Source organism: Cervus canadensis, chromosome 24 (genome assembly GCF_019320065.1).
Source record: "Cervus canadensis isolate Bull #8, Minnesota chromosome 24, ASM1932006v1, whole genome shotgun sequence".
In the NCBI taxonomy this organism is placed as follows: Eukaryota; Metazoa; Chordata; class Mammalia; order Artiodactyla; family Cervidae; genus Cervus; species Cervus canadensis.
This window is the reverse complement of record NC_057409.1, coordinates 26509517-26581605: the sequence shown is the minus strand read 5'-3', so window position 1 is coordinate 26581605 and position 72089 is coordinate 26509517. Positions and strand designations below refer to the sequence as shown.

General features: G+C 38.7%; 1 pseudogene; it reads left to right on the top strand.

The window, feature by feature from the left end:
• The first annotated feature begins 17661 nt into the window (after positions 1-17661).
• LOC122426131 lies at positions 17662-52349 on the top strand (annotated as a pseudogene).
• Positions 52350-72089: the final 19740 nt, after the last annotated feature.

Here is a 72089-nt window from a genome sequence, read left to right as displayed (position 1 = left end):
AGAATTTGGAAGAACTGAGCCCCTAATTGCATAGTGACATCCCATTGTCTCCAACTTCTATATTTCAGGTGAATTTGTGATATTCTTTCAAAGCAGAGGCATTCTGGAAGAAGATGCAGATTTTTTGAGTTGAGTTATAGAAACAGTTAATATTCTAGATGACAGAATACAGCCACTGATGTGAACATTGCAGTTCACTTGAGCTCCAGAGGCTTGTCTCTTCTCTGAAATCTCTTGTGTTGCACAGAAGAGGGCTTCCTTTTTTTCCTTTTTCCTCCCCAAAGGCTTTTATGATGGGCATTTTTAATTAGGACACTTCTGATGCACAAACAGGATCTACCCCTGACAGCTTCCATCTCAACACATGTTTTCCCTCTCATTCATCCATCTTACTTGTCAGCCTCCTTTTCCCTCTGTGACTATGTTTGAAATGCTGTCCCACACATCCTTCCATTACAGAAAGGAAATTTGACACCTGGGGAGGCAATATTTCCTCTTACTGTCTAACTGTGCAGAGGGCATACTGGCTATTTCTCAAAATACCACAGTCAGCAGTATTGAAAACATTAGTGCTTTGTAGAGGAAACCAACGAATTTTTTTTTTTTCCTGATGAGATGCAAATTGTACATTCCATATCTCCCATCAGTGAGAACATCATTTTGCCTTGAATAGTTACGCAAGCACCTTCAAATCAATTAAGGGGCCCTGACTGCTTTGACATCCCATTAGCCCTTGCCTTTAGTTATGTGTCTATTAAAGGCAGGAATAAAAGTGATTTTGCCAGTCAGAGGTGGAGTTTCAAATATTCTGGTGTTCCAACTCTGATGAAGAAGCATGAATTTAGCTGCCCTGCTTGTTCCATGGATGTTTATCTTATTATACGGCACCCTGTAATGGGCAAATATCAAAAAGATGTGGTTTCTGGTTTCAAGGGTCTTCTAGTATAGTGGAAGAAACTGAGTTTCAGAAATGTCCAGTGTCATGCCTAAAGTTACATCATTTGGGTCTTCTTACTCAAATACTTAGTGCTCATTTGAAACAGCATTATAGAAACATGTGACTGGAAGGTCATCCTCCTCATCTGGGATTCAAATTCTTCAACAATTGAGGTAATACTTATTTGTCAAATTGAATATTCATGGTGTATTGGGCAAGGGATAGAGTGGTTCAGTTTGTGCTTATAAACATTTATCAGATGAATTGCTCTTAATTTTCTGCTTACTAAAGAGAATCAGACCTATTTTAGTGTGGTTTAAGTATAGGAGAGATCGGAAGTAATGGCAAAATCAGATGGTTTATGTGGTGTAATTTGAGAGGTATGGAATGGTCCTCTGAGTCTGAAAAAAAAAATATTCTTAGTGCTATGTTCATGTGCCTAAATTTCAACCACTATGATATTACTTTAGGTTTTCAGCTTGAGGAGGATGGGGCTGAAGGTAAGCTTTGATGTCGAGGGAGTAGGAAGGGAAAAGATAGTAGAGAAAGGTTAGATATTGCCCACATTTAGAACACACTAAGTACTCTATGATTGAGTGATTGAGAATTTTAAGTGTAAGTCAAGCTGCAAAGTACTACAGAAACACGAAAGAGGAAAGAATTCTTACTAGAGATAGAGGAAGGTCATTAACAAGTGACACTTTGAACATTGATGGTTTGGGTTGGGTTTTAATAAAAGGAAATTAAGGGAGAAAGAGCATCTAAAAAGAAGAAATATCATAACTCTAGAGTGAACTGATTTAAAAGCAAGGTGAAATTTACTTAAACCAGTGGTTCTCAAAGTGTGGTCCAGGAACTCTGGGGGTTCCCATGATCTTTTCATGATAATATTAAAGTGACATTTGCCTTTTTCACTTCCATTCTCTTGTGAACATACAATGGAGTTTTCTGGAAGCTATATTTTGTGTGATATTTCAAAAGATTGGATGTGAATGCAAATATAAGAATTTACTTGTTCTCCATTCAACCGGCTATTAGAGATCTGTAAAACTGTAGAATACCACTCTTTTCACTTAATATATTTTTATTTCAGAAAATATGATTTTACAAATAATATGATATTTATATCAGCATATAGTGAATTTATTTTTATTTAAAATTTAATGCTATAATGTTTAAAAATTTTGTTTAATTTTTAATGTAAGAATTCACTCAGTGATATAAGAACCACTAAGTCTGGGAAGAGTGTGCTGGCTATTTCTCAAAATAGCACTATCAATAGGACTGAAACAATACTTTGTTTAGGGAAAGGGCAGTTTGGGAATGTTTAATAGTTTTTACATGCTAGGAGGGGTCCCAAGGAGCTTTCTTGGTGGCTCAGTGGTAAAGAATTCACATACAAAGCAGGATTCAATCCTTGGGTGGAGAAGATCCCTGGAGAAGGAAATGGCCTGGGAAGGAGGAGCCTGGCAGGCAACAGTCTATGGGGTCACAAAAGGGTCTGACATCACTTAGCTACTAAACAACAAAGGGATCCTGAAATAAAAATGTTTAAGAACCATTGATCTAGTCTGAGTGTAGCGTAAAGTGTGTAGTGTAGCTGGACAAACCTAAAGAGAGTGGTTTGAGTCTTGAATGCCATTAGCAAAGCATGGCTTTTATTTTGTAAGCAAAGAGGAGCTGAAGAAAGTTTGTGTGGAAGAGATTGGATTGATCAGAATTGTGCTTTGGAAGAGAATTTTGGTAAGAATATGAAGAATGGATTGAAGGAGGGAAGGAAATGAAGACAAAAAATACCCAAGAAGAAGCTTTGGCAGTGTCTAGATAAAGACCTGACCTGGAACAGGAGCCATGGGAATGTAAAGAAGGTAAAATATATATAATATATATATACACACAAGACATTAGTGAAAATGGTCATTGCTTGAATGGAAGGCTGATGCATGCATGCTAAGTCACTAAGCCTACCAGGCTCCTCTGTCCATGGAATTCTTCAGGCAAGAATACTGGTATGGGTTGCCATTTCCTTCTCCAGGGGGTCTTCCCAACACAGGGATGCTCTGCTCCTTTACCTGCTCTTTACCACTGTGCCATAGGGGAAGCCCATATAAGGCTGAAGGAGGGATCAAAGGTAACTCCAGATTTTCTTGCTCTATCAACAAAATGATCAAACACATTATTTGAGGTCTTAAGGGCAAAGCTTTGAGCTAGATGCTATTGTTATAATGCCAGGCTGCCTGATGTAAAACCCCATCTCTAGTGGTTACTAGCTATGTTAGGCAAGTCACCTCATTTATACTTTACTCTCCTCACCTGTAACATGGTGATGACATTAGTACCTATCTTATAAGGTTGATGTGAATAGCATCATCAGTAATCAAATGCTCAGAAAGGTGCCTGACTCATAGTAAGTTCTTTGTAAATGTTTGTCAAGGAAAAGATGGGGTGTAGGAGAAAGGGTGATACAGAGCTGAGCATAAGAGGAGCCTTGCCTGGATGTGAGAGCACAGGAAGGCAAGTGATTTTATTGATTTGTATCATTAAACATAGGTGGGGTCCCCTAAATCAATCTTCAGCTCTAATGCTTAGTTTATCTGACTTAAGGCAGAGTTGGCTGTTGGAAATCTTAGGTAAATTTTCCAGAAGTTTGTTTTTGTTGATTTGAGCTTTTGCTGGCTGTTTGTGCTGTCATTCAGCCATGTCTGACTCTTTGAGACCCCATGGACTGTAGCCCTCCAGGCTCCTCTGTCCATGGGGACTCCCCAGGCAAGAATACTGGAGAGGGTTGCCTTGCCGTCCTCCAGGGAATCTTCCCAACCCAGGGATCGAACCAAGGTCCCCTGCATTGCAGGCAGATTCTTTACTATCTGAGCCACCAGGGAAGCCCAAGAATACTGAAATGGGCAGCCTCTCCCTTCTCCAGGGGATCTTCCCAATCCAGGAATAGAACCGGGGTCTCCTGCATTGCAGGTGGATTCTTTGCCAGCCAAGTTACCTTTAGCCAGATGTTTCAATTAAGCTAGAATTTCAAAGAGTAGAGGATTGTGGTAATTCATGCACTTGGGAGGCCAATAGGAAGTGGTAGGAATGATAGAGGATACTGACTGGTGGTTTACTTAAAATGGTCTTATGTTCTATCTTTAAATTTATGTGGATTTTGCATTTTATTGACTTAAAGTGGCTTTCTTAAAGTGGTCTATGTTCTATCTTTAAATTTATGAGAATTTTCATTTTATTCTGTAATACATATGAGTTTATTTTGGTATGTAAACATGTTCTAAATTACCCATCATTAAGGAAAAAAGATGCTTCAGAAAGAGGCTCCATGTTTATTGAGTACCCCCAGCACACTGCCACATACCCTCAGCGGTACACTGATTCGAGAAGCTCTGATTTAACCCAATTATACAGCCCTGTAGGGAAAAAAGAATCAACTCTGTATATGCTTTAGTTCTTTGCAGGAAAAACAATGAATCATAAAGATTAATCGTGTCTTTTCTTGTGAGTTTAATAAATAATATCGGTTTACAGGAAGGATGAAAAGTTGATATATGTAATTAATGCTGAGTGAAAAATGCTACGGTCAAAGATTTGTACAAAATGCTGTCTTTTAAAATATATGGAGGGGGTGCTTTTATTTTAAAATTCATGAAGAGCTGATTTTAAGCTAAGCAACATTTTCTGCAAAGGTAATTGAAGACACCCCCTTCCCCAATGCAGTCATTCTCCTTCCAAAAGGAAAGGAATAAAGTTCTACAAATAAGCCAGCTTTCTGAATAGTGTTCAGTCCCAGAGAAAGGAATTTAAATTGGATTTCAATTATAAATAAATTTTCAATTATTATTATGAGTTCCTGCTAATACAAAGGGGAAAATGCACCAATATATAACAGATCAGGTGGTCAATCTTGATTATGTGGTTAATAGTGGCACTCCAAATTGTGAAGGAAATGACCTGTGTGCCTTCTGATAGAATGCAGTCAGAGAACACAGTTAACCTTAATCTAATCAAACTTTTAAGCCTAACTTCTAGTTTCCATCCATCCTAAAGGAGATCAGTCCTGGGTGTTCATTGGAAGGACTGATGCTGAAGCTGAAACTCCAATACTCTGGCCATCTCATGCGAAGAGTTGACTCATTGGAAAAGACCCTGATGCTGGGAGGCATTAGGGGCAGGAGGAAAGGGGGACGACAGAGGATGAGACGGCTGGATGGTATCACCGACTCGATGGACATGAGTTTGAGTAAACTCCGGGAGTTTGTGATGGACAGGGAGGCCTGGTGTGCTGCGATTCATGGGGTCGCAAAGATTTAGACATGACTGAGAGACTGAACTGAACTCTAGTTTCCAGATATTTGGGAACTAGAGGAACAAGTCAAATGATACCATAAGGAAATAAGCACACAAATCCATAATATAGAACCTTCTAGAAAACAATTGAATTGGTTATTCAAAACCTCAATGCAGAAAATTTTAACTGTGTATGTGTGTCGTCTGTGTGTACTGGGAAGTGTTTTGAAAATCTTGATTAGATACTAGTTAATAAAAATAAAAGAACTTGAAATGCCAATTGGGGAAAATTGAAGGTGGTCTAGATATTGAAGAAGAGTAGGGAATTATCACTCATTTTCTTAGGCTGGCTAATGGTATTAAGATTATACAGGACGTATACCTTATTTTTAGGATATGTGTGCTGAAATATTTAAGCAATAAAGTATCATGAGATCAACCACTCACTTTAAAATGATTTAGGAATAGAATTAGAGAGATAAATGAAAAAGAAAGAGTGAGAGAGAGAGATATCTTTCCAAAAATTGGAAAAAATACTAACAATTGAATTTAGGTAGTATTTATATGGTTGTTTCTAGCACAATTTTTAATTCTTTTGTATATTTGGGTTTACCCATCCAATATGTGTTAATCATTGTGTTAAATGGGGGGAGATAATGGTGACAAGAACAAACAGGACCTTCTTGCTCTCATGGAATTTCAAATTGGTTGAGAATAGTTCAATAGTGAGATATGCATGTAAACGACTAATCATGTGTTGCAATATGTTACGAAGAAAAAAAAAAGAGTGAAATGTCATGAGAGTGAGTGATAGAGGGACACAAAATGGATAAGGATGGGGTAAGTGACCAGGAAGGACTTTCTGGGGAAGGAGGTTCTTTCAAAGAGGCTCCTTTGCAACATCTCTGACCCACAGGCGACTCTTGTTTTCACACTGTTCCTTCACTTCCCTGGGAAGCCTAGTAGCATTTCACTGGCCTTTGCATTAATTTTGGCATTTGAATTAGATGGTGAGCAATTTGAGGGCAGGCATTTGATTTATTCATCTCCAGATTCCTCAAAGCCTCATGTGACAGAGAAGTTTAATATTTATTAAAAATAATAATAATATTTGTGCAGCTCTTTATATATTTGAACTCCCTTTCCTATGGATGACTTCATTTGATGTGAACTTTAAAGTAGCTCTATGATGGTTAATTTTGGCTACTTATGGTGTCCAATTGTTTAGTCAAACACTAACCCAGATGTTGCTGTGAAGGTATTTGTGGATAAGGTTGATATATAATCAGTTAGAGCAGATTATTTTCCACATTCTGGGTGGCCATCATCCAATCAGTTGAAGGGAGCACATTGACCTGAGGTTTTCCAAAGAAGTAATTCTGCCTTAAGACTGCAGCATAGACATTCAGCCTGAGTTTCCAGCTTGTTGCACTATGGAATTTGGACTGAATATTGAAACATCAATTCTTGCTTGAATTTCTAAATTGCTGACTTCCTGTACGGACTTAACTTGCCAAGCCTCACAATTGTCAATTCCTTAATCTCTCTCTTTCTCTCTCTCTATAGGTAGATGATAGATAGATAGATATTATCCTACTAGTTTTATTTTTCTGGAGAACTCTTGCAAACATAAACCTTGAGAAATAAGGACAGCCACCATTCTCACTTTACAGACAGCTAAAGAGAGGCACAGAGAAGTTTGGCTATGATTTCAAGCCCCATAGAGAGTATGTAAGACTAGAAAGAAGCCAAACCCCAGGCCTTTTAAATCAAGACTTAAAATGGAAGCAGTTTCTGGGTAAACGTCCATTCAACAGTCAAGAGCTCAAACATCCAAGACTGACATTTTAACAATATTGCCTCTCTGTGGCACTATATCACGTCTGGAGGTGACACTGAAGGGCTGCAGAGATCCACACACATATCTAACAAGCAATGTTTCGGTGGACTTGCTTTAGAGGTGATATAAACCTTCACCTGAATAAAGCAGTTACCTCACTGTAAATGTGTGTGGGGATACCAAGCCCTCAGCAAACTGAAAGATTTTTACCGTTTGCAATCAGTACTGAAAACCGGGAAAGGATTTCTCCTGAGATATTCCATTTTTGATGGATTTTCTTTGTTTACCATGAACTTAAATTTTGCAGTCTAGACTTCCTCAGCTGAACTAACTGAACCACAATATCTGGAACAATAACTTGAGTGTTATTTGAAGTATGTTGGTCCAAACCTTGACTCTGTTCACATGAGGTGAAAAATCACAGAAGAGACAGTTACAGGCTGGTGGCCCCCTTTATGGGAAGGGAGTTGGAATCTAACAGACACTGGGGGGAGGGGATTTGCTCCACCACACCCTTGGGTGGGAAAGCCCACTATTGGTGGTTTGGGGAAAGACTTAGTCTTCTCCTATTTCTCTTTGATGCCTGGGCTGAGCTGTCCCCTCCTGCCAAGGGTAGAGTTAGGTTCCATAGGCCAAGAGTAGATTTAGATGTAACTGAATCACTTTTCTGCTCATTTATCCAAAAAAAATCATAGGAGTCTGAGATTCACTGGAGAAGCTGCTACCTATAAGGGAGATAGTGTGCCAGAAATAACAAAGCTTATGTGGTCTTGTACAAGCTTCCTTTCAGTCTGTGCTTCATTTTGCCCATCTGTGAGATGATAATAATGCTCTTTTCCCAGGATTGTTAAGAAGATTAAAGGACACAATGCTATTCATTGACATATACTGAATGTGAAACTTGAGTCAGCACTGGGTCAATCCTTATCTTGCTTATATGTCCCAACAATTCCATACAAGGAAGAGAAGTTTTTGGTCCTGTTTTAAAGATGAGGACTTTGGCGTTCAGCTCAGCTGGTTAAACCTCTTTCCTTGGTCACTAAATGAGTTGCCATCAGATAGTACCCTACACTCAATCACTGGAGAAGCTTGCCACCCATTGGGTGCTCAGGACAGGATGATTTTCTCCTCCTTGTCTTTTGTCCCCACCTTCCTTTTCTTTTCTTTCTTTCTTTCTTTTTTTTTTGGCTCTTCTTAGTGTCTCTAAAGTGGAATTCTAACCAGAAATAGCAGAAGGAGTGCAGTGATTTGCTCCAGCTAATGGGCCCTTCCTGAGGTTGGATCGAAAGCAACTGAGGACCCTACAATGCCAGATATGGGGTGGGGGAGGCTACGTCTAATGCAAAGAGAAATAAAATCTTCGAGTTCTGCAAGTGCCACCCTTGTTCTGTGCTTCTAAGAAATTGTATATTCTTAAGAAATTATGTATATGCTGGAGGTAAGGAAGTGGGTCTGTTAGCTTGCAGTAGACCTCAAGGTTTCATGTTAAATGATTTTTGATGAAGAAGTTGCCATTTCCTCTGACAATAATCTGCTATGTTCATTGCTCATCTCTTTGTCCAACTCAGCTTGTAGGACTTTGTTAGTCCTCATGAAAAGCTTTCTTTCCAGGCAGTGAGAAAGTTGAAGGTCAGAAGAAAGACACAGTGCTGAGAAAGTAGAAGCTCATGGAATTTGTTCTGTGATGAGACCCTCTCTAGTTCAGAGAAAAATGAAAAGCCCTTTCTTGCCATCAAATTTACACAGGAAAACTTTACACAGGAAAACAAACACAGGAAAAATTCTTCAGAAAGAATTATGCTTTCAGCCTTCTGATTCCTTTGAAAACCTCCATCAGAAGGGGCAGGGGAAGATGAATTCTGCAGCAAATGGAATGGGAAAGAAGGAACCACCCAGCATACATAGGAGAGGATTGAACCAGAATGTAAACTGGAGGCACTGGGTATTGATGTTGATGTTGTCCTTATAAACCCACTGGGTTGAAGAGGTGGTGCTCCAGCTTTCAACCAATGACTAGTGAGTGTCTACATAATGAGCAGCAACCCCTACTCTGTATCTAGAGATCACATATGTGGAGTAACAGCCTCTGCTGGGCATAGCTGGCTAATTGTCTGAAGCCTGGATGAAGAGAGAGGATTATATTACATGCTCCAGCATATCACATTAAGCTGAGTCCTGATTCAGAGCCAATATTTTTGTTCAGTGATGCTTGGTGCTTTAGATCTCTCCCTGGTGGAGTTTATCTCCCTGAGGAAAAACAGTGATAGCTGTAAAGAGCAGTCCATAAACTATTTTTTTTTCTTTTTTTATTGGAAGATAATTGCTTTACAATATTGTGTTGGCCTGTGCCATACATCAACATGCACCAGCCACAGGTATACACATGTTCCCTCCCTCTGGGACCCCCCTCCCATCTCCCATCTCATCCTACCTCTCTAGGTGGTCACAGAGCAGTGGGCTGAGCTCCCTGTGTTACACAGAAAATTCCCACTTGCTGTCTATTTCACATATGGCAATGTGTATGTTTCCACGCTATTCTCGCAATTCATTCCACCTTCTCCTTCCCCTACCTACTGAAATAGGCTAATCAGTACCATCTCTCTAAATTCCGTACTCATGTATTAATATACAATATTTGTCTTTCTCTTTCTGACTTATTTCACTGTGTATAATAGGCTGTAGGTTCATCCACCCCATTAGGGCTGACTCAAATGCATTCTTTTTTTAACAGTTGAGTAATATTTCACTGTATATATGTGCCACATTTCTATATCCATTCGTCTGTTGATGGACTAGTTGCTTCCATATCTCTTGTAAAAAGTGCTGCAACGAACATTGAGGTACGTGCATCTCTTTCAATTATGGTTTTCTCAGGGTATATGGACAGTAGTGGGACTGTTGGGTAACACTGGAGCACTTTTCTACCTCAGGATAGAGACATCTTCTAGAAAAAGGAGCACTGGGCTGAGAGTCATTTGTGCTAGACTGGGATACTCTAGACCTGGCACTGCCATTGGGCGGCGGGTGTTTGACTCAAGGTAAACCAGTTGTCATCACAGAATTGCCACTTTCTCATCCATAAACTGAGAGAGAATGAGAACTTTCTTCAAATTACAACCTGTCAGAAAACCCAATGTGTACAATAGGTAAACTCAGAGAAGCTTTGGTTGGATAACAGATGAGGAATGAAGAACCCATTGCTTACCGTTCCTCTGCTCCTTCCCACTTTGCCTTCAAGTGGCTTCACCAAACCTTTAGACATCCATAGTTCCCAAAATAGCCTCCCATGCTAATCCCCCTAGAGATCACATAGTAGAAATGTTAGTCTTTTATTACTGTGGTTTTAGACTTGTGTGTGTTCTAAAATTTCAGTAGGAGAATCACCCTGAAGGTGATTTTACAAAGAAAATAGAAACATGCAAGAGGATGTCTATGTCCTGCAATTCCCAAGTTTGTTGTTGTTGTTATTGTTTTTTAAGTTCAGTCCTTCTATACTATGTAAAAATCTGTAGTGATTTTGGTTCAAATTAAACCACATTGATACTATGCTACTGTGTGGGTTATGGTTGTATATTGTTGGTTAAGGAAAAATTCTCCATGTTGGTCAGTCTCAAAAGGAACAGTATGATGACAAAGGGATTCCCAGGTGGCTCAGCCATAAAGAATCCTGCCAGTGTAGGAGATACAGAAGATGCTGGTTGGATCCCTGGGTCAGGAGGATCCCTTGGAGGAGGAAATGGCAACCCACTCCAGTATTCTTGCCTGGAAAATCCTATGGACAGAGGAGCCTGATGGGTTAGTCCATGGAGTTACAAAGAGTTAGACACAACTGAGTGACTATGTACACACGCATGTGATGACAAAAGCTTATCTGTTAGGTGTTTTATCCTGACTAGGAGAAAGAAAGAGGCAGTGCAAATAAATAAATAAATAAAACAGAGGCTTATGGAAGGAGTTGTATGATATCTGGCTTTTGAGTTAGAGTTCTCACTAGACCAAACTGTCAGGTTAAAAAAAGAAAAAAACAAACAAACAAAAACAAAAACAGGAAGCAGAGATGTAGGCACATTTGACCTGTTGGTTTTTCATTTAAAGAATGTGTTTAAGTTAGGAAGAGATTTTATAGAATCATAAAGCATTGAAAATTTTAAGCTTGAAGGGATCAAAATGATTTTTATCCTAAGAGTGGCTTTAGTTTTTGAGAGGAGCTTTTCTTTTTCTTAAAACGAATGTTCATATATAAGCAAAGGATTTTGATCTTTTGACTAGCCACTTAGGGAATGTTCTTCTTTACAATATGTATGGGGTTTTGGAATGACTGGTAAAGCCTTTCTGGGAAAGAAAATGTAATAGTATGTTAGGTAAATTGAGAAATTGAAATAATTACCCTAAGTTTATCAAGGTAATTTCATTAACACTAGTATTATCAAATATTGTTGCTGAGATCACTAAAACAGTCCTCAGTTGAAATGGAATAACTTATGTGCTTTAGTGATGGTGTTTTTATTACATTTTTTTAAATTTGAAAAACAGAATGCAATCAATTAAGCCACATGTCTGCAGGAAAAAGGTCACATTTTTGTAATTATTTTAACATAAAGAAGTGTTATATATAGAGTCACTGTCAATTACTAGAAATAATTATGTATTTTCTTGGGTAATTTCTTGGTAATTAAAGTGTCAGTGAAGCATAAGATGCTTTGTTAATGAAAAGATTAAAAAACCATACAAGAGTTTATCATATTTTGTTGAAATGTGGCTCAGTGTTTATTATCATAATTTCTGATTGTTATTGTATAACCTTGAATCATATTAATGCACAAGTCATGAGTGTAAGCCAAATAATAGCTCATGAAGTAAAAGGTACATCATATGAGGTGATTCAATAGCAATCAGAATTATGATAATAAACATTAAACTGTGTTTCAACAAAGAAACAACAACACTCTAAAAATATTTTTTCTTTTGATTTTGAAAGAATCCATGACACTAATCACACAAAAAATTACTGAAGAGGAAAAAAAGAAAAAACAAATTTTGCCCTATTTGTTTCCAAGTATTCTATACTGAATAGTATAAACACACAAAACTGCAAACAGAATTTTTATGAATAAAATAATTTCTAAAATCTTGAAAAAGACATTTTGAGTGAATTTTTCACATTGCATGTTGTATGTTTTTTGAAACTAATAATGCTAACCCATCCTTAGCTAGGCAAGACTTAACCTGTTACTTTAGAAGAAGGTGGATTTAAATTGATTCATTCTTTTATTCCTATCCTTTTGGTGACCAGTAAAGATGTGACATGAGAGAGTAAATAGGTCAATGTGCCCTTCTTCTTTCCAGATGTTTCCTGGGAGGAGCAAGAGAAACACGAGAAATCTCACAGGGACACAGGCAAGACTGGGATGCTCCTGGATTCTGAACCTAAGAAGATAGGACATAAAACAAATACATTTCAAAGATGGACAATTAGGAGCTGTTGTAATGGTGTGCTAGATCTGGCTCTTAGAGTAGATTTTTTGAGAGTAGATTTTGTGCTATTAATGTGTATGTGCTGTAGGTGCTCAGTTGGTAAGTCGTGTCTGATTCTTTGCAACCCCAGGGACTATAGCACCAGGGTCCTTTGTCCATGGGAATTTCCAGGAAAAAGCACTGGAGTGGTTTGCCACTTCCTCCTCCAGGGGATCTTTCTGACCTATGGATCAAACCCACATCTGTATCTCCTGCAGTAGGAGGATTCTTTACCACTGTGCCACTGGGGAAGCCCAGAAAGGAGAGCTGAAATGAGATTTTGGGCATTTCTTTTCAACTCTCCTTTCAGTGACTTTCCATTTGGAAGATTGAAGTCAGCCTTGGTAGGGTTATTTACACAATGGAAATTGGCAAATGCTACCAATCAGAGCATTTTCTTTTCAGAAAGCCAATTTTTTAGCAAACTAGAAATGATGGGAAGAGAAATGGGCTGTGGATTTGAAAGTCACATTGATCAAAACAGTGACCACTATAGAGCTCAATTAGATACTCTTCAAGTAGAGGCAAAGATTTACACTTATTCACCTTGTTAAAAATGACCTCTTGTCTGATCTATAAGCCTGAATACATTTGGAAAATCTGGTCCAATGCTTTTGATCTGACTCTTTACCATTCACATAAAGCTTCTAATATTGACATGACCTTTGTTCCCTTCTGCCCCAACAGACTCCCATTAATCTTTTCTTCAAAGAACAAATGAAGTGGAGGCTCTACTAAGGGACTTTTGTAGGACAGGACCTGTGCTCCTTGTGACCTGATAGTCCTCTGATTTTCCAAGGAGCTTTCATTTAGTGAAAGCTCAAGCACCTTATGACATATCAGACCTCCCGCATCTGGACCCCCAGGTTCTCTTTGCATTCCTATTCCCAAGTCTTCATCACACTACTCTCTTACTCTCTTGTGCATGTTGGATGTGTGCCTCTGCCAAGAGTTCTCTTCCTCTGCCTCACCATCTGTCTAATCCCCCAATTCAACTGGAATTATAGAAAAACTGTTACCTGCAACACCTCGTCTTATCCACAACAGTCATTGCATGACATATCTCCAAGAACAGGGGCTCTTTATTTTGCAAATATTTTTGAACAATTTGGAAAGTGCAGTTCCAAGCACACTGTGCACATTGAGCCAAGAGTTTCTGTTAACCTTGGAACAAGTCCGGGAGCTACTGTTTACATAACTGAAGGGACGAGGGGGGAAGTGAAAAGGAAAAGGCATCTTTTCAGGATGAGGTTGTACTCAAAGATCCTAGAACTCAAAGCTTGGGGATTAATATTTGCGCCTAGATTAGTTTACCTTAGAGCTTTCTACTATAGCGATGCGGTTCTAAGATCATGAACAGATTTTCTGGTTTATGGACAAGAACTGAAACTTGGGGAGCCAGATTAACATTTTTGTCTAATTGTCATGGGATGGAAGGCTGAAAGGACCAGCTGGGGGAATGCATCAAAAGCATGTAGATATATTTGCGATCCTAGTTCTTTAGTTTCAAGCTTTCCTGTTTTTCATCTTCCTATGACCACATTATGATTTATTAATAAACAATTACATTTTTCAAGTGGGGATATTTAAATAAAACTTTCATTGACATATCATTTTTATAAAATTGTCTGTTGGATTGAACCTAGGTCTCCCACATTGCAGGTGGATTCTGTACCAGCTGAGCCACCAGGGAAGCCTGAGAATACTGGAGTGGGTAGCCTATCCCTTCTACAGCAGATCTTCCCGACCCAGGAATAGAACTGGGGTCTCCTGCATTGCAGACAGATTTTTTACCAGCTGAGTTACCAGGGAAGCCCTTTTCAAATGGGAATATTTAAATAAAACTTTCATTGAAATGTCATTTTTGTGAAGCTGTCTGTTTTGTTAATTTTTTTCCTTGAGAAGTTAAAAGTGATTTTTTTTTTTTGTTTTTTTTTGTTGTTACTTCAAATTTTAAAATAAAATTATCTAACTCCAGACAGGGGGTTTTAGAGAGATTTACATGGGGTTTTGAAGTTGCTAGACCCACATCTGAACACCTAATCACTTTCCTCTCATCTTCTTGTGTTGTCAAAAGCCAATTTGTGCTCCTAGATAAAGTCTTGTTTTCATTTTGCTGGGGGATGGGATTGGGGGTAGCATGATTTTAAACATTTCTGACTCCTCTTTTTGCACAAAGGTGTTTCTCTTGGCAGGAATCCTAACTTGGCTGGATTCACTTTGGTGTGGATGTGACACCAGTTTTCCTCCAGCCAATATTTTGCGTGGCCATGCCAGTTGGGAGAGCCAAACTCTCTCTCCTGACCAAAGATCATAAAAAGGCAAAGACAAGTGCTCAAGGCACTTTTCTGAGATGATGATTTAAATTATCATGCTCTCCTGGGGTCCTTGAGAAATAGGCCACTCTCTGATCATTTTTGAGCACTTGCCAGCATGCCTGAAATATGAGGAGAGGGAGAAGATGTGTCTGCTTTTCTAATTAGTTTTTTCTTCCACTAAGTCATATCCCCTTCCTTTTAAGTGACGGAAAACATTAGAGTTCTTAAGAGATGTCTATTTTCCACTGGGGTTTACATCATCATTTTATCTAATTATTTCCCAATTACGAATAATAATTAAACCAAATGGTGATGCAAACTGGCGTGGTAACAATCTATCTTTTTAGAAGAGCTTCCCAAAGGAGTTATAGAACACCAGGGTTGATCATTCTTTGTTCAGTCTCAAAAGTCAGCCTTGAAGAAAGCAAAAGTTACAAATCTTGATTTTTAAACCATGTCTGATGCCTTTTGTCCCTAATCTGAGAGAGAAGACTGATAAATTCAGTCTTCAACTCTTTTTGACACCCCAAGAGTGTTTTAATAGTTGCAATAAACATAGGCATGCTACAGAAGGAGATTTTGTTGACTGAGTAACTATTAATTAACCTGGAGTCAGGAGACCTGGATCTAGAGTGACTACGTGTCTGAGTTTGTCAGAAAGACCCTTGGTGAATGCCTCTTGTTTTTAGTATTATTGTGGCTGGTGGCTCCTTCCACTGTCAGAAGTGTCCTACTATAAATTCTTATATAACTTGCTAGATGGATAGGCAAAATGTCGACTTAGACATTATTGATATCTTATTGCAAGACTCTAAGACTTAAGTCAAATTGTCTAAGTGGTATTTCTCAACCTCAAACATCCTATTTAAGATCAAATAAGAAACTAATAGATGAAAATATACACTTTTCATGACAGCCCTGTACATGCAAGCTAAATTTATAAAATTTCTAGAAGAAAGAAGGAAATGTCTTTAAGATCTCGTATAGACAAAGATTTTTTAAATGAGACTTCATAAAAATTAAAAACTTTCTGCTCTTCAAAGAAAAAAAAACTGAAAAGCCACAGACAGGGAGAAAATAGTCACAATATATCTAAGAAAGGACTCAGAATAGCATTGAAACAGAAACAGATCACCAGCCCAGGTTGGATTCATGAGACACGTGATCAGGGCTGGTGCACTGGGAAGACCCAGAGAATGGGATGGAGAGGGAGGCGGGAGGGGGGATCGGGATGGGGAACACATGTAAATCCATGGCTGATTCATGTCAGTGTATGGCAAAAACCACTACAATATTGTAAAGTAATTAGCCTCCAACTAATAAAAATAAGTGAAAAAAAAAAAAGGCCTCTTATTTGAAATATATAAAACTAATGAAACAAAGACAAATCATCATTTTTTTAAAAAAGTGAGCAAAAACTTGAACAAATACTCAAAAATATATTAGAATGGCAATCATGTACATGAAAAGACGTTTAACATCAAAGAAGTGCAAATTAAAACCACAAGATATTTTAAGCCCATTAAAATTGTTAAAATTTAAAACTGACAGCACTAAATGTTAGTGAACGACTGAAAGTTTCATACTTAGCTAATGGGAATATAAAAGGGTAAATTGGTTGACAATGTATTGTAAAGTTAGACAGGCACTTACACTCTAACCTATCTATTCTACTCAAAGTATTTTTCCAGGAGAAAAGAAAACAGACGACCACAAAGGGACTTGAATAAGAATTCTGATAGCAGGTATATTCATAGTAGCTCCAAACTGGAAACAGCTCTGTGGATTGTCAACATGTGAATAGACAAACAAATTGTGACCTGTTCATAATGGAAATCTATGCAACAATGAAAAAAATAATTTCAGTTACATCTAACAACATGGGTGAATCTCATAGATGATATGTTGTGAGGAAGAATCTGGGCACAAAAGAGTATATGCGAGGTGATTCCATTCATATAAAGCTTTAGAAGAGGTGAAAGTGATCAGTGGTGATAGAAATCCAATCAGTGGTTATCAGAGTGTCTCTGTGTGTGTGAAAGGGGGCATGTTGAGTGCAAAGTGGACTGAAGGAACTTTCTGGATGAAGGAAATGCTAATTCTCTTTATCTGATTGATATATGCATGAGTGTTTACACATATTAAAATCATCACTGATGAGGTGTGTCCATGTCCTTTGTGCAAATTATACTCAATATAATACTGTAAAATAAGTCACACTATTTCTCAGTTTATCAAATGCATTCTCACACAATAATGTTTTCCAAATATTTCTAAGCATCACAATTCTTTCTTTAGACAAAATGTTACACAGAATTTCAATATACAAAATAGCAAAAGCCGAATTTCTGGAGTTGGGATGAGGAAGGGGTTCTGATCAATGGAAAGTATTAATAACTACAGGTGAGAAACCACTTCTAATTAGCACATAGGTGACCTTTCTGGTCATTTTAATAAATCAGGCAACCAGGTGGGTGCTGTCTTTTGCTCTTCTGATGGCTTGATTTTTGTGGATTCTTAGTAGTGGATGGAAATAGAGAGCTGATCAAGATTATCCTACGTTTTTTTTCACTGTCAGGTTTTAGGGAATCATCTACATGAAACTTTTTTTCATTTTTTTTTTTTTAAGTTTTCATTTTGATATGACCATCACTCTCACTGTTGCTTAAAAAAAATCCCCTTTTCCCCAGAGGGAAAAGATGAGGGCCACATCAAAAACTTGGATGTTTTTGGCTTTTCCAGTTATCACAGCATGAGGAACCATGAGCAGCAAAGTCTCCTGCGACACATGCTATGAAGTGATTGGGGAAGTCCTGGAACCAGCACAAGTGTCTGCAGTGTTTGGAGATGGTGGCGCTTCAGATCAGCCTGAAGGCCTATGACCCTCAGAAGGACAAACACTTCTTGGGCACCGTCAGGCTTCAGTCTACTCCCCGCCACAAATTCTCCATGGGTGTCCTGTGGGGCCAGCAGCATTGTGAAGAAGTCAAGGCTGTGGCTATCCCCCACATGGGTATTGAGGTATTGAGGAAACTCAAGAAGAATAAGGAACTGGTCAAGAAGCTGGCCAAGAAGTATGATGCCTTTTTGGCTTCAGAGTCTCTGATCAAGCAGATCCCATGAATCCTGGGCCCAGGCCTGAGCAAGTCTGGCAAGTTCCCTTCCTTGCTGACCCACAATGAGAACATCAGGGCCAAAGTTGATGAAGTGAAGTCCACCATCAGGTTCCAGATGAAGAAGGTGCCGTGTCTGGCAGTGACTGTTGGCCACCTGACGACGACAGATGATGAGGTTGTGTACCGTATTGTCTTAGCTCTCAACTTCCTGGTGTCCTTGCTCAAGGAAAATTGGCAGAATGTCAGGGCCTTGTGCCCTAAAAGCACCTGTACTAAGGCACAGCTTAATAAATCATACTCCACTATCAAAAAAAAAGGAAAACTTGGATGTTTTTGGATCAGTTGATGCTGAGGTTTTCATTCTCATCAATGTCCTACTCACACATTTTTGGGTTTCCCATCCTATAGCAGCTGGTTTGATTCATTTATTTATTTTAAAGTTCAATTTGTGATACAGTTAGAAGAGACTGTCAGCAAGGGAGAGTCAAATGGAAAGTTTATTTTTTTTTCTCCAGAGGGTAAATGGTGGACAAGTAGGGGACTGCTGGCATGGGGCTTATTGGATTTATTTGGTTTATTTTTTTCTAAAATCCTTCCCTCCAAGAGGACAAAGTTCTTCTTTTCTCTTTAAGTGCAAAGCCCAAAGTGAGAAAAATTTGAAATTTGATTAAAATTTTTTTTTGATGTGGAACAGACTAAAGAAAACACTGAGGCTGACTGAATTTTCTTTAATTTAAATAGGAGAGAGATTGGAATTCCCACAAGAGGACTGATTGTTGAAATTCATATTTATTTTTTTAAAATCTGTCATTGGGGATATGCTGATTTTGAAGGATAAAACAGAGAGTTAGGAGCTCCAGAAATATGTGTGAGACTGGGCCATGAAAGGGTGAGACAGAGCTGAAGCCAGTGATAGCCGACAGCCCCACCAACAGAGTGAGACTGGCTTGTGAAGCCACCTGCAAATCCCCCGTCTCAACTATTGCCCTGTTAGGCTTTATATTTCCACCACTAGAAATATTTTATGATTTGAGTATGAGTTATACAAAGACAAAAAAGAAACAATAAGAGCCCCGAACCAAAAAACAATTAAGGAAAATTCTTGAGGTAAAAAATGCTTAGCAAACTGGAATAAACAAAGGAAACTGTTGTCTTTATTGTAGGATTTCTCTGGACCTATAATATTCTCATGTGCATTTTGAGTCTCCAAGAACAGCTATAGGATTAGCCATGTAAGAAGTCTTAACTTCAAATGAGAGGAAAATTTTACCCGTTTACCTCCCATCAACATCAACATTTTAGGAGGCTGACCTCAAAATTTAAAAAAAAAAATGTTTTGAGGAAAGCATTGAAAAATTACTGTTAAAATGCAAATCATAACATAATATTTGAAAGCATTATTAACCAACTTAACTCCTCAGTTTAGTTTATCAAATTAACTGCAAGTGCCTTGTAAAACTCTTGTCGGAAGGAGATTGGACTGAATTAAAGCATGACAGGGGACAGAGGATATCAATAATCTAACCAGAAGGCCAGGAATACATAGCAGATTGACCAAAGTGACAATGTTTCTGAATTTTAAATAATTATCAGCTTCAATCTGTGTAGCAAACATCAGTCAAGGACCATGTAAGAGAAAAGAGACGTTCAATTTATTTAAACACAAGAATCATACAAATCAGATTCTAGCATTTCTATATTAATTTAAAACATAAAATAAATGATTGCCAGCAACAAATGGAAATGTTTACAGTTTTCTCTGGATGCAAATTTGTTTTTTGGTGTATGGAAAACTGACATTGAAACTCAAGGTTTAGCTGGTTTATGTTGACACTACCAGTGGCACCAAATCTATTTCTTTTCATTTCCTTTTCATTTTTTTAAAAAAAACTTTTTGTTTTTTGGCCGCGTAATGAGGCATGTGGGATCTTAGTCTCATGCCTCTTGAAGTGGAAGCATGGAGTCCTAACCACTGGACCACCAGGGAATTCTCTCCTTTCCTTTCTGTATGCTCACTTAAGTGAGATTTCCCTGTCTTTCCTCCAAGTGAATCTACCTGATTGGGTTCTGGCCAGTGCAATGTGGGCAGAAGTGGTAAACTCTGCCTCTAGTCTTGGTGTTTACAGAAAGTCTTGCTGATCCTCATTATCTGAACTCTCCTATCTGCTACGTATGTGATACCAAGGCAACAAGAAGGCAGAGTCATGCGATGATAACAACATGGGTTCCTGAATCACCATCTGGAGGACAGTCACACAAGCATTCATACTGAATTTTGTATAGGTTATAATTAAAGTTTTATTTTGTTAGGTCACACGGGTTGCTAGAGTCGGACATGACTGAGCATGCAAGTACCCACTGAGATTTTGATTTTGTTTTGGTTAGCAAATTTCACCTTAATTGCCCTGGCCAACACAAATTCAGGGAATAAGAGCATGTTTACTTGTGAAAGCTGAATCTAGAAAGTTACTGGTCATAACTCATTCTTTTCATAGTGGCTGTACCAACATGTATTTTGTGCTGCTCCTGCCTCATCCCATGGTAATTGCTTTAAAGTCAGGTTATATAAGATTAGCTTTAAAGTGTTCCAGTTTTTTAATATCTTCCACTGGTATCCCTCTCTTCTCTCCCATCTGCTGCATTGACAGTGACCACCCTGAACTGAAGTGCTCCAATTCCACTGTGGTGTGTCTTGGGTCATATACAGCATATGTGGCTGTAGAAGTCACTTTCCCCAGCCATGAAGAGTAGAACTGCCCCACAGAGGATGCAGACCAAGCCCAGGCAGAGGACCCAACCAGGATCTGCTGACCTGGTAACCTTCCTCGTATTTATACACTTTGGCCCTTAACCCAGTGCAGCACAGCTGGCTGAAACAGTCCTCAAGACTTTAGGAACTCCTCCCAAGAGAGTTTCAGGAAAGTATGAACCAGTCAGAAAACAAAGATGAAATTGATGTAAACCTTGCTTAGGAATTAAATAAATTTTCTGGAACAGGAACTTCAACAAGCACGATAAGAATCAGTCTCTAAATAGTCAGAGTGAAGAGGTTAAGGGATATTTGTAATGCAGATTTACATCTGGCGAAAGTCTCATTTGATAAAAATATATGTATTTGTTCAAGTCTGAGTGTGAATGACTCCTTTTGGGGAGTAAATACTATGGCTTTTACCCAGAGGAACTCATAAATCCATGTCCCTTTTTATAGCCAAAGACGAATTTCAATTGACAAGTCAGCTATTTTGAAGTCTGTAAGATGTAACCCTATAAACAGGGATAGATCTAGGTTTTGTGAGTCTGGAAGGCTATACAGTTTTTAAGACCTTCTTTCAAAAGTGAACACAATTTAGATATGGAGGCAAATATTTATTTAGAGTGGGAAATGAAATCACAGTGAGTTACACATTTTAGAGTTGACTGCCATAAAAGTCATGGTGTGATGCATGTGTGCTTAGTCATGTCTGACTCTTTGTGACCCCATGGGCTCCTCTGTCCTTGGAGTTTTCCAAGCAAGAAAACTGGAGCAGGTTGCTGTTTCCTTCTCTGGGGGATCTTCCTCACCCAGGTATCAAACTCTCATATCTGGTGTCTCCTGCAGTAGTAGGCAGGTTCTTATCTGGTGAGCTACCAGATAAGCCCAGAGAAGTCACAGAATTCAGCAACATTATAGGTCTATTAGTAGACACGCTAGCATACCTCTATAGCACTTTTTCTTACATTTTTAGTTGCACACTCTGGTCATCTTGTTTTGTGATAATGTATGTAATATTTTCTCTATAGAAAATAAAAAGATAACTCAGTCTCTTTTTTAGCAATTTTAGTATTAATGGTTTAGAAGCTCCTTTGGCCTCACACTTTTTTTTAACTAGCTATTTTATGTGAATTATTAAGATCATTAAATTTAGGAAAAATTCTCTATCAATATTCCTTTCATACATGAGCTATTATGATTGAAAAAACTTTTTCATAGACTAAGTTCTGGCCCCCTGATTTTGAACCTTGCTTCTTGCCACTGCACACTGTCCACATTCTTCTGGTGCAAGTGTCATATCATGACACGACCTCTGGCCCTACACCTTTGTATCATGTTCTGGGTAAGTTAACACAGCAGATATTAGGAATATTCCTGAAAGCTGTTTCTGCATTGGAATGACTGGAATAATTTGAATACACATGGAAGTAATGGCAAACCAAATAAATATATTTCAACAAACCCTAACTACATATATCTTGTAAGTCAACATCCTTTGAACTACACATTAAAAATGCCATGACTAGTATTACCTATTGACTCTAGTGAGCCAGGCTGCCACACTCGATGCTGCGCCTCAGGGGACCCTGCACTTTTGAGTTCCTTCCTCCAAATTGCCCAATTTCTCTTAAGACTGGCTGGGACTGGCAGTGTCAAATGGATGGTATCCATGGGTCATATGGGTCATCTGTATGGACCTTGACCCTCCTTTAAACTATTGGGATGCTCTCTCACCTTCTACCTCATGTATGGGGTTGATTAGATGCCCTAATGATCTATAAGCCTCAGATTTAGAGTGTCTTTGTGGGTGAATTATACACATTAATAAGTGCAGCGTTTCCTTCATGAAAACTTGTGAAACTGGGCCACCAAAATAGTGCTAAAAGACTGATTTGAGGTGACTTTCACTCATGTCTGAAGAGTCTGGCACTCTGAGCTGCTGACAGTCCACTCTCAACCCTTAAACTTCAGCTATGGAGGTAGATCTATATATTGGCTCTCACCAGAGCTTGTTATAGCTGTCCTAAATGTATCTCACATAGGCCCTTGACTTTTCTAATATATTTTAATAAAACTGTTTATATACATAGAGGCCCAACAGAAAAAAATTTTGTCTGGGTCCCTGCATATCCAGTAAGAAGGCATGCTTATGGCCACTCCTGCACAACCTAACAACAACAACAAAAAAGCAAAATGTGAAAGAGGGGAAGTTTGATGGAATGAGATGACAGTCTAGGCTGATTGAGGAAATAATTTTTTTGGTTTATTTTATAAAAACATATGGCCATTGAATATCACGTGGTGTGTGGAGCCCATGCAAGTGAGGGGCTTGGATTAGTAAATAAATCTACTTCTGCTAATGGACTTGATTTTGCAAAATGGTGGTATTCTTCTAAACTGTTAATGATACCTCATAAAGACAATGAGTTTAGAGTTTATTTAAAGCTTAAATAATTTAAAGAATTGTTGCTTTTGCATAATCCTCTCTGCTGCATCCTATTCCAAACCCTGCAGAAAGTGGCTTTTTTTTTCCCCCATACAACTGACCCTAATAGCAAATACAGTGGAATTTGATTAATTCATCTTATATGTCCATAATTAATGTAAAAGGGCCTACACTCTCTCAACTCATTTCTCAGAAAATATCTAATAATGAAGTTCAAATGCAGTTTAATATGACCTAAATTTAAGAAATATATTGGCTGGAGAATTACTTTGAAAAGTTAGAAGTGCTATGCAAATGTAAAGTATCCTCATTAGTACTACTATTATTAGTGAAGTATCTATAAGCTAACATTCAGTTATTTTCTGCATTACAAAATTTAAAAGTAAAATAGTCTCTTGACATCTATCTCTCTGGGCTCCTTGAGAGACCATTTTGGCCTTATTATCTTTAGTGTCTCTTGCATCTAACTGTGTTCTAGTACTTAGTGGGCACTTATAAGTATTTGTTGAATAAATGAATAAATAATTTCCAGTTGTATGTTTAGTTTTATGCTTACTTTCTTTTTTTCAGATTTTATGTTATAAATAAGCAGTTCTTTAAATACTAAATTTTACTCATACAAAGTATCTTTAAGGATAAATTTCCAGAGGTTAAATTTTGAGATCATAGACTTCATACATTTTTTTAAAGCTTTTTATACACATTTCCAAATGGCCTTCCAGGAATGTTTGTTCATTTAACAAGTATTTATTAAGAACTGATTAAGGTCCAGAAACTGTTATAAGTGTTGGGGATACAATAATAAATAAGACATCCAGTCCTCATTGAGCTTATAGATTAATCAAGAAGACAGATGATAAAAGGTAACTGAATAAATAAATAAATATATGATATAATTTCAAATAGTGATGAGAGCTATGAAGAAAAATAGAGGCACGAGGGTTTGGCAAATTTTTGTTACTATTTTCAAACACTCACTTAATTTTTCAGTTTACTGGAGTGACTATGAGAAAGGAGATGAGAAGAGGGAAATGCTGGAGAAAGGGAAAATACTTGTAAAGTAAGGGGTTGACATATACTATCTTTAAATTGAGGGCTAATTCCTAGGGGACCCAAAACAATTCTAAGGCCAGCCAGTCAACTGGGGGCCTGTGGTCTCAAGCAATAAATGAAATTTTGCCCAAGTATTTTTCACAGTTGGGTGCTATAGGTCAATGACACCTCATGTGGTTATTTTTCAGCAGCCTAAAATATAACTGGACTAGATATACTCAGTCATGTGGGCCCATCACCTGTGAAGTAAGGACTATGATGCTAAGTAGTGAGATTGATAATAGCTTCGACATCAAATATATCACCTACTCCACCACTCAGAAGCAACTGACCTGCTAGAATGGTATAATGACCAACTGAAAATTAAATTAATTTTTCAGTGAGGAGACAACACTCTGGGGTTCTATCTCATAGGGTAAAATCAGTGATGAGTATATGGTGCTGTTTGTCCCCAAGGCAAAATGCATGGGTCATAAATCAAGGATAGAAGCAGGAATAGTTCTTCAATCTTTTTTTTTTTTTTTTGATAAACTTCTTGCAGAATTTTTACTTTTTGTTTCCAGAATGTTGAGGTCTGCAGTCTTGATGGCCTTGGTCCTCAAGGGAGACTTCCACAAGGGGATATGTTGGTTTTGCTGAATTGGAAGGTAAGATTGGTCATTTTGGTGAAAAAAATGGGGTATCCTATTGGCTGGGGAAATTGATCCCAACTACCAAGGGAAATTGAGTTGCTTCTATATGATGGAGGCAGGGAACAACAGACTCGAGTCCAAAGTCTTGGGCACTTTTAGTGTTTCCATGTCCTCTAGTAAAAGTCAAGGGAAAAACCATAGCAACCAAAACAAAAGTGAGACCGCTGAGAATCAGGCCCTCTCTAGGAAGGAGGGTCTGGGTCACTCTACCAACTAAAGAACCCCAACCACCTGTGGTGCTGGCTAAGGGCAAAGAAATGGAGAAGGGGTAATAAAAGGAGGAAGTAAGAGTAAAGTGAGTGTTTGAAAACAGTAACATAAACTTACCAAACTCTCCTTTATTTTCCTTCATAGCTTTCATTACTACCTGAAATTATATATTTATTTGGTTACCTTTTATCATCTATCTTCTTGATTAATTTATAAGCTCCATGAGGACTGGATGTCTTATTCTATTACTGTATTTCCAATACCCATATAATCTTGTGATCAATTTCAAATGAGGAAATGAGGACTGTAGTATATCTTCCAGATTCTTGGGAACTGTCCTGTTTTCTCTGAGAGAGCCTCTCCTCTTTCAAGCTTCTAACTCCTTCTAATCGACCTCTTCCCTTTTTACCCAAACCTGGGGGTGGTAGCTGCTCCCTCTCTGGTTTCTTAGTCTTCAAGAATTATTTTAGCATCATAATTCACTATGTTAAATCATCCTTTGTGAAAAACCTGATGTGGTTTCTGTTTTCCACATGGGATCCTGACTGTTATGTAAGCTGTACATCTCATCCATGGCCATGTGGTTTGCTTGGCCTCCCATGGGTAGGTATATTTCTCTGTCTGTCCATATGATTTGTGTTGGTCAATGGAGTGTGATTAGATGTGATATGTGCCACATCTGATAAGTCAGATACTTTTCAAATACTACACTTTTAATTTTGAGATGGGTGGAGGTTTATATGCAGTTGTAAGAAATAAAGCAGAGTGACCCCATGGCCTTTTTATCATTTCCCCCCAATAGTAACATCTTGTAAAATATCATATAATACACAACCAAGACATTGACATTGATAAAATCGAGCATTCTTACTCAGATTTCCCTAGCTTGGGGCAGAAAGTTTTACAATGATCATGAGTTTTAGCTATTCTCCCCCTCCGTCATGTGAACAAGACGGTGGACCATATCCACAGATCTGAGCAAAGACACAGCTACTCTGCAGCCAGCCAGGGACATACATCCATATGAGCAAGAGAAATCTTTAGTTGTTAAGAACTGAGAATTTGAGGTTTGTGTTATCTTAGCCTGACTGCTTAGTAAAGAGAGAGATGAAAGAGGGGGATTCATTCTAGATAGAAGGGTTAGAAGGGACATTTGAGCAGGGACCTGCCTGGAGTAAGGATGCCACTCAGGGAAATGGCTTGGGATGATCATTCACACTGAGGTGGCAGCAGGTATGAAACCCTTCCGTGGAATAAGTACATGTATCAGAGAAAGAACAGAGCGAGCATGATGGGCAGAGGATGCCATGAGTGAGGATAAGGATGGGCAGAGAAACAGAGGGGCTGATATCATCTAGTCCATGGTCAAAGAATGGATTTTATTTTCAATGCCCTTTTGATAATAATTTTCAGAGCTTCATATTAATATCATGGATAGTTCTATTAAGGATGTCTTCCTCACACAAAGTTGAAATCTGCCTCTTAGCCACATCTTCCCTTTTACACTATTTCTGTCTTTTGTTTTTTGTAGAAACTGCCTTCTCCTGTGACCGGCCTCACATATTTGAGAATGGCAATGATGCCTTCCCAAGTCTCTTTACTTGAGTTAAACAGTTCTGTTTAGTTAAATTAGGTAACTTTGTGTTTCACATAGTTTTTTTTTAAGAGAACATTTTAGACTTAATTCTGTTCATTGGTTATTCAGATAATAATTATTTTTGTGATTCATAAGGTGAGAATATCTAGAATCTTAGAGATACCACATGTACTTGTGGGAGTATATCATTTATGTATGCTGTCTCATTCACTACATTATTCGGAAGATATGTCTCCAAGACTGGTATTTGTCAGTGGTTGTTTGACTGACTTAACATGAATTTCCCATTTAACGAAGGAATGGAAGGGAGAAAAGTGTTATAAGCCAAAGAAAGCAGTCCTCTAAAATAGTGTTAGCTACCCACACATTAATGTGTATACAAAACACTTGGGGATCTTGTTAAAATTCAGATTCTTAATTGGTAGGTCTGGGGCAGGACCCCAGATACTAGATTTTAGTGGATGCTGCTACTGTGTGGACCATTCTTCTGAGCAGCAAGGTTCTAAAGAACTCACCTGAGTAGAGAATTACTCTACGTGCCAAGGCGGGTGTAGTCACACCAGTCCATTGGCTGTGTAATATAAGCAGAGCTCTTTGATCATTTCCGGGTGTTCTCAGATGCCAGCAGAACCATATAGGGCACGTCAGAAATATCTTTAAGCCATTTCTAGACTAATACTTCAAGGACAGAGACTTTAAAGAAAGTGATTGGTTCTCAAATTGCTGTTGCTCAATATCCTGTGTAACTGAATGAGTGTTTCCATGGGACAGTGATGCGACTGATGGTAAGAGGCCTGTAGACACAGTTATAGAATATAGTGTATCTTTAATGGCAAAGGATAAGGAAACTGAAGCTTGTTACAAAAGCGGGAGACAATAAGGTATGTTCCCAGATGAAGGCATCTCAGGTCTCTTAGTCTCCATAGGAAAATAGATCAGCTGCTGATACCACCTGCATGGAGTTAGAGTTCTTGCATTGGTGACAACCTCCCACTTTCCATTGCTGGAATGCAGGTGTATTCTCATGTACTTTGCTAATGGTATTGAGACAGTCTACCTGTGTGCCAGCTCATGGTACAAGCACACCCTGAGAACCTTTCTGAGGGTCCTCTGTAAGACCAACCAAATCAAAGATCAGTTTCTCAGATGCGGCATCTCTCAGCACTTACACATTAGATCTGCCCAAGGTTCATTCCTGCACTTAACATGAGGAAAAATACAGGTAGATCATAGGATATGGTGAAAAATATCTTCCCCTAAGATAGCAAAAGACAGCAAAGTCAGTGTCTTGTTTCCCCTTTATTCCCTTATAAACAACCAATATGGCAACTGCTGTAAATTAATTATGATTTACCAGAAAAATTCTGGTATATAGAAATATTTCCCTAGGAATGGTTTTCCTCAGAGAAATGTTAATAACATTGAAAGAATTCATAAGGTCATAGATTGCCAGAACTAGAAGTTAACTTAGAGATGTTCTAATTCATAAAGTTTATGAGGAAATCATTATGGCTTATAACTATTCAGAAGAAACAATATAAAAATTGGTCTCTCTGTAGGCTTCACCTGCAGCCATTTCTAAGCCAAAGAATGCTCAAACTACCTCACAGTTGCACTCATCTCACATGCTAGCAAAGTAATGCTCAAAATTTTCCAAGCCAGGCTTCAACAATACATGAACTGTGAACTTCCAGATGTTCAAGCTGGTTTTAGAAAAGGCAGAGGAACCAGAGATCAAATTGCCAACATCTGCTGGATCATCAAAAAAGTAAGAAAGTTCCAGAAAAACATCTACTTCTGCTTTATTGACTATGCCAAAGCCTTTGACTGTGTGGATCACAACAAACTATGGAAAATTCTGAAGGAGATGGGAATACCAGACCACCTGACCTGCTACTTGAGAAACCTGTATGCAGTTCGGGAATCAACAGTTAGAATTGGACATGGAACAACAGATTGGTTCCAAATAGGAAAAGGAGTACGTCAAGGCTGTATATTGTCACCCTGCTTATTTAACTTATATGCAGAGTACATCATGAGAAATGCTGGGCTAGAGGAAGCACAAGCTGGAATTAAGAAAGCTGGGAGAAATATCAATAACCTCAGATATGCAGATGACACCACCCTTGTGGCAGAAAGTGAAGAACTAAAGAGCCTCTTGATGAAAGTGAAAGAGGAGACTGAAAATGTTGGCTTAAAGCTCAACATTCAGAAAACTAAGATCACGGCATCTGGTCCCATCACTTCATGGCAAATAGATGGGGAAACAGTGGAAACAGTGGCTGACTTTATTTTTCTGGGCTCCAGAATCACTGCAGATGGTGATTGCAGCCATGAAATTAAAAGACACTCCTTGGAAGGAAAGTTATGACCAACCTAGACAGCATATTAAAAAGCAGAGACATTACTTTACCAACAAAGGTCCATCTATTCAAGGCTATGGTTTTTCCAGTGGTCATGTATGGATGTTAGAGTTGGACTATAAAGAAAGCTGAGCACTGAAGAATTGATGCTTTTGAAGTGTGGTGTTGGAGAAGACTCTTGAGAGTCCCTTGGACTGCAAGGAGATCCAACCAGCCCATCCTAAAGGAGATCAGTCCTGGGTGTTCATTGGAAGGACTGATGTTGAAGCTGCAACTCCAATACTTTGTCCACCTGATGAGAAGAGCTGACTCATTTGAAAAGACCCTGATGCTGGGAAAGATTGAAGGCAGGAGAAGAAGGGGACAACAGTGGATGAGATGGTTGGATGGCATCACCAACTCAGTGGACATGGGTTGGGTGGACTCCAGAAGTTGGTGATGGACAGGGAGTCCTAGCGTGCTGCAGTCCATGGGGTTGCAAAGAGTCACACATGACTGAGCGACTGAACTGAACTGAACTGAAGCCAACAAACTGTAGTGAACTAACTGACTAACTCTTGAAATATTTTTTCCATGCCAGATCACTCTCAGTTTTGGTCTAGAATTGGATATGAGTCCTAAGTTGGCCTGGTTAGCCTGGAATGGAGGACAGTATTATAATGAGTATTGAAAGCCAGGTTTTATGCCTCTTCTCTTTTTCCAAATACAAACAAGGACAACCTGTATCCACAAAGGAACCTTCTTATGGTGAAACCAACAATGCGTATGGCAGAACAGATAGATCAAATGAACTTAGGTCCTTTTGAATTAAAAACATTGATCACTGATTATAGTACCCTTAGCAATCATTCTGCTTTTGAACTTCCAATATTTTTCTCCATTATTTAAGCGAAGTTGTAGTTAAGTTTTCAGAAACTATAGGGGTTATAGGAAGGCCTCTGGAACTAGACTCAGTTCAATTTATTCGCTCACGTGTATTTGACTCTTTGCGACCTCATGGACTGCAGCACACCAGGCTTCCCTGTCCATCACCAACTCCTGGAGCTTGCTCAAACTCATGTCCATTGAGTTGGTGATGCCACCCAACCATCTTTCGTCCTCTGTTGTCCCTTCTCCTCCTGCCTTCGTTCTTCCCCAGCATCAGGGTCTTTTCCAATGAGTCAGTTCTTTGCATCCAGTGGCCAAAGTATCGGAGTTTCAGTTTCAGCATCAGTCTGTCCAAAGAATATTCAGGACTGATTTCCTTTAGGATGGACTGGTTGGATCTCCTTGCAGTCCAAGGGACTCTCAAGAGTCTTCTTCAAAACTGCAGCTCAAAAGCATCAATTCTTCAGTGCTCAGCTTTCTTTATGGTCGAACACTCACATCCATACACGACTACTAGAAAAACCATAGCTTTGACTAGACAGACCTTTGTCAGTAAAGTGATGTCTCTCCTTTTTAATATGCTGTCTACATTTGTCATAGCTTTTCTTCCAAGGAGTAAACATCTTTTAATTTCATGGCTGCACTCTCCATCTGCAGTGATTTTGGAGCCCAAGGAAATAAAGTTTGTCACTGTTTCCATTGTTTCCCCATCTATTTGTCATGAAGTGATGGAACCAGATGCCGTGATTTTAATTTTTTGAATGTTGAGTTTCAAGCCAGCTTTCTCACTCTCCTCTTCCATTTTCATCAAGAGGCTCTTGATAAGGGTAGTGTCATCTGCGTATCTGAGGTTATTGAATTCCTCCCGGCAATCTTGATTCCAGCTTGTGCTTCATCCAGTCTGGCATTTTGCATGATGTGCTCTGCATATAAGTTAAAAAAGCAAGGTGACATATACATCCTGACATACTCCTTTCCCAATTTGGAGCCAGTCTGTTGTTCCATGTCTGGTTCTAACTGTTGCTTCTTGACCTGGATACAGGTTTTTCAGGAGGCACTTAAGGTGGTCTGGTATCCCCATCTCTTGAAGAATTTTCCACATTTTGCTGTGGTCCACACAGCATAGCATAGCAAATAAAGCATAAGTAGATGTTTCTAGATGGAACTAGACTGCCTGGGTCTGAATTATGACTCTGTAACCATATAGTCATGTAGTCTTGGGGAAGTTACTTAGAAACCTCATACCTCAGTCTTCTTGTTTATAAAACGAAGGTGTAAATGGTACCCAATGTCCTAGGGTTACTCTGAGATTAACTGAGTTAATGCATGTAAAGTGCTTGGAACAAGGCCTGGCTAATGCATAAACTAAAAAAGTGTTTGTTATTAACACTACTACTGCTATTACTACTAATATTTGCTGATAACAATCTAAAACTTTTCATTTATTTACTCATTCATTGGTTAAATATATATTGAGTGACCACAGTATACATAGTTTTGGATTGAGTTGAGATTGGGATACATTTATGACCACAATGTCAGCTTTTAAACTTCCTTCCTTCCTCCTTCCTCCCTCCGTCTCATCCTTCTTTCCTTCCTTTCTTCTCCTCCTTCTCATTTTATTCCTCTTTCTCTTCTCCTTCTTCCTATTCCTCTTCCTCCTTGTCTTCTTTTCTCTTTTCTCTCTCTCATTCTCTGTTCCTTCACTTTGGGATTATGAGGTTAAAATAATTTTTTTTTGGCAATCAATATATGAAAACATTGTAGGAAACTTATGGTTGATTTTAGCTTTTGTTTATTTTCCAGAAGTATGTTTTTTGTTTTCCGTTTTCCTGGGCCAAATAGTGTTTTTCTGTTGCTGCTGTTGCTAATTCGCTTCAGTCGTGTCTGACTCTGTGCGACCCCATAGACGGCAGCCCATCAGGCTCCTCCACTCCCTGGGATTCTCCAGGCAAGAACACTGGAGTGGGTTGCCATTTCCTTCTCCAATGCATGAAAGTGAAAAGTGAAAGTGAAGTCACTCAGTCGTGTCTGACTCGTAGGGACCCCATGGACTGCAGCCTACCAGGCCCCTCCATCCATCGGATTTTCCAGGCAAGAGTACTGGAGTGGGGTGCCATTGCCTTCTCTGAGTGTTCTTCTAGTTGGGATTAATAAAGACTTAGCTAGTGTGTGTGTGCTGTTCTGTGCGCTAAATTACTTCAGTCATGTCCTACTCTTTGTGACCCTGTGAACCGTAACCTGCCAGGCTCCTCTGTTAATGGGATTCTTTAGGCAAGAATACTGGAGCGGGTTGCTGTGTCCTCTTCCAGGGGTATTCTGAACCCAGGGATCAAACTGGAGTCTCCTTCATCTCCTGCATTGGCAGATGGGTTCTTTACCACTAGCGCCAGCAGGGAGGCCCTTAGCTAATGTGATTCACTCCCAAATTGATCATTTGAAAATGCATTACTTACCATCTAGAACACTTTGGATATGAAATTAGTAGGTGAAACTTCAAGAATGAAAATGCAGACAGCCTGGGTCCAGAGAACCTTAAAAGGAACAGCACAGGGAATTTTGATTAATGAAATACCTTTTATACTGATCTAATGTGTTATAAATGAAGATAAGTTCACTGTCTTTTTTTCTCAGTCTGTTGGTAGGTGTTCTTCAAAATGTATTAGTACATCCTAGTAGAGTCCCACCAAGCATGGTGGTTTTGTGGATCTGTGGCATCATCAAAGTGTTTACTCTGGAGGTCTAGTGACTGACTCTCTTAGATGAAGCAGAGAAACTCCATGAAGTGGAGCTCCTAGAATTTTGGACATAAAACTCACTCCTCCAGGAAATTAAAACATTTTAACAAAAGTGGTGCTAGGTAGCTTACCTCCAGTTCCTATCAGATGACATGCAAAATTTCCCTAGATTTAGAGAAAATAATATGAGTTTGTAAAGAAACTTCCTCTGGATTCCCATAGGAAATGTGGAAAGTCATTCTTGGACTGAGATCTTTTGGCTGTAGGTGTGTTTCTTTTTAAGGACTGTGACGGAGCCATGAGTCCAGCATACATGGCTTATACACCCTCTGCTTTCGTGAACAAGCTGTTTGAACTAAATTTTCTCATACTGTAGCAGTAAGAAAATGTTATTTTGAGTGTGGGAAAGTACTGAGTTGGAATCTGGAAGTCACGAACTCCTAAATTCAGTATTGTTCATTATTCCTAGATGTCTGCTTTTAGGTACTAAAGTAGATGTGACAAAGGTAGGTGCTGCAGTGTTTGAATTTCTCCTTTATTTCTTGTGGTGATGAAGCAATGGGAACAACTACTGGAGTCTAAATGAGATACCATATGTCACAGTGGCTGGTACTGTGGAACAGGGACTTGATAGTAAGAATCAACAAATCCTCACTTTTTAATTTTCCTTTATCATGGAATTTCCTGTCTTGGAGTAAAAATCTCAGATGTAATTTTCTTGCATTTCATGCCAGAGAAATCTTCTCAGTGAAAATTCATTTTTCTCTTTTGTCCTTGCCGGGGAACACATGCTATAGTTGTTCATTTGCTGAGTTATGCCTGACTCTTTGCGAACCTGTGGACTGTAGCCTACTAGCTTCTTCTGTCCATGGGGTTCTCCTAGAAAGAATACTGGAGTGGGTTGCCATTTCCTTCAGCAGGGGATCTTCTCGGACCAGAGATCAGATCCGCGTCTCCTGCATTGGCAGTTGCATTCTTTACCACTGAGCCACCAGGGAAGCCCATAAATTCTCCATTTCTCACCTTACATGAAAATGATTGAAGTTGACCTCTGGGCTTCACAGGTGGCACTAGTGGTAAAGAACTTGCCTGCCAAGAGACATGAGCTTGATAGCTGGGTCGGGAAGATCCCCTGGAGAAGGAAATGGCAACCCACTCCAGTATTCTTGCCTGGAGAATCCCAAGGACAGAGGAAACTGGCAGACTGCAGTCCATGGGGCTCACAGAGTTGGACATGGCTGAAGTGACTTAGCATGCTTGCACCCGTAAAAATGAAGTTGACCTCTAGGAAAGCATGTAACTGTTGTGGTTCTTTACACTCTGATATTTTTTGGAAGCACAGATAATGTTTAGCACTACTGATAATTTTTGCTGCTGATCTTTCTTTGCCTGTGAATAACTTGAAGACTTTAAAAATGGCTTGGAGGAATCAGGGAACAATGCTGCAACTGATTAAATAATTCAGTTGAGAGGAGACCAAGTTTAGGATCTTTTATTCACATTCTGGAGATGAAAGAACATATAAAATAATACTTTATGTAACTATTTAGTGCTTCCTATTTCTCCTTCATTGTGCTAAGCTTATAATATATAATATTTCATTCATGCTTCAAATGACTATATGAGTTTTACTATTATTAACTCTCATTACTACCATTATTATTAACATTTCAGAGATGAGGGAATTGAGATCTTGTGAGACTATGTGACTCACCCAACTCTCACAGCTAATAAATGCTAGAGTCAGAATTTCCAAAATCTATGATGTTCTTAAGCAGTATGACATACTGCTCCCCACTGCAGACACAACTGGTAATTTCTCTACCCAGTGTAAAAATCACTAAGGAAATCCACACATATAGCACTTTTCCTTTGTTATACTACTTGAATCTTATTATTATTATTATTTTTCAGTAACTGAAACAAACAAACAAAAAAAGGAATCTTTAGTACCTGTCTCCAATGAGGATGTGAAAAATTAATAACATTATATTACTAGGTCTATCTGCTTTGAAATTTTCAGTCTGCCTGATAAATGTTTTGGAGATATACTTGGTCTCATTCTGCTAAAAGTAACTCTAAGTCAAGTCAGTGTTTCAATCATATAATCAGCACATTTTATCTGCAGATAAAACAAATGGTTAAACACAGCTGAAGCTGAAGCTCTAAAACTTTGGTCACCTGATGCAAAGAGCTGACTCATTGGAAAAGACTCTGGTGCTGGGAAAGATTGAGGGCAAGGGGAGAAGGGGAAGACAGAGGGTGAGATGGCTGGATGGCATCACTGATTCAATGGACATGAGTTTGAGTAAACTCCAGGAGATAGTGAAGGGCAAGGAAGCTGGGAATGCTGCAGTTCATGGGTTTGCAAAGAGTCAGACCCATCACAGAGACTGAACAACAACAAAGCATAGCAGAGAAGAGTTGAAATGGAGTTGAGGAGAGTAGTTATAGCTTTGAATTTGTTATGGGACTGTATATGTGAGTAGGGGGGTGTAAGAATGTACTAAGTAATGATGGAAAAGAAAAAAATTTAAATCATAACTGAGTTTAAATCATGACTACTACTGACTCACAAGGATGTGGGCATGTACCCTAATATCCGTAAGTCTTCATGTCTCTGTCTAGAACGACAATAACTAGTACTAACTAGATTGGATTATTCTGAGTGCTAGAGAAGATGCCAAAGGCATGGTGGCTAAGACTGGGCAATTGGGCTGAATTAATAATGTTGAAATCTATACTCTGTACTTTGGCATTTTTATAATATCATGGGGACATAAATGATAACTCTTCTTCTTGAAAGACCATTTCTAGTCATTGGATTGATTTTGTTTATTTCTGTACTGAGGTAGATAAACTATGAAATAGGTAAAAGATGGCCTTGGTTGTTATTGTTGTTCAGTCACTTAGTCATGTCCGACTTTTGTGACCCCATGAATTACAGCATGCCTGGCTTCTCTGTCTTTTATTATCTCCCAGAGTTTCCTCAAACTCATGTCCACTGAGTCAGTGATGCCATCCAACCATCTTGTCCTCTATCTCCTCTCCTTCCGCCATCAGTCTTTCCCAGCATCAGGGTATTTTCCAATCAGTCAGCTCCTTGCATCAGGTGGACAAAGTATTGGAGCATCGACTTCAGCATTAGTCCTTCCAAAGAATATTCAGGGTTGATTTCTTTCAGGATTGACCGGTTTGATCTCCTTGCTGTCCAAGGTACTCTCAAGAGTTATCTCCAGAACCACAGTTTGAAAGAATCAATTCAGCCTTCTTTATGGTCCAACTCTCACATCCAAACATGACTGCGGGAAAAACCATAGATTTGACTAGATGGACCTCTGTTGGCAAAAAGATGTCTCTGCTTCATAATGAACTGTCTAGGTTTTTCATAGCTTTTCTTCCAAGGAGCAAGCATCTTTTATTTCATGGCTGCAATCACCATCTGCAGTGATTTTGGACCTTAACAAAATGCAGTCTGCCACCATTTCCATTTTTTTCCCATTTATTTGTCATGAAGAGATGGGACTGGATGCCATGATCTTTAGTTCAATTCCGTTGCTCAGTCATGTCCAACTCTTTGCAACCCCATGGACTGCAGCATGCCAGGATTCCCTGTCCGTCACCAACTCCCAGAGCTTGCTCAAATTCATGTCCACCGAGTTGGTGATGCCTTCCAACCATCTCATCCTCCTCTGTCATCCCTTTCTCCTCCTGCCTTCATTCTTTCCCAGCATCAGGGTGTTTTCCAATGAGTCAGTTCTTTGCATCAGGTGGGCGAAGTATTGCAGTTTCAGCTTCAACATCAGTCCTTCCAAAGAATATTCAGGTTGATTTACTTTAGGATGGACTGGTTGGATCTCCTTGCAGTCCAAGGGACTCTCAAGAGTCTTCTCCAACACCACAGTTCAAAAGCATCAATTCTTTATAGTCCAACTTTCACATCCATACATGACTGCTGGAAAAATCATAGCTTTGACTAGATGGACTTTTGTTGGCAAAGTAATGTCTCTACTTTTTAATATGCTGTCTAGGTTGGTCATAGCTTTCCTTCCAAGGAGCAAGCATCTTTTAATTTCATGGCTGCAGTCTCCATCTGCAGAGATTTTGGAGCCCCCCAAAATAAAGTCTCTCACTGTTTCCATTGTTTCCCCATCTGTTTGCCATGAAGTGATGCAGCCAATTGCCGTGATCTCAGTTTTCTGAATGTTGAGTTTTAAGCCAACTTTTTCTCTCTCCTCTTTCACTTTCATCAGGAGACTCTTTAGTTTTCTTCGCCTTCTGCCATAAGGGTGGTGTCACCCGTGTATCTGAGGTTATTGATGTTTCTCCTGGCAATCTTGATTCCAGCTTGTGCTTCATTCAGCCTGGCATTTCACATGATGTACTCTGCATATAAGTTAAATAAGCAGGGTGACGGTATACAGCTTTGACATACTCCTTTCCCGATTTGGAACCAGTCTGTTCCATGTCTGGTACTAACTGTTGTTTCTTGACCTGCATACAGATTTCTCAAGAGGCAGGTCAAGTGGTCTGGTATTCCCATCTTTTGAAGAATTTCCCACAGTTTTTTGTGATCCACACAGTCAGAGGCTTTGGTGTAGTCAATAAAGCAGAAATAGATGTTTTTCTGGAACTTTCTTCATTTTTGACGATCCACAGGATGTTGGCAATTTGATATCTGGTTCCTCTGCCTTTTCTAAATCCAGCTTGAACATCTCGAAGTTCACAGTTCACATACTTTTGAAACCTCGCTTGGAGGATTTTGAGCATTACTTTGCTAGTGTGTGAGATGAGTGCAATTGTGCTGCAGTTTGAACATTCTTTGGCATTGCCTTTCTTTGGGATTGGAATGAAAACTGACCTTTTCCATTCCTGGGGTCACTGCTGACTTTTCCAAATTTGCTAGCATATTGAGTGCAGCACTTTCAGAGCATCATCTTTTATGATTTGAAATAGCTCAACTGGAATTCCATCACCTCCACTAACTATGTTTGTATGATGCTTCCTAAGGCCCACTTGACTTTGCATTCCAGGATGTCTGGCTCTAGGTGATTGATCACACAGTCTGATTATCTGGGTTGTGAAGATCCTTTTTGTATAGTTCTTCTGTGTGTCCTTGCCACCTCTTCTTAATACCTTCTGCTTCTGTTAGGTCCATACCATTTCTGTCCTTTATTGTGCCCATCTTTGCATGAAATTTTCCCTTGGTATCTCTAACTCTCTTGAAGAGATCTCCAGTCTTTCCCATTCTATTGTTTTCCTCTATTTCTTTGCACTGATCACTGAAGAAGTCTTTCTTATCTCTCCTTGCTATTCTTCAGAACTCTGCATTCACATGAGTATATCTTTTCTTTTCTCCTTTACCTTTAGCTTCTCTTCTTTCTCAGCTATTTGTAAGGCCTCCTCAGACAACCATTTTGCCTTTTTGCATTTCTTTTTCTTGGGGACGGTCTTGATCTCTGCCTCCTTACAATGTCGCAAACCTCCATCCATAGTTCTTCAGGTACTCTGTCTGTCAGATCTAAACCCTTGAATCTATATGTCACTTCCACTGCATAATCATAAGGGATTTGATTTAGGTCATACCTCAATGATCTAGTGGTTTTCCCTGCTTTCTTCAATTTAAGTCTGAATTTGGATAAGGAGTTCTTGATCTGAGCCACAGTCAGCTCCCCCATCACAGAACTTCCCCATCTTTGGCTGCAAGGAATATAATCAATCTGGTGATGTCCATGTGTAGAGTCTTCTCTTGTGTTTTTGGATGAGGGTGTTTGCTATTGCCAGTGTGTTCTCTTGGCAAAACTCTTTTAGCCTTTGACATGCTTCATTTTGTACTTCAAGGCCAAATTTCCCTGTTATTCCAGGTATCTCTTGACTTCCTACTTTTGAATTTCAGTCCCCTATAATGAAATGGACATCTTTTTTGGTTGTTAGTTCTAGAAGGTCTTGTGGGTGTTCATAGCACTGTTCAAATTCAGCTTCTTCGACATTACCGGTTGGGGAGTAGACTTGGATTACTATGATACTGAATGGTCTTAGTTAGCCGTGATCTTGGTTTTATGAATTTTGAGTTTTAAGCCAGCCTTTTCACTCTCTTCTTTCACCATCATCAAGAGGCACTTTAGTTCCTCTTTGCTTTCTACCTTTAGTGTGATATCATCTGCTTATCTGAGGTTGTTGGTATTTCTCCCAGGAATCTTGATTCTAGCTTGTGCTTCATCCAGTCCAGCATTTTGCAGTATATATTCTGCATACAAGTCAAATAAGCAGGGTAACAATATATAACCTTGGCATACTGCTTTCCCAGTTTTAAACCAGTCTGTTTTTCCATGCCCAGTTCTAACTGTTGCTTCTTGACCTGCATACAGGTTTCTCAGGAGGCAGTTAAGGTGGTCTGGTATTCCCATCTCTTTTTAATTTTCCACTGTTTGTTGTGATCCACATAGTCAAAGACTTTGGCATGGAGGTAGATTGTAGTTGGTTGTATTAAGTTCATATTCCAGAAAATAATTCTTGGCTGGGCAGAATGCTTAACAACAAAAGCAAAAAATAATAATAAAGCCTAGGGTGATACATTTTAAAAAGTGATAGTTCCTTCTTAAGATTTTGACTGAACACAATTTTCTCTAAGTAAGAAAGAGAGGTAGCTTTGCATGAGTTAAGAAGATGAGGAGGTCAGGGAACTGTGACTATGAAATTCTGTTTGCATAATTCTCCATTCTGTTAGATGCTTACTGGGTGCTTGGTGATGATGGTAGACAACTCGTCCCTTTGTATGTGAGACATCAATGGTGAGAGAGGAGCCTCATCTGCCACTTTCAAAGTATACCATGTCTCAGGGTTGATCAGGACTGGTCTGTTTCGTTTTCAAAAGTGGGAGCTAATGTTATTTTCTAAACTTTTTTTCCCTTAAAAATTAAACTAGAAGGTTACACCTCAAGAAATTGAGTTTGATTCATTCCAGAACAAAGAAAATTAGAAAACAAATCCTGCTGGGCTAAAAATATTTCATTAATTCAACAAGAGGTGAATTCCTTTAACTTGGAGAACTTAAGTCTGTACTCCAGCATTGAGAGGCCAGTTCGTTGTCAGTGCACTCATATCCTTCACTCACAACCCAGTGGATTACTTTTGAGTCCATGAACTGAAACTTCAAATCTTTTTAATTAAATGAGATGCATGGGAAAGCACTCAGCATGATCTTGGGAGACAGCAGAGCAAATGAACTCTTAGTCTCTTTTATTTTCATTTCCCCTCTTCTTTGCTTCTAATCATGATTTAAAACTTTGATGTTAATGCATAACTGTTTTCCAAGATGATGTTTTACAACAATACTTCGAACAAACATGGAAGCAAAAACAACAGTCTTTCACTCTGAGCTGTTTTTGTAAACCCATACGATGCCTTGGGTCATTTATAGCTTCCTGGTGAGTTCTTCTTAATTGGATCCCAATGAGGCTTCATTTTTTTCAATCAACACCTTAGAGAGAAAATTATTTGTATCAATTTGTGACTTATTTTTCCTGTTTGTTTTGATAATCATGAACTATTTACAATTTGAAAATGTGTCATTGATTGATGGTGAACATTCATAAAAAGCAAAAAATTAATTATACAACACAGCAAAACATACTTTAATTTTTCTTCTCTTGGGAAGAATTTGACAAGATGTTTTTCTTTCATATTCATATTGGCAGGATATTTTAGAATGGTATAATAGAAAATACTACTTAAAATTGATAAATTTGTTCAAATCTCTTTCTTTCTTTCCCTTCCTCCCTTCCTTCATTTTTCCTTTCTTCCTTCTCTTCACCTGGCTCACTGCATGCTTAGAATCTAGTATAAAAAAATTAAAAAAACATACATTAACTACTCTTAATATATTGGCAAAGACAAGGCAAGTTCCCAACATAGCAATGATTAAAGAATGAATGTGTTAAAGGCCATAATGAAGGAATAGAGGGACTAATTGTTAAAGATTTAATGAGTGCTATTGTGTGCCAGACACATTATCTTGGGCATTATATACATACAAATTGTAATTTATTTCTTCCAACAACCCTATGATGCAAGCATTTTCCCTATATTTTATAGATAAGAAAACTGAGGTACAAAAATATAACCAAAACGAAAATAATGTTCAGTATCACATTGTTAGTCAGTGACAGATCTGGGATATAAATTCAGGTAATATTTACTACAAATATGCTCTTTCTATCACAGTATGATGCCTCGTGTATTCGTTTCTTACTGCTGCTATAACAAATTGCCATACACTTAATGTTATAGGACAACACAGATTTATTTTCTTTTTTATTGAAATATAGTTGATTTATAATATCATATATTTAAGGTGTCTAGGATAATGATTTACAATTTTTAAGGTTATACTCTGCTTATAATTGCTATAAACTATTGACTATATTCCCTGTGCTGTATGACATATCCCTATAGCTTATTTATTTTATACATAATAGTCTGTATCTCTTAATCCCCTACAAATTTATTATCTTACTCTTCTAAAGATTTGAAGTCTGAAAGGGGTCTCATTGGGCTAAAATCAAGGGGTCAGCAAAGCTGTGTTCCTTTGTGAAGGCTCAAGGGGAGAATGTGTTTTCTTGTCTTTTCTACCTTCCAGAGGTTGCCTGCAGTCCTTGGCTTGTGGGCCGCTTTCAGCTTCAAAGCCATCAATATGTTAAAATGTTTTTCTCATTGCATTGCTCTGACACAGACTTTTCTTCCTCCTTCTTCCACATTTAAAGACTCTTTTTAAAAAAAATTTTCCAGCCAAGTTGTGAATCATGTGGGTTATTACTTCCCTGACCAGGGACTGACCCACCTCCCCTGCATTAGAAGCACAGAATTGAGCCGCTGGACCACCAGGGAAGTCCCTTAAAGACTCTTGTGATTACTCTGGGCCCACCTGATAATCCAGGATACTCTCCCTATTTTAAGGTCAGCTGACTAGCAACCTATAATTTTATCTGCAACCTAAATCCCCCTTGCCATGTAACATAACATACTCCCAGGATCTGGGGATTAGACTGTGAGTGTCTTCGTAGGGAGAGCATTACTCTGCCAACCACATCTCCCTCCCAAAAATGAGGGTATAGGAGAGTTTAGAGGAAAGGGAGATGTTGGGGCTAGGAGCATAGGAAGGTTCATGGAGAAAATGATATTGAGCTGAATCCTAAAAAACAGAGGAAAGAGGATTCCTAAGGGATCACATAGCTAAAGGAAGCCATAGAAGCAAATACAGTATATGTAGGTATATACTGAATTTGAAATACCAGCCAGGTGGATATTAATAAGCAGAGGAATAACTGATTTTTTCATTTTTATCATGAAGTTTAAGTGAAGGTAGATAGGGCTTTGGGGAGTGAATGATGTGATTTAAAAACCTGTACACTGCTGATGGGGCTGTAAGATGATTTAGATCTTATGGGGAGTAGTTCAGCAATGCATATTAAGAGCTTTGGACTTTTACCAGTTCTGTGATCCTCTAATTCCACATGGCTATTTATAATAACTGGAAAGTTATAAACAACCTATATATGCTATAAAGGGAATTGTTAAAAAACTTGTCATCAGTGCAAATGATGGCATATTGTACAGATATTTAGAAGTTATGTATAACTTATGTATATGTATAAGTTATGTATATTTAGAAGTTATATTTAGAAGGATAACATTTATTAATATGGACAAGTGATCACTATATGTAACATCCAAAAAAAGAGACTACATACAGAGTAGTGGTTCTCGTTTGGAGAATAAGAATTCATTGAGCCTCTTCTGTGTGGCAGGCCTTATACTGGACATGTTTATGAATATTCATTTAGTTCTCACAATAAGCTCATAAGATAGGCAATCTTATTAGCTGTTCTAGTGATGAGAAAACAAACAACTATTTTGGTCAAGATCACACCAACATGATAGGGTTAGATTTTTTTTTTCATTTATTTTTATTAGTTGGAGGCTAATTACTTTACAATATTGTAGTGGTTTTTGTCATACATTGACATGAATCAGCCATGGATTTACACGTATTCCCCATCCCGATCCCCCCTCCCACCTCCCTCTCTACCCGATCCCTCTGGGTCTAGATTTGAACTGAGGAAATAAAACTCATAGCCACTCATAGCCACTGTGCCAGATTTCCACCCACTATTTTACATTATTTCTGTGTCTCAGATTTGAGAAATGGATGCAATTGTTATGGGAATTGTGAATAAACCAAAGGCTATTTTTTTCAAGTTGCAGATCAATTGTCAAAATCTGGGAAAGCCCATGGGAATGTATTACCTGTAAAAATGTGGGTCACAGAAGGAAAGAATAAATGTCAAAATCATGGGCCAGATGAAATAAAAATGGAAATAGTGGATATCTTTGAGCAATAGATTTGGGGCAATTGTTATTTTATTTTTTTACTTACGTGAGTTTTCTAAACTCTGTAAGTGAAATTTCTAAACCCTTAGTAAATACATATTACCTTTTAAATAAGGGAATAGTTACTAGAAATAAACACCAGGAAAGGTTAAGAAGAGTATCTTAGAATGGAGTGCTGCCTATTTAATGAGGAATATCCACAAAGTCTAAAATGTCATAGCTGTAGTACTTCAATTTAGGGCCCCCCTTCTCATATATCAGGGCTTCCCTGGTGGCTCAGATGGTAAAAAATCTGCCTGCAATGCAGGAGATCTGAGTTTGATCCTGAGTCAGGAAGATGCCCTGGAGAAGGAAATGGCAGTCCACTCCAGTATTCTTGCCTGGAGAATTCCATGGACAGAGGAGCCTGGCGGGCTACAGTCCATGGGTCACCAAGAGTTGGACATGACTGAGTAACTAACACTTTCACTTTCTCATATATCAGTTACAGCTTTAGGACCATATAGACAGTGACTGAGATAAACTGTAATCCAATAAGGAGGTAAATGCCTATAAGTTAAACAAATCCCCAAAAGTGCTTACTCTTCTCCAGGTGATGGGCTAATTTCCAATTGAGAAATCTGAAAAACATTCATGAAGTGAAGCTCTTATAGACAGAATCAATTAGAAGAGATATGGAAGTCCATGAACCATAGCCTTCTTTTAACAAGGGCCCAGCCAAAAGAGATTATTGCATTTTCAGTTTTACAAAGTTATCAACTGAAATCCTATTTTAACTTTGACTGTCCCAAGCATTATCTTTACTTTAGCAGAATTTCCACTCTAAATAAATGGAAAATATCAGGTCACCTCCATAAGGTTACCCTTAACGTAGGATCACCCCAGGTAATTTTTCAAGGAGGTCTTACCTTTCAACCTTGTGTGTTTTATGCCCCTCCCTCCACAACCTTCTGAAACTTTTACACTTCCTCCAAAACTAAGGAAAAGAATTACTGAGCCTAATTTAGAAAAATTGATGCTTTTGATCTGTGGTGTTGGAGAAGACTCTTGAGAGTACCTTGGACTGCAAGGAGATCCAACCAGTCCATCCTAAAGGAGATCGGTCCTGGGTGTTTATTGGCAGGACTGATGCTGAAGCTGAAACTCCAATTTTTGGCCACCTGATGCGGAGAGTTGACTCATTGGAAAAGACCCTGATGCTGGGAGGGATTGGGGGCAGGAAGAGAAGGGGACGACAGAGGATGAGATGGCTGGATGGCATCACCAACTCGATGGGCATGAGTTTCAGTAAACTCCAGGAGTTGGTGATGGACAGGGGGAGGCCTGGAGTGCTGCAATTCATGGGGTCGCAAAGAGTCAGACTTGACTGAGCAACTGAACTGAACTGAACTGTTTAGTAAAATATATTCCATTATTTAAAATGATCTGTTGGAAAGGCAGGATAGTGATGTCTATATCTCAGCATCACATGGATTGGCCCAGAGTGGGTGCTTGATAAGTATAATCAAATCAATATATGAATGGTTTCTTTTAAAAACTGAAGCACAGCTTTTGGACCAAGGTCATCATACATTCAAATCTGATTCTTATAGCACCTTTTGGGTGTTGTGCTGTTTTAAGAGAGTCCTCGGTCCTTTGTGTTTCTTCAGTTGGTGGCTCATGTTGTTTCTCCCCAGTGACACTCTCCTTCATTTATCCTTTTCATGTTCAATTCTCTTCATTTCTGAACACTCCTCAAATATAAAAAGGCATTTAATCTTCCAATGCGAAATGCCAGCCACTCTAGATTTGTGTCACCTGCAAAGTTTAATGTTGTACTAACTATTCCATCATGCAGATCACTGGCAGAAACATGGAATACCAATATTCTCAAGTCAAAGTCAAGAAGAAATCCACTAGTGATGTTCCCCCCTGCTCCTCCGGTTGACACCGATCTATTGATTATCCTTCTGAGAACAGCCTCTGTAATAACACAGTGGATTACTCCTGCTATCTATCAAGACTTGTGGTCTCCCAAGGAGTCACAGATGATGTATTAAAATAGTTTATTGGCATAGAACATCTTTAGCGAAGGAGAACAAGACATTTTACACAGTAAGTGGGTGGTAAATCACATTTTTGAAAATGGAATTATTTTTAAATACTTTCAGATACTGTTTAGAGGAGGCCTATAATAAAGCCCATTGTCAAATGAAAAATCCCTAGGAAAAGTTAATAATTATTCCCTAAATGTATTTCTTTGAGATTGGCTATTTTATGGCAGATTTTCTCAGAGAAGATTGCCTGCCCTCATTCCACACCCCCCCCCCCCCCAATAAGCTTTATAAGATCTATAAGGCCCAATTGCTCTTGGAGCTGTATGTGACTTATCTGAGGATTAATGACTCAACCTCCTTTGCCTGTGTCCTGGGCTCCCTCTCAGACCTCTCAGACCTCAGACCAAGACTTAAACGCCTTGAAGAAAAATGGCTCATCTACCCAAATCATCCATTACCAAAGCTAGAGCTTTCCAGTTGGCTAACCTTTCTTATGTTGAGACTTTGTTTAAATATTAGCACGGCTGGAGAAGCTGCTAGTAGAATCAGTTCTAATTCTGTGCACAGCTACTGGAAAACAGAAACTGACTGGATATGTTCCAGTGAGGTAGGGTGGAAGCATGATGAATCTGCAATTTCTCATTTAACACTAATTTAAAGCAGACACCTCTGTGGACATTATGAAACTCATAGATAAACTTTAGGAGATGTAGGAAATTATATGCAACATTTTGTGTGTCTGTGCTCCACCCAGCAGTTCTCATCAAATCCAAGGATTCTCAACCCAAATAACATTTAAGAAGGACTACATGACAAGTAGCTTTAGTCTTGAACTCCTTACTCCTAGACTCTATTTAATAGACCTTTCAAAAAATAAAATATCTTTTAAAAGTTTAAACTTTATTATAATCAAAGAAATATGAATATATTTATGAGATACTACATTTTAAGTTACCTCACTGTAGAAAATCACAAGAATGAAACTTAGTATTGAAAAAGACGTAAGAAAACACACACCCTCAATTTCTGCTGGTGGGAGTTTATGTTCTGTGTGGCAATTTGGCAAAAGTCTTAAAACATATATGCAATTGGATCGGCAATTCTTGTTTTAAGGAATTTGTCCTAAGGGAAAGAATTGGACAAGTATACAAAGATATTTATCTCAATGTTTATTACAGTATTGTTTACAATAGTGAAAAGTTCATAACTGTGCATTAAGGGGGTTAATTTAAGCCAGTTATGGTACACTCATTAAATGGATTTCCACAAAATAATATAGTTGTACATTTATCAGTATGGAGCCATACTTGTATTACATTAACTAAAAATGCTGGTTACAAAATAATATTTATAGTACTGAATGGAAACTATATTTCTTAGACACAAATGGAAAATATGTCTGAATATATACTGAAAAGATAGTCACAAAAATAATATTTGTGTTTACACTTAATTAGATTGTAGATGATTTTTCTTTTGCATTTATTGTGTCAACAAAGATAAACAATATAAATTTTAAAGCTATATGCAATAAAATAATAGAAGTTTATAGAGTTGTCAGGGGGAAAAAATGCTTTGGGAGCTGACAAGAATTTTCTACAATGATACAATGGGTAAAATTTAATCATCTCATTATAGACACTAATCATCCGCTTATTTAGCCACTGATTTCTAGAAAGAAGAACACTGCTTTCTGAAGAAATTCTAAATATTTTGCATTTGAGTGTAGAAATATCACCTGTTATGTGCTCTGTATAAGGTCACTAAATTCCTTACTAAAGGAGAGAAACATGACATGAGCTTCTTATCATTTTTTATAAAAAAATCCTTTTTTCTTCCTTATAACCCCCAGCACAGGGTGGCTAACTGAATTGGTGTTTGGTTGGCCTGTGCAAATAATAATTGGAAATTTACTTATTTCTTCATCAAAACTTTTATGCTATTTAATAGGTTCCAGGCACTATTATAAGAACTTTTCAAATATGAGCTTAACCCTCTAAGCCACTCTAGGAGTGAAAGGTTATTATTATTCCTATTTTATAGTTGGAGGAGGAGATGACTCTAAAGATAGTTAAACATTCCTTATATACAGAATCTAAAAAGAAATGACACAAATGGACTTATTTACAAAAAAGAAACATACTCACAGACTTAGAGGATGGGTGTATGGATACCGGTGGGAAGGATGGGGGAAAGGGATAGTTAGGGAGTTTGGGATTGGCATGTACATACTGCTCTGTGTTAAATGGATAAAAAAACAAGTTTCTACTGTATTAGCACAGGTGACTCTGCTCAAGTTTGTGTGACAGCCTGGATGGGAGGGGAGTTTGGGGAAGAGTGGATACATTATATGTATGGCAGAGTCCCTTTGCTGTCCTCCTGAAACTAGCACAACTTTGTTAATCGGCTATGAAAGTGAAAGTCGCTCTGTCCTGTCCGACTCTTGGTGACCCCTTGGACTGTATGTAGTCCATGGAATTCTCTAAGCCAGAATACTGGAGTGGGTAGCCTTTCCCTTCTCTAGGGGATCTTTCCAACCCAGGGATCAAACCCAGGTCTTCTGCATTGCAGGCAGCTTCTTTACCATCTGAACCATGAGAAGCCCAAGGATACTTCAGTGGGTAGCCTATCCCTTCTCCAGCGACTCATCCCAACCCAGGAAATGAACCTGGGTCTCCTGCATTGGGAGGTAGATTTTTACCAACTGATCTATCAAGGAATACACTATAAAATAAAAAGTTAAAAGAATAAAGACAGTTTAACTATCTTGTCTGTGATTAAGCAGCTGATTGATGTGAGTGATCATTTATCCTCAAGTTAGTAATTACTCGAGGATGTATACGATGTAGGAACGGAAATAACTTGAGGATCTTATGGTAGGGAAGGGTTATATTAATACAAATGATAACAAAGTTTTAGGTTGAAATCTAACTTGGCCACCAAAATAATTTCGATAATTTTTATTAGGGTGGCAAAGTTTCTAATAAATATATATATTATATAATTCAGATATATAATTGAAACAAAGCAATATCAAAAGTTTGTGCAAAAATGGCCAAATATATAAAATAGGGGGAACAAAAAGAGAAGTAAATATAACCAGATGTTGATGACAACTACATCAGGAGGAGTGAGACTATGGGTGATTTTAATATTTTTAAATCACTTTCTAATTTTCCAAAATGAGTAGAGTGAATATTGTTACTCTAAAATAAAAGTTAATTCACTTCCTTTAAGTTACTAGCTAGCAAGAAAAGTAACACATATAAGGAGAAATGGCAATAAGATTTAATATCTACCCACATGATGCTTGATTTAATGGAGGCACCGATATGTGTGACCCCAAGCAGATATCTTAGGAACACTGACTGTCAATGAATTTATGGATGGTCACTGTGTCCTGCCAAAACTCTGCTCTCTGGGGAACATTGGTCATTTCTTTCCTCCAGTGCTGAAATTCTCTGTTAGTCTCCTCACTTAGTAGAAGTGCAAAAATTGAAAAGTGCAAAGTAAGAATGAAAAGGGCTGGAGTAAATAGCACATGCTCAGCTAAAAGTCAAGAGCTTTAAAATTTGCTGGGAAAATATCTATGAAAAATAGAATGCATGATTCAACTATTAAATAGTCATTGGTTTGGTTGCTATTTCTGATAGAGCTAAAGTTCGGATGCATGCAAGCAAACCACAGCAGTATTTTGGTGGGAAAAATTCAACCTATTCCCAGTAAGGAACTGGATCTGTTTTTCTCTAGCCAGAAGGATAGAGAGCTGAAAATAGAAAAACTGAGAGTGGGTCACTTGCCTGAAAGAAAAAAGCCCTCTTTCCCAGACAGGAATGAGAGTCACCTCAGGGACTAACATGCTGGGGACTCTCTCTGCTCTAGGGCTGGGTTGAAGAGATTGGGAGAGGTCTTTTAGACATATAGTATAGCTGGAAGACCCAGCTAAGAGTGTGGGTGTGTATGTATAAACATACAATTAAAACACAGTAACACCAGGAATACTGGGCCCAGGGGAAGAATGGAACTTTAACAGTTAATTGTGACTCTGCAGAGAAGTCAGGTTACTTTTTCTTTCCTGGGTGAAGAGAACACTAACTATAGGACTGTGGTAGTGATCCTTGGACTATAAACGCATCTCTTTTCTAGAGAGGGTTGGGTTAGCTAGAAGGTTTCAATGACAATGCTTAAACACACTAATAATTCATCAGCATGGGAAGGCCAGCTGCCGTGTTCAATGGCAGCACTGTTAGGCACCTATCTGGCACGAGTCGCTTTTGAACCCCATCTATGTCAATTTGTCTTGCCTTCCTTCCTTCGCTGTCAGGCAAACTGAATTAATCTTCACACAGGAACCCTTTAATTCTGTCCTTTTGAAACGCAGAGATAATTGGGCTTTTTGGATAGCTTAGCTGTTGTTTTGGGTTTTGTTTTGTTTTACATTCTCTTCCCAAAACATGAATACCCACAACTGACCCCTTGGGTTGAATAGACATTCCTCAAAGTCTTAGAGTCATCATGCAAGGAAGACTCCAGAGAAGAAGGAACAAGGACATTTCTAAAATCACTGGACATTAGAACTGTTAAACGGAAGTGGTTTCATTTTGTATTTTAGGTTCTTGAAAGGGTGCCAGCTGCCAAGGCAGGGAAGTTGTGGACCACCCTTCTAGACCCCTAATTCATACTTGATGACACTTTGTAACAATTCTGTTGTTGTTTCAAAAATCTGTTCTCTCTTTTCCCCTCTTTTTCCTTGGAGAATTTACCCAAATTTACAGCCTCAGCTAGGCTCTCTGGCCTTCTCTTTGGTCTCAAAATTCAACACTCAGTCCAAATGCCCTGATGTTTACTCATAGATGTTCTGCTAACTTCAAATTAATAATGCCCATTATGTAGCCTGACAATTCCACTCCACCTCCATCAAATGTTCTCAACCTCATTTTGTGGTTTATTCTCCTAGACACCAGACATGAAAACTCAGAATTGCTTTTGTCTCCTCTCTTCTCTTCTTCCTATGATTAGACAGTTCCTAAACCTCTTATGCTCTTCCTTTGGTCTACTTCTTTGCTGAATTAATGGAACACTTTCTATCTAAACCAGTAGTTAGCATACTTACAAGAGCCCTTGTTTTATTAATTTTCATTTAGAAGTAGCAGAATTTTGATATTGTGTGCCACTTAGATATGCCACATATCTAATGCATAATAGCATATTAACATTAGATATAGCCGAAGCTCCACTAACTAAGCCCCATTTATTCAACTTACTGGGGCTAACTAATGTTTTTTGGTTCCTTCTTACAAACGTTTGCAATGATTCCTGTGGTCTGCCGAAAGTTCAATACTTATTTCTGTTTTCCAAGAATCAGTTGCTTTTCTTCAGAAAACCTATTTATACCCCTTAAACTTACTATTATAATTATGTGGATCAATGGGGTATAAACCCCCATCAAAAAAATGACTTGATGTTTGTAAAGCTAAGTGGAATGGTTTTGAAAGACTTGAAAAAAGCGAATTGCTAAAAAATGCTCTTTTAACTTTAAATTCATAGAATAAATGTTGATATGTATTTCGCTTTTTAATGACTGCTGGCTTTACCTGACTTTTTCAATTAATCGTATATAGCTACTGAAGCTGACCCTATAGCTCTGAAGTTTTTGGTGGGTGTCTTGAGGGATTACAGCACAGTGATCCCTGGCATGGACTCTGGAACCTGCCTGGGTTTAAATCCTGTCTATTTCTAACTAGGTGTACCTCATTTTCCCCATTTGTAAATAAGGGTAATACCAATTTCTACCTCCTATGAGGATCAAATGAGTTAATTCACTTTAAATAGTGCATAGCATGTTACAAGTTCTCAATAAATAGCATTTATAGGTAAAAGGGGGAGATGAGAAAAGTCAAGGTGAAGAAATGATCTAGGATAAAAGCCAAGCAATGCCCCTGGTATCAACATGATTCACAAAGTAAGGAGCTATTTCAGCTACTTATCTGAGAAAATATGATTCAGAAGATAATTCTACCTGCTGTAACTAGTAATGACACTAACAAAGTAAATAAAAATAATAACATCATTTTCATGGCACATTAGTAGCTCTTGAGTGTTTGTATTATTTTGATCTTTCGGGATAAATATGGAAATTAGAATCAGGTACCTAGTTTTAATCCTAGTTTTGCCACAAACTACTTAAGTGGCTTCTGGCCAGCTACATTTCCTTTCTGGACTAAAGGGCACTATCTGGGTAGTTGGAGGTATGTGCCTGCCAACTTCATTAAGTATAGAGTAGCAGGGGTACAGAGAGGCAGGTAGAAAGAATGAATTAGAGAGTGGTTGGGGGCTCAGAGTAAGAATTAAGTTATGACATGACAGCTATAAAAGGGGGTGTTTCATCTGAGGGCTTTTGGGTGGCTGAAATTTAAAATTTGTTGTTCAGTGTCTGACTCTTTGTGACCCCGTGGGTTGTAGCACGCCAGGCTTCCCTGTCCTTTACTAGCTCTCAGAGTTTGCTCACATATTCATTGTATTTTGTAGGCCATAAACCTGTTCATGACTTGAAGTCTGTGTTCTGTGATTCACATTTATTGTATGAAAGGGAATGATTGGGGGTTTAAGTGACAGGATACAAAGCAGAAGAAAAACATAGAGGGGAGTGATCCGCATGGGATCTGGACTCATTCTGCATCTCTCTGTGGAAAAGTCTAAGCAAGGAATGGCTCTTCTGCCATCTTGGGTTGGAATTGCTTCAGATTTAAAGGTGTTGAGAAGCTTGGCTGCCCGTTGTTCAAATAAGGTATATGTCAGTGATGTCAACACAACGTGTTGAGGAAATGTTACATCTGTCTGCAATTGGCTACCTCTTGATAGGAGAAACACTGCTGGAAGCCTGGAGACCAGATGTTGCTTTCAATCACACAGAGGTCAAACAGCTTTAGATGAAGAATGTCTGCACCTCCCCATCCCTGGCCCTAACAGAAATATCCAAGGTGAATTTGGTGGAATCATAATTGTTTTAGCTCATGTTCCCGTTTTTCTTAGTGTATGACATTGCCGCCACTAGAACAGAGCAATCAGATTGGTGGCCCTTGGTTCAAGGGTTATGAAGAAGACATCAGAGCTGAGAGATTCCTGTTCACAGGGTCACATGACCTACATTCCAGCCTAGGTTTTGCCATTACAGATGTTGAAGGAGTCTGAAAATATCTCTTGTTTTCTCTAGTTTCTTAAACTGAGCAAAAATGGGAGCATTATTCTAAATGGCCTGTGTTATCCTTTCCAGTTTAATATTTTGCAATTATGCAGATATGAGGGAAGCCTGGTCTTGGCTAAGGCTTGGGACAACCACCTGGAAAATCAGTACAGTGGTGTTTCCAGAACGAAAACCTCCTCTGGTATTTCCTACTAGTCCATGTGGGAAAAAACAGTTAAAACAGCTGGTTGGAAACATGTCTTGAGCCAGAATGAGAAATGACTGATTGTGAACTTAATTTGAAAGAACTCTCTAATTAAACCTCTTACAGTCATTAAAATATCTCATCCTTTGACTAAACCTGTGTGCTAGGGGGAGTTAGGAATGAATATCCATTTCAGGAGGGTTTACTTCTTTCACATTTGTGCAGGTTTTCTGTTTAGTCACAGTATACAAAGGAAGACATCCAGGCTTCTTTCCAATTCAGCTTCATGCCAATAACTGCTTATATATGGAGCATCCATTAAATGAGAAATTTCTTTCTCGGTGCTGCTAGTGATGTATAGGACACTGTGAAGAAAGAAATGGTTTGTCCCCACTCCCGAGGTTTTCGTCCATGACCAAGTGTATCTCCTGGCTTCTTTCCACCCTATACGTCACTCTCCATCAATGAATGTGGGAGATTTATGGACTAGTAAATTTGGGAAGAATTTGAGCCTTGACTCTGCCCTTATTCCTAGAAGTCCATCCCCTTGCATAAAGCGTTTTCTTTGGGTTGTACCATCCTACACATGTCTTTTGCTACTAAGTGACAAATAGAATGAGTGATACTGCAGTTTTCAGGTAATAATTTACAAATCCTCCAATTTGTTTTCCATTGATGAGTGGCACTAAGAAATTAAAATCAGAGTGGAATTTAGGGAAGCGAATTACACTTACGGCAAGGTTTTGGTGGGCCAAGATGTATGGTTTCTGGCGATAAACTTAATGTAAGGGCAGGGTCTTTTGACATTGGTGATTGGAGGGTCATATTAGACTAGATGAGTTTTTATAGTTATATAGTTGGCATTTAGCGGCTCTGATCTGAATGAGAGTCTTAAAGACAGGTACACGGTACTTTGACATTGGTGAGTGATAGAAACTTTTGGAGGTTTTGTCCACAGGCAAAAAGCTATTTTTATATATAGAGTTATATGTATGAGTTACTTCAACTAGCCCATGTGGGTACTAGAAAATTACACTTTGGGCCCAGGCATGGTGTGGCTGAAGGGGATAAAGCTGAAACAGTTAAAGACAAAAGAGACTCTCTACTAGGCTTGGCATTGATGGGCAGAACAATACTGCTGCTGTTTCTGCTGCTAAGTCGCTTCAGTCGTGTCTGACTCTGTGCGACCCCTTAGACGGCAGCCCCACGATACTAGCTGCATTAAAAGGAGATGACAGCTAAATTCCATGCATGCTATGAAGCACTGACGTGGTTCTACCTCAAATTGTTAATACCAGGCCAGAGACACAGCGTTGAGTTGGCTATTATGAATCCCTCTCTGCATTTAGAAGTCAGGAGGAAACTGTGGAGACATAAACTCTGAATTCATGTGAGTAGCCCATGGGTTCAAGAGTGGAGAATATTTAAAGAACACCTGGGAGAGTTTCAAGGTGATTTGGATTTTTATAGGGGTACAGGCACCTTAAAAAATCGTGCCAGAGCATGTATGGAATTCAGGTCAGAGGAAACCATTGTTTTGAGGAACACTTGGGAAAAAGGATCTTGATTCCACCAGGTGCCTGAATGATTTCACTAGGTGCCGGAATGAGCACAGTGGTAAAGAATCCACCTGCCAAATGCAGGGGATGCAAGACATGCAGGTTCAATCCCTGGGTCTGGAAGATCCCCTGGAGTGGGAAATGGCAGTCCACTCCAGTATACTTGCGTGGAAAATTCCATGGACAGAGGAGCCTGGTGGGCTGCAGTCCACGGGATCACAAAGAGTTGGACACGACTGAGCACACATGAAGACAGGTGCCTGAATACACAGGCGTATAAGCAGCAATAGGGCTTTAGGAGTGAAGACAAAGATAGATGCAATGTATCAGAGGAAGGAGTGGTGGTGAAATAAAGGAAGATAATGATCAGAGCCATTTAAGGTTGAGGAATCAAGGCACACTTCATGGAGCAGTTGGTGTTTAAGAAGGATCTTGACAAAATAGCAGAGAATTTTAGGCTTCTTGTTCCAGAAGGGCCATGGCTAAGTCTAGTGCAGAAGGAGGAGATTTGGAAGTCCTAGCACCAACTCTGTTTCCCAGCTTCCTTCTCAGCTAGTGTGGATTCATTTAAATGATATATTTGTGTCAGGTGGGCTTTCAAAACAATCTCACTAAGGGTAAATAGCAGCCAGAAAAGGAAACATGGGCATGTATATTCTTCTATAGTTAAGATGGATAACCAACAAGGACTTACTGTATAGCACATGGGATTCTGCTCAGCTGTTATGTAGCAGCCTGGATGGGAGAGGGGTTTGGGGAAGAATGCATACATATATATGTATGGCTGAGTCCCTTCGCGGTTCACCTGAAACTATCACAGCATTGTTAACTGGCTATAACTCAATACAAAATAAAAAGTTTAAACAAACAAAAAAGGAAATACAATAGAACTATTCTCTGTTCTTTTCTGGACTTGTTCTTTCCTTATCCTTCTGCTATAACCCTCAGGAATTTGGAAGTTTTCAGCTGTGAGTTCCATTACAGTGAACTCTTCTTGGTTAAATTGAGATTCTTGGATTATCTCCCTCATTATTTGTCAAAATAATTATTAGGTCTCAGCACATGTGTCTGAAATCAACAGAGAAACCCCTTTTCCCCTGGCCCAATCATTTGGCATGGACAAATGTTTTATATCCTTCATGTTCTGATTTCTTATGCCAGATATGGGGACAGTGTAAATTTTGTGGTGTTTTAAACCCTGGAATAACTTTGTTCTTGTCAGGATTATCTGAGAAATTGCCCTATTGCAATTTGCCCCTGATACAGACCATTAGGCTTTTGCTACGTTTGCCTATAATGGGACTGGGACTTTGAACACATTGCTAAAGTTTAGTTTACAGACATGCTACCTTGGTGTGCTTAAATATGAAATATCTTAAATCTCATGAAAAATACATGCTACTGGATATCTACCAATAGTAAGGGATAAAAGAGAAGTTCATCTTGCTGTATTACATAGAGATTTAACAGATGATAGGAGGAAAAAGGGCTCCATCAGCAAAGGAAAGCATGTTTGGGAAACATTGGAAAATCAACTTGGGCTAAAGAGTTGATTCTGAGTAGATGAGAACTAGAGATAAAACCATAAAGCTACCAAGAATAGAATTTTGAATTAGAAGAGTCCTTTGTGGTCATCTACCAGGTCTTAAAGTGGAATCAGGATAACTTTATTCAGACCAAATCTATGGAATTAGTAGGTATGTAACTTTATTCAAGTCAACATTATTTGCCTAGAGTTTGCTCATTTTAAAATGAGGCTTAAATAAAGTGAATATTGTAATATGGGAAAATGCCAGGTGAAATTCAAATGTATATTAGGTGTTCAATGAGTAACCTTTAAATATTCTGAATCCAAATATATTCCCTCTTCTAATTTAATACATGAGGTACCTGGGGCTCAAAGAAATTAACTTACCTATTTAAGTTTCTAGAGTTAATAGTGGCAGAGATGAGATTCAAATCTACTTTTCTCTTCCCTCCTTGTCTAGTGGGCTTTTGACTGCATCATGTTTAAAGTGGCATGATTATTTTAGTAATAGCCTTAGAGATAGCTAGTTAGATTATGATCACACCAGGGCCCTTGAAAGATAAGGAAAAGAATTGTGCTGCTTTTGTCAAATCACTGATGATTTTGGAGCTGAGAGGAAACATGAGTCTGGTGATCTGCAGGATGGATTAGGAAAAGGAAATTTTCTGGAAGACATTAATTTCTGTTCCATTTGTAGGCTCCAAGAATATGGGGTGGGGAGAGAGGCTCTCCCGTTACCCAGAATGTGATCAGCTTCAAGCAATATCCAGTTCATAGACGTAAACTTAATGAATATGTGTAATGAACAATTTTGAAAGAGTTAATGAAAAAGTCAATGGAATAAATAAATAAATGAAATACGTACATGAATGAATGAAATGATATTTTGATTACAAACTGGCCTTTCACTTTCTTATCCTAGTTGAACAGTAGAGTGTTCAAATTGGAACCTGAAAGCTCATAAGGATATGGTCAGTGTCTTCTAGGTTATTACTGTTAGAAATGGGCTAATTTGACCAAGACCCATTCTTTCTTGGGAGTAAATTATAATCCAGTAGATCCAGTCTAGTTAGGAGAATTAGAATCACAGTCAGATAGAATTGGATTTGAGTCATGGCTTGGTTGTAACACTTGCTGGGTGTTCCCTTGTGGCTCAGACAGTAGAGAATCTGCCTGCAAAGCAGGAGATCCAGGTTTGATCCCTGGATCCTAGAAGATCTCCGGAAAAGGGAATGGCTACCTACTCCGGTATTCTTGTCTGGAGAATTCCATGGACAAAAGAGTCAGATAGAATTGAATTTGAATCATAGATTTGTTGTAATACTTATTAGCTCTATGATTTTGAGGGGAGGAAGCAGAGCAGAAGAGGCAAAAAATAGTCTACTTAAGATGATTGATAGGGATTTAAAAAAAGAAAACATGCATTTCTAACCCATGGGGATTCCCAGAAATGTTTATGATCAGAGTTCTTTCCTCTGGGCTGGGCTCTATTTTAGCTGGTGAGAAAAGAAAAAGTAAAATGAATGTGAAAGTATATTTATGTGTCCACATACACTGAGAAGCAGAAATATGGTCAGGTTGTTACTAATTCATTAACTTTGCTTTACCCTTGTACCTTCCATTTTTTGATATGGAGCAGAAACCATATTCAAATAGAGCTCAGTTGTCTATTTAGTGCAAAGTTCTGGGGAGAACATGTTCAGCAAAGAGAGATGTTCTCTCATTCATCTACATTCTCAGTGCCTTCCACCTCCTTGTCATGCTGAACTTTCTACCTCGTGGTTCAATTGTTTGCATTTTATCCTTTTTTTAACCTCAGTTTTCCTTCCCTCTTGGGCTTCCCCAGTGGCTCAGATGGTAAAGAATCTGCCTGCAGTGTGGGAGACCTGGGTTCAGTCTCTGAGTTTGGAAGATCCCTTAGAGAAGGGAATGGCTACCTACTCCAGTATTCTTGCCTAGAGAATTCCATGGACAGAGGAGCGTGGCAGCTGCAGTCCATGGTGTGACAAAGAGTTGGACACAACTGAGTGACTAACACTTTCACTTTCCTTCCTTCTTACTGCCCATATCAGAGGCATTCATGTCAGTTCCATCACCGATTTAAAGGAGAGCCTTGAAAAGGCTCGATTTAGCTAAAAATTATTTTTATTTATGTCTTTTTAATTTATTGTTATAAACTAAGAAGAATGCAAGGTATTTGCTTGGTGTACCTAAATTTCTCCTATTGCTGGAGAATTTGAACATCTAAATATGTGATTAGGGACCAGAGCCAACTGCAAACTTTCCACAATGGCAATTAATTAGCTACGCAAGGAGGGAGCGGGAAAGGACCTGGACAGAGGCACCCATCTCTTCTCTAGGTCATAAATATTATAGGAAAAGAAAGGAAAAATTCTTCAAGTATTCTATGCTGCTTAATGCATTTACTTCAAACTCTAGATGAGACTTTTCCTGATTTGGTCCTTGTCTCATTTTCTTGACTTTTTCCCATAGGATTTCTCCCCTATTGCACCATAAACACCCTTAACTACTGATCATTTCCCTAATTTTTCTTGCTTTTTCATACACGATGCCTTGCATATGTTTTCCCTGTCTGACATCCCTTTGGACAACTTAGTTTTCTGAGCTCATTTCATCAGTTGTTAGATAAAGAAAAAATTATCTACCTCATTGGGGCTGTCATGTGGATTAAATAAGATTATCCACATGATCCATGTTAAGGGCTCAGCACAATTTCTGGCACATCTAACTGTGGCAATTTTTCATTTATTTGTTTTCCTTTGTCTGTTTGATGAATTTCTACTCATACCCCCAAGAACCATCTCAAATATCCTTTTTGCTTTGAAACCTTCCCTGTTTCTGTTCAGGCAAACCATTGTTTTTGTTTTATGCTTCCATAAGATTCTACCCATATTTACATTACACTCAGCTGGAATTTGGGTCTTTCCCCGGTGGCTCAGCAGTAAAGAATCTGCCTGCCAATGCAGGAGACACAAAAGACACGGGTTCAATCTCTGGGTTGGGAAGATCTGTTGGAGGAGGCAATGACAACCCACTCCAGTATCCTTGCCTGGAAAATTCCGTGGCCAGAGGAGCCTAGTGGACTATAGTCCATGGGGTCTCAAAGAGTCTGACACAAGTTTGCAACTAAACAACAACTGTCTTCCCCAAAGGACTGTGACCTTCTGAAATGGGCACTATACCTTGGTCATTTTATTTTTTCAACATCTAACACAGTTCCTTTGCAAATAAAAACTTAACACTTGACAAATGATTTTTTGAGGAGATGAGCAAGTGAGTCAGTGAATGAGTGAATAAATGAAAGGAAGATTGTAAAACGATGGACCATGATGGAGTAATTGTTCCTAAAAGTGTAACTGAGAGACAGTAGGTTTTGCCTAACTAACTGGTACTTCATTCTTTGGAGAAAAGTCAGGCTGTTGTTTTTATGAGAATGTGAATAGAGTAAGTTAAGAGAGCTTACTGAGGTAAGCTCACCTTTCTAGATAAGAGATGGAGGAGATGCACTGGGAGAACCTAATCACCTTTGATGGTGGGGACAAGAAGAGTAGAGAAAGTAACAGAAAAAAAGAAGTTAATAAAGGGAGAGCTGGCGGAGTCTGGACACAGAGAGGATTGTGACAGCTGCTGGAAAGAGAAGAGATTTGGGAGAAGGTGAGGGAAAATTCAAAAGGTGTTTTGGAAACTTTAAGCCAGCTCTCTTACCTATCTTTTGAAAGGATAAGACAGAGAAGTGATAGTGGCTCAGTGGTAAAGAATTTGCTTGCAATGCAGGAGACAGTTTGATCCCTGGATCTGGAAGATCCCATGAAGAAGGAAATGGCAACCCATTCCAATATTCTTGCCTAGAGAATTCCATGAACAGAGGAGCCTGGCAGGCTATAGTCCATGGGTTCACAAGAATTGGCCATGACTTAGTGACTAAATAACCACCACCATACTGAAGACAAACCCCAATTTACCTATTCCTGAGACTAATAATATTTTTCTGTCATTTTCTCTAGAAACCCCCAGCTCAGAAACTGGGAAATCCTAAGAGTTGGCTCTTATCTAACACTTGGGAATGAATTATCTGAGGAGACGCACATGCTAACAAAGCAAAAGACTTTATTGGGAAGGGACACCTGCACAGAGAACAGGAGGGTGAGGGAACTCAGGAAGACTGCTCCGCTACTTGGCTTGCAGTCTCAGGTTTTCGGTTAATGGGGTTAGTTTCTGGGTTTTCTCTGGCTAATCATTCTGACTCAAGGTACTTCCTGGTGGCCCATGCATCATTCAGCCAAAGCAAATTCTAGTGTGAGAGTTTCTGGGAGGTTGGCAGGACATATTATATCCTCTCTCCTCCTGTTGACCCTTTTCAAATTCTTCTGGATTGGTTTTACATAATGTGGCTGGCATGTCCTCCCTCCTTTCAGTTCAGTTCAGTTCAGCCCCTCAGTGGTCTCCGACTCTTTGCAACCCCACAGACTGCAGCATGCTAGGCTTCCCTGTCCATCACCAATTTCTGGAGCTTGCTCAAAATCATTTCCATTAAGTTGGTGATACCATCTAACCATCTCATTCTCTATTGTCGACTTATCCTCCTGCCTTCAATCTTTCCCAGCATCAGGGTCTTTTACAATGAGTCAGTTCTTTGCATCCGTTCAGTACAGTGGCTCAGTTGTGTCTGACTCTTTGTGACCCCATGAACTGCAGCACGCCAGGCCTCCCTGTCCATCACCAACTTCTGGAGTTTACTCAAACTCATGTCCATTGAGTCGGTGATGCCATCTAACCATCTCATCCTCCATTGTCCCCTTCTCCTCCTGCCTTCAATCTTTCCCAGCATCAGGGTGTTTTCCAATGAGTCAGCTCTTCACATCAGGTGGCCAAAATATTGGAATTTTCAGCTTCAACATCAGTCCTTCCAATGAATACCCAGGACTGATTTCTTTTAGGATGAACTGGTTGGATCTCCTTGCAGTCCAAGGGACTCTCAAGAGTCTTCTCCAACACCACAGTTCAAAAGCATCAGTTCTTCGGTGCTCAGCTTTCTTTATAGTCCAACTCTCACATCCATACACAACTACTGGAAAAACCATAGCCCTGACTAGACAGACCTCTGTCGACAAAGTAATGTCTCTGCTTTTTAATATGCTGTCTAGGTTGGTCATAACTTTTCTTCCAAGGAGTAAGCGTCTTTTAATTTCATGGCTGCAATCACTATCTGCAGTGATTTTGGAGCCCCCAAAAATAAAGTCAGCCACTGTTTCCACTGTTTCCCCATCTATTTGCCATGAAGTGATGGGACCGGATGCCATGATCTTAGTTTTCTGAATGTTGATCTTTAAACGAACTTTTTCAGTCTCCTCTTTCACTTTCATCAAGAGGCTCTTTAGTTCCTCTTCACTTTCTGCCACAAGGGTGGTGTCATCTGCATATCTGAGGTTATTGATATTTCTGCTGGCAATCTTGATTCTAGCTTCTGCTTCCTCTAGCCCAGCATTTCTCATGATGTACTCTGCATATAAGTTCAATAAGCAGGGTGACAATATACAGCCTTGATGTACTCCTTTTCCTATTTGGAACCAGTCTGTTGTTCCATGTCCAGTTCTAACTGTTGCTTCCTGACCTGCATACAGGTTTCTCAAGAGGCAGGTCAGGTGGTCTGGTATTCCTCTCTCTTTCAGAATTGTCCACAGTTTATTGTGATCCACACAGTCAAAGGCTTTGGCATAGTCAATAGAGCAGACATAGATGTTTTTCTGGAACTCACTTGCTTTTTTGATGATCCAGCAGATGTTGGCAACTTGATCTCTGATTCCTCTGCCTTTTCTAAAACCAGCTTGAACATCTGGAAGTTCACGGTTCACGTATTGCTGAAGCCTGGCTTGGAGAACTTCGAGCATTACTTTACTAGCATGTGAGATGAGTGCAATTGTGCGGCAGTTTGAGCATTCTTTGGTATTACCTTTCCTTGGGATTGGAATGAAAACTGAACTTTTCCAGTCCTGTGGCCACTGCTGAGTTTTCCAAATTTGCTGGCAGATTGAGTGCAGCACTTTCACAGCATCATCTTTTAGGATTTGAAATAGCTCAACTGGATTATCTCCGCATCAGGTAGCCAAATATTGGAGTTTCAGCATCAGTCCTTCCAGTGAATATTCAGGATTGATTTCCTTTAGGATGGACTGATTGGATCTCCTTGCAGTCCAAGGGACTCTCAAGAGTCTTCTCCAACACCACAGTTCAAAATCATCCATTCTTTTGTGTTCAGCTTTCTTTATGGTCCAAATTTACATTTATATATGACTATTGGGAAAACTCTAGCTTTGACTAGATGGACCTTTGTTGGCAAAGTAATGTCTTTGCTTTTTAATATGAGGTCTACATTTGTCATAGCTTTTCTTCTAAGGAGCAAGCATCTTTTAATTTCATGGCTGCAGTCACCATCTGCAGTGATTTTGGAGCCCAAGAAAATAAAGTCTGTGACTGTTTCCATTGTTTCCCAATCTATTTGCCATGAAGTGATGGGACCAGATGCCATGTTCTTTGTTTTTTGAATATAGAGTTTCAAGCCAGCTTTTTCACTCTCCTCTTTTGTTGGTCTTTTATTGGACCGGAACCTGGTGGTCCGGAGTCGACGATGAGAGAGTGAAAGAAGGAAAGAGGCTAATATTCCTTGGGTTACGCAGCTGGCTTCCTTGCTCCAGAAATAGAGAGATAGAAAGAGAGAGAGAGAGAGAGAGAGAAAGAAAGACATGGGGGCCAAAGCTCTGATGGAGCAAAGGTGTTTTAATCAACATGGTGGTGTGGGCATATATACTGTCTTACAAGGTAGTTATTCTCAGCAAAGATAAAGATTAAAATTCCGAACTTAGAAAATACAAGGCAATCCCTATTAAAGAGAGAAGTGGATACTTATCACCATAATGAGAAACTAACAAAGGAAATGCCTGGATTCCTCAGTCCTGGGAAAGGCGTGCCTCTCCTCTTAATTCCTGAATATTCAGGAATTAATAAGGACGAAAGGATTCCTGACAGATCCAAAACAGCACACAGGAAGCCTCCTGTTAAATTCTTTCTGACACTCTTTCGCTTTCATCAAGAGGCTCTTCAGTTCCTTTTCTCTCTCTGCCATAAGGGTGGTGACAGCTGCATATCTCAGGTTGTTGATATTTCTCCTGGCGATCTTGATTCCAGCTTGTGCTTCACAATGGGCTTCCCTCCCTTCAGCCCCTCCGAAATTCTCCTGGTTAGTTTTCAGCAGTATGGAGTTCTTTACAGGGACCTCCTGTTGTGAGACCACTCAGGCAAGCTGTGATCACCTTTCCTGGCCAAGATGGGCTGTTTTGGTTCCCTAACACTTTTAGCCCTTTGCATGGACTTCCCTGGTAACAGTTAAGTTTTCATCTGACCCTCCTATATATCTCTGACCATGGCTTCTGAGGATGTGTCCTTCCCAAATACCGCCTGAGAGGACTTGCTCACTGATGAGGGTCTGTGTTGAACTTCAGCTTAACTATGTGCCTTCAGAACTGATTCCTGCCTGAGAAGAGGAGCTATCTCTGCTACTCTGCCTTTGCTATACTCCATATGATCCATCTCTAACTGCAGGTGGTGCTAGTGATAAAGAACCTGCCTGCCAATGCAGGAGACAAAAGAGAGTCGAGTTCCATCCCTGGGTCAGGAAGATCCCCTGGAGGAGGGCATGGCAACCCACTTCTCTATTCTTGCCTGAAGAATCCCATGCACAGAGAAGCCTTAGGGTGCAATCCTTAGGGTGGCAAAGAGTCTTACGTGACTGAAGCATTTAGCACGCATACGCATACAATCCATCTCTAATCCGAGATGAGTATCCATCGAGTGTGTGGGGTAGTTGGGAGCACGGTGCATGACATTTGCCTTCTTGGAAAAAATTCAAAGTATTAACATCAGCCAGTCCCTCTCATAAAGCAATAATGTAAATATCTTTTTATTACTAGCCTATTTCTGCTTTGTGACAGAGGAAGTAAAAATAGAGGAAAAAAAGTTATTTTGCCCTATGTACCATTTTATTATGTTGAAAATAAGTGAGCTCTGAAGGAAATAACTAAAATGTGATGTACTTGGTTAGTAATTGATTCTTTAAATTGATCACGTGGCAGTCAGCACAATAACATGGGTGATTTTCCCATCAGTAGAAGGAGAATCACTACAGAAATACCAAAGGGCAAAGAGAGGCACAAGATTAACAGCCATAGGCTTTTCTGAGTTTATTAGAGAATGGATTTTTACAGGGGTTTGGGACAGAATCACTGATTTAGTAAATGATAAAATTACAAAATGAGACTGGTAACATGCTGAGCTGTTTACAAGCTAATGTTTATGAATGAAAAGTAGACAACAGGGGTGACAATGAATTTATATTGTTTCTGTACCCTATTGTATGATTTCCCAAAGACTATCTTAACACATGACATGTATTTTCACTAGAGGAATAATTGGGTGTGCTGGTGGATTTGTCTTAGGCCCAGCTCCTGGTGGCCAGTAAATAGGGGTTTCCTTTCCTACCTAGTATGATTCCAGAGCAGTAAGATCCTTCTTGTGACATTTGAAACACTAATGATTTACCCCTTTGGAGTGCATTGATCTCTTTATGTGACCATCTCAAAAAAGGCAATAATTTCTTCCTTGGTTTAGTAAGAGATTTTTGTTTCTAATACTAGACCTCAAAGATTTTATTGTGTGGTAGTAATGATGAAAAGGGCAGAACATTGAATAAATAAATTGTAATTTTATTCTAATATGAAGTTATTTGGGAAATTGATTCCTAAAACTGACACTTGAACTGTCAGCCCCAATCATTCAGGATATGTTTGATGAATTGATCTCATGAAACTGCTGGAGACAATACAAAATCAAAGATACCTTCAAACCCAAAACAAATGATGGACCCCACAATAAGACAGGACAGAGGAACAAGGTCCTTACTGCATGATTTTAATAACATTTTGCCCTTGAGCAAGACGTTTCCCTCTAAATGAAACTCTGAACTTTACCTGGAAATTGAAGTTGGGTAGGGAAAAGAAAGGGGGTTGGCTTAGGAGATCTTAGGTCGTGTAAAATGACAGCTATTCCCACATGGCTGTCTCCAAGAGGCCTGACTTTGACGCTCAGCTGAAACATCTGCAGAAAATATGAAGAAAACACACCCACATACAACTCAAAAGAGGACCCTTCACATGTGGCTGTTGGAATCGTTAACCAAAGAGTCAAAGCAAGTCATAGGCCAAAAGTTCACTGTAAACATAAGATCACAGAACTAGGCCAGTGCAGTCCATGATTTGTGTCAGTGCTAAATAATCCCCATAAATAATAAAAATAGAAACTTATTCTTTCTGGTGCTTTAGAATTTACAAAGCACTCTTCCTTTCAAGGGACTAAGGCTTTGAACTACTCTCCTCATTTTACACATGTGGAAGCTGAGGCTTCATGAAGCTAAGTCCTTTTGTAAAGTCACACAGGAGAGCCCAGGCTTATATGCAAACGTTCTGATCACAAACCCTAGGTAATCACACTAATTTTTAGAACCCAATTAAACATTGCCATGATATATTACCTTTTAGAAAATTATATCCTAGAGTTATCTTCCAAAGGTTCTATTAAAGGAGATCAAAACTAATGAACTAATCTAAGGACTACTGAATCATTTGATAAAATAAACCAGCCTTGCCCTCTCCATTTGTCAGTTCTAAACAGAGAGATTGGAATGGAAGGGGCTGGGGTTTTAATGTCCATCTGGAAGATATCTTCTTTGCAACATTGCTGTATATCACCATATGGGTCAGAGAACCAGGCTCATCATCTATATAAATATTGTTGTTAAATTACCTCTCATTGTGAAGGTTTGAGCCTCATTAGATCTAGAATAGAAAGAACACATTAGCTCAGTGTTTACAGCTAACTACTGTTTTCCATTTTAGATTCAGTGTAATAAATTTAGCAAACAACACTGAAAACAGCCCTTACTTGCTTGAAAGATATAATTGAAATGTATTATAGCATTAAAATATTACAACTGGATACAGACTTTATCTATCAGTAGTTCATTTTCATTAAAAGCTTCTAGTTTGGAGGAGCCAATGGATACCACTTGGAGAGTAGAAAGAGTGAAATCATTAAGAATGCCAGTGACAGTGATTTTTTTTTTTTTGGTAGTTTGTTTCTGCTTTGTAAAAGAGAATTGTAAAGGGTTGAAGAATTTGAGAAAATTGCAAGTGAATTTGTGAAGTCAGTTTTAAAAGGCTAGGCTCTGCCACTTGTAATATTTATGCTGTGACTGGGCACCAAGTTTAATATGCGGGAGGTCTGCTGATTGCACAAGCAATGGACCACTTGCATTTGCAATTAGCCACTCACACCCTTGTTTTTCCTCACAACCCAAGAGGTTGATTATGTGATTGTTGGTATAACAATTAGTACACGTGAAGAGAAAAACTCCCCAGAAACCTCCTAAGACTGTTTTTTCACTGAAAGCCTCAAACACGAAGTAATTAGCTTAGAAAGCGCAGGAGATGGTCCACAACATATACGCTTATTGTGCGATAGAAATTGTGCCCCTGCAACCAGTCCTGCATAGGGATGGTTCTCTGCTCCAGCACAGACAGGACGGTGGTGGTGGTGATGGTGGGGTGGTGTGATATGAAGGGAGTGGGAAGCCATCCTATTCTCAGATACATCTGCCTCACTATAAGCTGACACTGAAAATTTTAAAATACCTAGACAAAGGATAACCCAGAGGAATACACAGAAACTTAACCATCTTTCAGAATGACTTTTTCTCCTCCTCCCTCCATTCCTTCCTTCCTTCCTCCCTTTCTCCCCTCCTTCCTTCCCTTAAATTACATTCTGCTTCTAGAAGAATGGCAGATTAATCAAACAAATAAACAAATAAACCTTGAACAATCTTTCAGTACAACCACTTAGAAAAGTAGATAAAATATTTTAAAATATTACAAATATGTGGTTGAGGTGACAAGAAAGAAAGGGCAATTTTCATATACTTACCAGCAGTAATAAATTGTTAACTATATGAACCAGTTCAGATGCTTGGGGTTGGTATATTGACGGAAAGTCAGCAGAGTTACAGTAGAATTTGACAAATGCTTTAACATGTAAGATTTTAATCCATTTCAAAAATCTAGGACTAATGTTTAGCAAGTACCATTTAGGAAAAATATATAGAGTTTTCAAACAGTGCGATTAAAAGTTTGATGTAATGGGCAATGGGCAATGCATATGGAACTTGCCATTCTGTATTTAAGAATCTCCATTCTTCAAACCTCAGGGAATCACATCATTCTGACTCTTCCATATCACCTTATGGCTTCTCAGCCACTTCTCTTTGTCCCTAGCCACAAGCCTAATAAAGGAATTAACAAAGGGAGAAAAAAAAGTATCTGCATTCCTCAGAAGTATGTGTGGAACTTTTATGAAAAATGACCACATTCTAGGCTACAAATATATAAAAAAATGATTTTATAGATTACTTTCTCTGACAACATGAAATAAAAATACAGCTAAAGAGAGGGAAAAATCTATCCTCTTTATTTGGAAACAAAAGAAAGACAGTAGAGTTCTAAATTATTTGTGAGAAAAAAATAAACTTAGGTGTGAGAAAAAATGAAAATATTGAGAACTGAATGGCAGTGAAACAATCACTTAAAAGCTAGTGGGATGCAGCTAAAGCAGCACTCAGAGGTAAATGTACAGCATTAAATGCTCTTATTAGAGAAGAAGAAAGGCAAAAATCTAATGATCCTATTCCAAATAAAAGAGTTAGAAGAAAAGCAAAGCAAGAATAAACACAAAGTGGAATGAAGTGAGCTTAATGTAAGAATAAGAAATAATGCATTAGAGCAAAGTTATGTAAAAGAATGCCAATAGAATCAAAAGTTGGTTCTGTGAATGATGAATAGTAGATAGGAATAACAATAAATAAAACTAATGAGAAACATAACATACATATTATATTAATAAATAATATTAACAATAAATATAAATACATAACTAGAGTTTAAAGAAATATAAAGAATATAATATAGAATGACTTTAGGATTAAAAAATATAGACCAAATGGAGAATTTCTTAGGAAAATACAATTTTCCATAACTAACTAAAGAAAAAAACAGGAAGCTTAAATAAATCAGTAAGTATTAAAGATATCAAACTGGTGCTAAAACTTCATTAGGTTCAGCTGGTTTTAGGTGATTTTTACCAAAATGTCAAGAAAAGTAATAATTACATAAACTCTTTTAGAAAACAGAAAAATTTCACAACTAATGTAAGAGGCTAATATTATTAATACTTTATTACAAACCAATCAAAAACAATACAAGAAAAAATATAGATCAAATCTTACCTAAAAATATAAATACAAAAATATCAAATAAAATCTGGTGAATTAAATTCAGCAGTGTATGTCAATGGAGAAGGAAATGGCAACCCACTCCAGTATTCTTGCCTGGATAATCCCAGGGACAGAGGGGCCTGGTGGGCTGCCGTCTATGGGGTGGCCCAGAGTCAGACACGACTGAAGCGACTTCAGCAGCAGCAGCAGCAGTGTATATCAAAAATTAATCACCATAAAAAGGAAGGTTTTATTCAAGGAATATAAGAAAGTTTTAACCTCAACAAATCTATCATTATAACACAACACAGTAGAAGAAAAGGTTTATGAACATTCTAATGAATTAATGAAAAAAAAGCATTTGATAAAATTTAGCCTATGTTTATTAGGAAATCCTCTTAGTATACCATGAAAAGACATAAAACTTTGTAATTTATAAAAGGCACCTATGAAAAATCTTTAGCAAATATCCTTGTTAATGATGAATCTTTGGTTGTATCCTGTTAAAGTCAAGAGAAGAAAAGTATGCTTATTATTATTAGTTTTACTCTGCATTGACCAGTAGGTCCTAGGTAGTACGGTAAGATATGAAAAGTAAAACATAAATATTGGAAAGGAATAAGCACTTACTCTTATATAATTGTATAGGAGAAAAAATGATTCTACAAACTACTTGAACTGATAAGAGAGCTTAATAAGGTTGTTGGTAAGATGATCAATACATAAAAAGCAATGGTACTCTATGTATGAACAACATATGTGTAGAAAATATAAATTAAAAAGAAGGTGCCTTTAAGAACAGCAACAATAGCACACAAAAATGTGTGCCTATAAATAAATCTAGCAAAAGATGGAGAAACTTAGGAACCTAAAGTCTTAAAGCTGAAAAAGTAAAAGAAAAATTGAGTAAATGGAAAAAAGTACACCTTGTTTTTTAGAGATAGAATCAATACACTGTTTTGGATTTCTCCCACATTGATCTATAATTACAATGAAACTCCAACCAAATTGATAATAAGATTTCACAAACTCATCATAAAATGTTTAATTGGAAAAAACATAGAGCCAAAATAGCCATCAGAATCTTAAGAAGAAAAGTAGGGGAAAATTTGACTTGTTTGACAAAAAACTAACACTAAAGTATAGATGGTAATGACATAGCAATAGACAAAGAGATTAGAAATAGAAAAAGAAGACCCACTAGCAGACTTAATTATACATGGGATAAGGTATACAACACAGGTGGCATCACAGATCACTGGAGGAAGGAGAGACTATTTAAAAAAAAAAAGTTGCCTCCCATCTAGAAAAAGTAAAGCTAGGTCTCTTCCTAACATACAGAAATAAATTCCAGATGGAAACAGCACCAAAATATGAGAAGAAAAACTGTTAAGTGTTTAGAAGAAAATACAGCAAAGTATTTTTATAATATTTTGATAGGGAAGGATATCTTAAGATTCAGAAAACATGAACCATAGGGAAAAAGATTACATTCTAACCAATATCTCTAATAAGTGACAATATACACAGAGACCAAGACACTGGTTTGGTAGTGATGGTGGATGCCTAGGAATCTGTTACTTAATGTTCTGCACACTTCAAATATTTGAAAAGACTCATAGTTAAAAATTAAAAACAATAAGGACTAAAAGATACTTTAGAAAATGTGGAATAAAGTATAGGGCAGTAGAGCTGGACATGATAGCTTGTTTTTCAACCTTCTTGCTTCTCTCTTTCTTCCACCCTCCACCCTGCTGAAGTATCATTTATACTACTTATAAGCACTTGCCTCTAGTCTCTTTCCAGTTCAGCTCAGGACACAATGCTTTAATGATGCTGAGATTATCTTAGGCTGGCTATCGACAGAATTATGACTAAGATTCTGCTCCAAGTCCCTGGAGGCATTTTTCCTCTGACATACCAAGAAGTGTTTATTGGGGTTATGACAAAATATTTCTTAGGGGGTAGATGTATACTCATTTCCATAAATTGACACCCAGTCACAGCAGACCAATCCATTTATGAATGTTGAAAATGCCCATTCAGTGATAATTCAGCTTGTGAATTTGCACAGGCAATTCCCAGAAGGGTTTGTTTGCCGTTTACTTGCTGTGATCCTCCCACTTGGCCTCACCCTATGTTGCAATTGCCCCAAGCTGCCAGCCCACACAACCCCATGTGGGTGAGGATGGTATGTGCTGAGGATCTCATTCTACCATTTGTTTTTATTATCTGAAGTCCTTTTCCTAGGACACTGGATTTCATAGGGAGGGTTTATTGTTTACGCAGATTGAGCTTGCATTTTACTAGGTTCTTGGGCTCCCTATGCCATGAAAAAGCTAAGTTTATGGTAAGGTGAAGACTGTTGAAGCCAGTATGACCTGAGCTGCCCTCTTGACATGCGTGCATCCATGGAAGGGTGATGGGGCTGTCAGTCTACTGCTCTGTCACTGGGAAATAGTCCCAAAGTACAAAGACAATGTAACATCAAGGTTAGTTGGCGATATAGTTGGACAAATACTGGCTTGACAAATGAAATCAAGTGCAGTTATATATACTAAAGAGCCAACTAAACTTAACTAAACTATTTAGTTCATGATGATTTTCCAGGAACACTAGATGAGTTCAGTGACTATTTAAAGTTTATTTTCATAGTTGAATTGGGGAGCTTTAGGTAAGTACGGATATTAAAAGAACTCTAAACGCTAATTTCTGAAATTCTAAATTGATGCCATCAGCCCGAGATTTTGATCACCACTGCAGCACAGTGATCCATCAACTCTGCCAGGTCTGTGTGATGGACACTGATGCCACTCTGCCCTGACCACCTACAACCACTTTAACCCTTCAAGTGCTTCCTTCCCCTGGTTTTGATCTGTCTTTGTTGCAATTGTCCAAACCTGCAGAGAGATGGAACTGTTGGGCCTTTAGGACTTACTCCCACCATACTTCCAGGTGGCCTTTAGTAGATGACAGCTGGGGCTTTGACTTTCGGAGGCCAACTCCAAGCTTCAAATAGGATCACAGTGATTCTGAGCAACATCTTACTCTTCAGAATTCCTCCAAGGGATCAGACTTCTTGCTTGTCTGTAACCTGCATCCCATACTCTTTTAGTGACTTCTCCTGAGCAATAGACAAGAGATGGGGAATATAAAAAGAACACCCAGTAGCACACTTACTTATACCTGTCCTTAATGGGACACATACATAGGCTTCCCAGGTGGCTCAGTGATAAAGAATACATCTGCCAATGCAGGAGAGTCAGGAGACGTTTGATTCCTGGGTTGGGAAAAACCCCTGGAGGAGGAAATGGCAACCTACTCCAGTATTCTTATCTGAAAATCTCATAGACAGAGGAGCATGGTGAACTGCAGTCCATGGGGTTGCAAAGAATCAGACATGGCTGAGCAACTGAGCACACAGGCGGGACACATACATGGGCATATTTACCTCAGCCTTGGTCACTAGGGAACCCAGTAGAATACACAGATAGTTTATTAGAGCTTCTCAGAGATGGGGAAGAAAACTGAGGGGCCCCAAACTCTTGAGGTGGCTGAGACTGAATCTATGAGTTGGAGGGAGCCAGATGGGAGAGTGAGGAAGGTCCTCATTAGAGAACCTGAATGTTCAAAGAGAACATTAAGCAACTTCACAGGTTTGCCTCTGGACAACATTTATCTAAGTTATTGGATGATCACCTCAGTTCTTTGGATTTATTTGGCGGTGAAGACAATTGTAGAGTTCTTTGCTTGATACTATGCCCCTCCATGACTCTGCCCTACTTCAGAATGATCTTCATATGTGAGTTTAAATAAATACAAGCTTTCCGTTTCCTCCAGAGACAGACTTTACAATCCCCAGCTTGGTAGGCTACTTGGAAACATGTCTCAGAAGTCATCTGGTTTGGGGAAACATCCATGTTTTATAAGGATGTAAATTCTCTTCCAGTTAGGGATCTAGTCATCTGAAGGGCACATTATGGGCTTTGGCCCATTTGAAGAATTCTGTCTTTGTTTATGGGTACACATATAGTAAAAGTTAAAAGCATGACTGGAAATGATAAA